The sequence below is a fragment of the Carassius auratus genome, chromosome 22 (assembly GCF_003368295.1).
Source record: "Carassius auratus strain Wakin chromosome 22, ASM336829v1, whole genome shotgun sequence".
In the NCBI taxonomy this organism is placed as follows: Eukaryota; Metazoa; Chordata; class Actinopteri; order Cypriniformes; family Cyprinidae; genus Carassius; species Carassius auratus.
The window spans coordinates 32,228,321-32,300,409 of record NC_039264.1 but is presented as its reverse complement, the minus strand read 5'-3'; the positions used below and the strand labels follow the sequence as shown (position 1 = coordinate 32,300,409).

Here is a 72,089-nt window from a genome sequence, read left to right as displayed (position 1 = left end):
GTTTGAGTGAGGCTGTGTCTGAAGTCAGCTGTTGTTCCTTTCTCTCTTTTCTTCATTAATTCTGTTTGTTAACAGCAGGTGTTCATCACTAATGCTCAATTATCACTCAATTAATCACTTAATCACTTAATTATTTAATTGCAATGTAAATCTTCTTTCAGTGAACTCAACTGAATTAAGTTCAGAGTACTTAAATGGTTTAAGGCAATCGGTTTCCTCAAACGGTTTGAGTAAACCTAATTTGTCAGGTTTTTAAGGGTATCTGTTTACTCAAACGGTTTGAGTTAAGTTACTTGTCGGGTTTTACAGTGTAACATGTCAATTTTTCCAACAATAATTTATGATCCAGTACATCAAAATCGGAGCAAAAATCCAACAATACTATTCCTATCAAATTATTATCATCAATCTTTACTAAACAATCATCTGTTATCTGTGTCATTGCTGTCCCTGTTGAATGTCCTACTCAATGTGAATGTTGAAAATCAGAGAATAAATTATTCTCCTTAAAGAAGAATTTAATCTGTTCACAAACTATCAATTACTTTTTTGACCAAACCTCCTTTATGCATTTCCCCTATCACCCTGATCCCACAGGTAACACATTTTTTTTATTATACATCTTATAAGATTTCTGTCCTTCTAGACATTTCATTCCAAACTGTCTTCATAACAATGCACTTTTCTCCCAGAACCCACGTTCACTCACTCACATAAGTCATCTTTACATGATGTGGTATTTTCTACTTTTTAAACATATTTTCTTATCATTCAGATCTTTAAAATTGTTTGGAAAAGAGTACTCCATTTCTCTTGACAAGAGTTTATTATACAATACATGCATTGAAAGATTTCCACTTCACAACAAACCTAGAAATGATCTTACATTCTTAAAGGCAACACAGCAACTACTACACTTGAAAAAAAAAAAAATTGTACTTTAAAAGTTATTTACACATAGTAACAGTTCTTTTTGCACTAGAGTTCAGGATTCTTTTTTCCCACCTTTTTTTTTTTCAAATTTGTCAAATTTGTGACTGTCAACTCACTCTAAACAGTTAAAATATTGAACTTTCAAATCGTATTAATAATATAAAAATACTGATAAACAAAAAGAGTATTTATAACACCAGGTCCTACAAGCACGGTTCTTTACGGGACCTTATTTAAAAGTGTTCTAGTTAGCTTCAAAAAGGGTTCCGCTATTGTTACAAGCCAAACAACTCTAATTTGGTACTGTTTAGAACCATTTTCTTTAAGAGACAAAAGACGTAAAACAGTAACAGTGTGTGTATTTACATATACCCCCCCATACCATTTATGAAAATATTTGAAGAAAAAGAAGACATTTTAAAAAGTAATTTTAAAAATGACATTTTTCACCAACACCTGACTAATACGAGCACATTCCTATTCTATTCTATTCTATTCTATTCTATTCTATTCTATTCTATTCTATTCTATTCTATTCTATTCATATATATATACAAAACAACCCTAGCTAACCTAGGTGCACTGTGCTAACTGAGACTTGACATTGCACTTGTTTACTGTTGCTCTCTTGTTGGTTTGATTGCTTCTATTGGTTTGATTGCTTGCTTCTAAAAAATAAAGGTGACTTGACTATTGTCCTCATTTGTAAGTCACTCTGGATAAAAGCGTCTGCTAAATGATTAAATGTAAATGTAAAAAATGCGTATTTCCTGTCATATGTTCTTCTTTGAAGAACATTTAACATCCATAGAACCTTTCCATTCCACAACAGATTCTTTATAGTGGAAGAACATTCTTTATTTTATTTTATTATTATTATTTTAAAGCAAGAAATAGCTTCTGAGATATTTATATTATGAGATATAATATTTCTACCTTCCATGTAAAAATACTTCATAAAATAAGTGGGATGTGCATCCAGTTGCTAAGTTAATAATGAAAGAGTTTCATACCAGTTTCCCAGTTCATCTAAAAAAAAAAAAAAAAAGTTTTACATCTTGGTGAATTTAACAGCTCGATGACACACATTATTCCCTTTCGTAAGATTTGAAAAATCTTGTTGCGCTGAAATGCTGATGATGTCACAGTGATTGGTGGGCGTGACTTACAAATCATTCACTCATACCTCACCTCAGCAGTGGCATCTCTACAGTCAATGAATCATTCAGTTATTCTCCTGTGGAACCTGAATGAAAATACAGAGAGAATCACAGCAATTTGAAAAAAAGTTCTAGAGTTCAATCACTCTCAAAAACTCCCATTAAAATATCTGAAACTTTTAACACTGAAATCAATACCTTATATACAGATAAGTGAACACAGATCTGAATTTAGCAGCTGATGATATGACTCGCTGAACGCTCTCACGCTGGTGTGATTGTATCAAATATAGAAAATATTAATTGGTTATTTTTTTGTCTTTTTGAAGCTGCATTCAGTTTGGCTCTCCTATGTTAGAAGTTACACGTACAACAAACTAATGTCACAGGTATCGTGTACTGTAATCGAATGTAGCCAAAGTGTAGCCAAAGATCCATTTGAAAGTAACTAAAGCATTTATAACTTTTATTGCATTAAGATAAGAGTAGCGTCGCCCACAGTAACGAAGTAAAAGTACAGATTTTCCCCCAAAACTTTACTGAAGTAAAAGTACCCATCTTTAAATATACTCCAAAAGTATTAGTTACCCCAAAAATGTGCTCAAGTAAATGTGACAACTCAAATGTAACAAAGTAAATGTAACTTGTTCCTACCCATATCTGGTTTCTGTTAATAAAAATAAACCCTTTTCATGTGTTAACTAAATTTTTTTGTTTCAATGAACTATACATTTTAAGATAATCAGGTAACTTACACTCACCGGCCACTTTATTAGGTACACCTGTTCAACTGCTTGGTAACACAAACTGCTAATCAGCCAATCTCATGGCAGAAACTCAATGCATTTGGGCATCTAGATGTGGTGAAGACGACTTGCTGAAGTTTATACTGAGCATCAGAATGGAGGGGATTTAAAACTTTGAATGTAGAATAGTTGTTGGTGCCATACGGAGTGGTTTGAGTATTTCAAAAACTGCCGATCTACTGGGATTTTCCAGCCTGATCTCACAATCAAAACGTACATATTTAGATGTAAATTAAAACTGTCCAATACATATGTGCCTTTACGTATTTACAGTGTCCTTTACGTATTATCTGACTTAATTACAGGTTCTATACGTATCTAAATTTACGTAAAAACAAACTCAAATACGTACAGATAGAACTTGTTCTCTGACCAGTCAGTTATCCATAGAAATGTGCTCATGAAGCTGCTTTTCAATGCGTATCGGATTAATTTTTTTAAAATTATGTTTATTTTCCCTTTTTAGATTTTTTTTTTTTTTTTATAAATGTAAGATCCCTATACCTCACCATAACCTAAACCTACCCATTTCATACAGAATGATAAAAGAATAAAACATAAAACACAATTTTAGTAAAAAATATAAGATTAAAATGTTATTTTGAGCCACTAACGTTAATCTTACACCTACCCATAAACCTACCCATAACAATTTCTTAAAACTACATAAAGTTACTGTTTAAAATTAAACAAATAACGTAATATTAATCATTTATTTTTTGCGGAAAAATATCAAAAGTGGTACCAAAAGTAGTTCAAATGATAATGAGTTCCAGTCGCAGTCCTCTCTGGAGGTAATAGTTTTTATAGGGTACAGAGCAGAATTTAATTTATTAATCCATGAAATTATGAATCTGTCTTCTCTCCGTGAAGGCGCACTGGCGCAGTACTGATTTCAAATGTCTATCAACTGAAACACGACATGTCGCAATCTGTGACGAATTATGTGAGAACCAATGAGAGTTCATTATCAGTGCCGTAAACCATGTCATAACGTTCCTGTGGCGCACTGGCGCTATTTTCAAATTTGAATCATGGGCTTTGACTGTGACGGACGCTGTTGCTGAGAATGAAGATGAAAAATCGATTGATATGGATATGTTCCTTGCAAACATCTGGATTCTAAAGATATGGAGTACAGCAAACAAATAAAGTGGATGAGATTTGTAATTTTATGCTGGGATTTTGTGTATCCATGGTTTGCAGCATGCACATAAATGTTATTCCTATTAAGTATATGAGTAAACTGCTTTCAATAAATTCAATAAAAACATTTATTTATATGACAATTAAATACAACAGATTTAAATCATTAAAGCCACAATTTTAATATTAATACATGGGAATTCATATAAATTCACACTTTACATTAGATAATTTACGTTTTTTTAGCTGCTAACACGTAACTATTTGTACGTTTTACTGCTATAAATACGTCTAAGTTGTAAGTTTTTATGTACATGAAAACATAAGTAAATGTACGTGTGGTAGAACCACATTTAACGTAAAAATACACACGTATTCTCATGAGATCACGTTGGATTTTCATGAACAACCATCTATAGGGTTTACAGAGAATGTACAGAAAAAGAGAAAATATCCAGTGAGTGGCAGTTGTGTGGACGAAAATGTTGTTGATGTCAGAGGTCAGAGGAGAATGGATAGACTAGTTAGAGATGATAGAAAGGCAACAGTAACTCGAATAACCACTTGTTACAACCAAGGTATGCAGAATGCCATTTCTGAATGAACAACATGTTGAACCCTGAAACAGATGGGCTACAGCAGCAGAAGACCAAACAGAAAAAGTCCATTCCGAGTTAAAATATTAGTATTTTAAATGAATATCTAGCCATTTCATGTTGACGTCAACATGAAACATTAGCATATTTATGTCTGGCCACTTATTGCATGCACAGACCAGGGAAAACTTGAGTCCCCCTCCCTCTAACACAGTAGCGTTTCGGATAGCGTCATGTCTCGAATACGCTGTGCTCTGCAATGGGAGGGTAATTTATTTTTTTTATTTTTTCATGGCCGAAGGACGAGGCTGTGAAGAGTGCAAGGGTCAAATTCATTTTTACAATACCACAGCAGTATAGTCTCAGCTTTGTGTTGTGCCCCCTCATTTTACTGATGACTGCTATAGCAACCTAAATGCATACAAAGCGGGATTCATCAACAGCTCTGGGTGCTTCCCCAATGTATTCAGGCTTAAATTGATAAGGCAAAATTGAAGAAGCCATGTTGTCTGTGTCACAGTCTACTGTCTTTCTGTCTTTGTCTTCTGTGAGCACATGGCTTGTGTTGTGTTATTTGGTGCCATGTGCTCTCTCCTTTCCTTTTCTGACCCCGCCCACCTTGTCACCTCTTTACTGTTTAGTTGCTCCACCTGTGTTTCTCCCTGGCTCCCTGACCCATTACCTTATTCACTCATTACACCTGTTGCATCCACTCACTCTGTACACCTGTGCACATAATCACGCACACAGCTGTTCCCTATTTGTTCACGAGTATATAGTTTCGTCTCACCCACCACTCTGCCTGGCTAGACTGTAATGTCTATGTACCTGTGTTTCTCATGCTCGTTTTCCTGCTTGCCCCTGTGATTAGTTTTGTTTTTGTTTTTGCCTTTGTTGGCCTTTTAGTTCTCGTTTGCTCTTGTCAAAATAAATTGTCTCTTCCCTGCACTTGGACCCAGATCTTGTTCTTTCCACGGCGCCGTCTCTACCGCGCCGTGACAGAATATAGCCAGCAAATATGGGTCCAGCAGGGAGATTACTCGACAATCTGCCAAGGAGAGCGAAGCATCGAGGATTATGCTTGGGAGTTCGTGGGGGCGGCTCGGCTGTCAGCGACAGAGAGGACCTGTCTTATGGTTTTCTTCTGGGGAGGACTAGCCGAGCCCTTCAAGTCCCTTATGCCATTCTGGCACCCCGACGAGACGCTGGAGGATTACATCAACCTGGCTCTGCAGTTGAGCGGCTCAGCTGTTAGGGTGGAGTTAGCTGCAGAGCCAGCTCAAGGTTCTCCTAAGGTGACAGTCCAGGAGTCAGCAGAGGCCTCGTCGGCTGCACCCAGTGCCTCACACCTGTTCCTGGAGCGTCACGGGCTGATGCGCTGCATGCGGGATTCACAGTGGATGTCGGTGCGAGCAGCGAGGTTGGCTCACAGGACTCACAAGGTGGTGGAGCCTGCTGATGTTCCCTCTGAGGCAGTGGGGCTGACTGCTAGCCTTCACAAAGCCGCAGATTCCACTCAGGATTGCCCCAAGGCGGCGGTGTCCGTTCAGGATTGCCCCGAGGAGGCAGTGTCCGCCCATGATGTCCCCGAGGCGGCGTCGTCCGCTCACGATGTCCCCGAGGTAGCGGCGTCCGCTCACGATGTTCCCGAGGCCGCTCCCGATGCGGTGCCCGATGTTGTTACGGAGGCCGAGGCGGTGCCCGAGACCGTTCACGAGGCGGTGACCGATGCTGTTCCGGAGGCCGAGGCGGTGCCCGAGGCCACTCCCGATGCGGTGCCCGCTGCTGTTCCGAAGGCCGAGGTGGTGCCCGATGCCGAGGTGGTGCCCGAGGCCATTCCCGATGCGGTGCCTGCTGCTGTTCCGGAGGCCGAGGCGATGCCCGAGGCCGCTCCCGATGCGGTGCCCGCTGCTGTTCCGGAGGCCGAGGCGGTGCCCGAGGCCGTTCCCGAGGCCGTTCCCGATGCGGTGCCCGATGCTGTTACGGAGGCCGAGGCGGTGCCCGAGACCGTTCCCGAGGCGGTGACCGATGTTGTTCCGGAGGTCGAGGTGGTGCCCGATGCCATTCCCGATGCGGTGCCCGCTGCTGTTCCGGAGGCCGAGGCGGTGCCCGAGGCCGCTCCCGATGCGGTGCCCGCTGCTGTTCCGGAGGCTGAGGCGGTGCCCGCTGCTGTTCCGGAGACCGAGGCGGTGCCCGAGGCCGCTCCCGATGTGGTGCCCGCTGCTGTTCCGGAGGCTGAGGCGGTGCCCGAGGCCGTTCCCGATGCGGTGCCCGCTGCTGTTCCGGAGGCCGAGGCAGTGCCCGAGGCCGCTCCCGATGCGGTGGCCGCTGCTGTTCCAGAGGCCGAGGCGGTGCCCGCTGCTGTTCCAGAGGCCGAGGCGGTGCCCAAGGCCGTTCCAGAGGTCGAGGCGGTGTTCGTGGACCCTCCAGAGTCAGGGTTAATCACCGTCGACCTTCCAGAGACAAGGCTAGTCACCGGTGATCTTCGAGAACTGAGTCAAGTCATCGGTGATCTACGTCCTCCCATTGGGCTGACCACAAGGATGTGGTGGTCTTCCGCTCCGCCCTGGGGCACTCAGGCCTCGACCGCGAGGACGTGGTGGTCTTCCGCTCCGCCCTGGGGGACTCCGGCCTTGACCGCGAGGACGTGGTGGTCTTCCGCTCCGCCCTGGGGCACTCAGGCTTCGACCACGAGGACGTGGTGGTCTTCCGCTCCGCCCTGGGGGACTCCGGCCTTGACCGCGAGAATGTGGTGGTCTTCCGGTCCGCCCTGGGGGGGTTTCTGCCTTGATCACATGGGTGTGATGGCCCTCTGTTTCGCCCGGGTGGGCATCACTTAACGTCATCCATGTACCCATGTTTTGGGTGTTCGTTTTCATTCGTTTTCCTGTTTTTTTTTTTTTCCCTCTTTTGGACCTGGCCCTCCGTCCCTCCCCTTTATCCTCCGCCGGTCCACCTCCCTCCTGGGTTTCTTGTCTGTTTATCTTGTCTCTGTTTCCCCATTCTACCTGGTCCTCTTGTCTCTGTTTTACCATATTACCTGGTCGTCTGTCTCTGTTCCCCCATTCTACCTGGTCCTCTTGTCTCTGTTTTACCATTTTACCTGGTCGTCTGTCTCTGTTCCCCCATTCTACCTGGTCCTCTTGTCTCTGTTTTACCATATTATCTGGCCCTCCATCCCTCCCCCTGATCCACCTCCGTTCCGCCTCCCTCCGTGATTTATTATTTTGGAGTGTCTGGAATCCACTGCTTAAGGGAGGGGTTCTGTCACAGTCTTCTGTCTTTCTGTCTTTGTCTTCTGTGAGCACATGGCTTGTGTTGTGTTATTTGGTGCCATGTGCTCTCTCCTTTCCTTTTCTGACCCCGCCCACCTTGTCACCTCTTTACTGTTTAGTTGCTCCACCTGTGTTTCTCCCTGGCTCCCTGACCCATTACCTTATTCACTCATTACACCTGTTGCATCCACTCACTCTGTACACCTGTGCACATAATCACGCACACAGCTGTTCCCTATTTGTTCACGAGTATATAGTTTCGTCTCACCCACCACTCTGCCTGGCTATGCTGTAATGTCTATGTACCTGTGTTTCTCATGCTCGTTTTCCTGCTTGCCCCTGTGATTAGTTTTGGTTTTGTTTTTGCCGTGTTGGCCTTTTAGTTCTCGTTTGCTCTTGTCAAAATAAATTGTCTCTTCCCTGCACTTGGACCCAGATCTTGTTCTTTCCACGGCGCCGTCTCTACCGCACCGTGACAGTCTGTTCATAAACTTTATATACTTCCTAAGCCGGGATCCAGAATTGTTGATGGGTGTTCCGTTTCTGATATGCACTGCATGGAGTAGACCAATCACAACAGACTGGGTCATCAGACCAGTCAATGCATATTAACCTCACGTAAAATTAATAAAATTCATCGTAAAAAAAAAACGTTTCGGGAGTCTTTGAGCAAATAAGGTAGAAATACATGCATATTATAAGACCATGCATGCATATAAACCTGTTGTTGTGGACTCCGAAAATCAAAATATTAACCTTTCATTGTCCATAATGGGATCACTTTTAGACTTAAGGACTATTGAATTTTAATGCTTCTATTGTGTTTTTTTCTTTTATTGATTGGCATTGTGTTATAAGGCTAGTGTGAAATTTCATGGAACCTTTTTACCCTATAAAGAACTTTTTGTCCAGTGGAAAGGTTCCATGAACGTTTACATTTAGATAACATTCGCATACTGGAAAATATAGGAGCAGCGTGAGAGTAGACGCCTCTCACGGATCAAACAAATGGCAAAACTCAAGCTCCTTCTCTCTTATACCAAAATCCTCCAACATTTATCTTTGAAAATGTATTATTTTACACTTCTTTTGACTGTTGTTTTGTCTTGCTCTATGCATTGCACTTCTGAATTTTTGTCAGTTCATCATATGTCAACTCGGCTTTTGTATAACTGTTTGCCTGAAGAAGGATATTAGTTTTAAATTAAAGTTTTAAATATGAATATTACATTGCTTTACTTCACTAACCATTTGTAGCTCTTTGGATCACTTTTATAAAGGATGGATACACTATTGGGCTTCAAAATCTCAGGTCCCATCCATTACAATTATTAAGCTTGGAAGAGTCAGGATATTTTTAATATAACTCTGATTGTTCTTGTTGGAAATAAGAATTCATATACATTTTCAATGGCTTGAGGATGAGTAAATCACGGGTGATTTTCAATTTTGGGTTAATCAGCTCTTTAAATATGAACTGTTCAATTAAACATAAACATAGTGTGACAATGTGGGAAATCTACCATTATGTGTATGGCAAATTAATCTATTCACTCAGAATCAGGATGGTACAATAAAACAAGTAGAATAAAAAAGTCCTTTTCTATCAGCTGTAATACTCACCCACCTTTTTTTTCTTGCAGCAACAGTAAACCACAACAGAGGATGCAACTGCAGCCGAAACCAGCGCAACAACAATTGCTGCTATAAGACCTGGAGATGGATCTGAATCTGGTTCAGATAAAGACAGTTGACAATACAAAAACATAATTGTCAATAAAGCTCTTTCCGATTCTGAGACAGTGAATGTGATGATTTTTTTGAGTAAATAATGGGGTCATTTTCATTTTTTAGATGTACTATCCCTTTAAGCTTAAACTTGTTTCCACTACACTACTGTAAAAGTTGTAAATAAAACAAAATTAATGGAGTAGTTCTTTAATTTTTCAAAATTTTATGTATGATTAAATGTGATACCATTTTTGTAAGTGTTTGTGAAATTAAGTAGCAATTGTTCCAACACCATTTTTGAATAATTTGGAATAAACCAGGTTTATTTAATAATCACAACTCAGATTTTTTTTTGTGCGGTTTACTATATACTGTATAATAAAGTCTCCTTTAAATCGATTGTAAATATACTCACCACTGACAGAAACCAGAAATCGCTGTGAGCTCGCACGGCCTCTGATCTGTAGTTCATAAAGTCCAGAGTCTGTAGTTCTGGTCTTCTCGATGGTCAGAGATCCATTCCGATCCAGCTTCAGTCTGTCTCTGAATATCTCATCAGCATTGTTTAATGACGTGTCATTATTTTCCACATCAAATTTAGCCAAGAGGACGCCTTTATCTCCAAACCTCCAGACTATTAGATCATCTCTCTGTACTTCAGAAAAATCATTCCGTAGAATTATAGACTCTCCCTCCATCACTGACATTGACTTCACTCCATCCGTCTCACCAGCTACACCTGAATAAAAATCAGGTCAGAGCTGGAGTATTTTAATACAGCTTTTACAGCATGCAGTGTTGCGACATACTCACCAATAACAATAACTTCAAATATCTTGGTCGTAGTATTTTTTCTAGAGATGCTGAGTTTATATTGTCCCATGTGTCTGATTCTGGTGTTTCTGATGGTGAGAGATCCAGTCTTTTGATTCACCTGCAATCTGTCTCTGAATCTCACGCCATCAGTGACAAAAAATGAAGTCAGGTCTTGCTTTCTCGTTATTTGAGAAATGACAGAGTCTTTAGGTCCAAACAGCCACAGTATCGTATCATCGTTCTGTATTTCAGCAAGATTTGTGTATAGAGTAACAGAATCTCCCTCAATCACTGTCACTGTCTCGACTGTTTCTGCAGCAAACAAACCTGCAGAACATAAATAAAAAATTATAGCTATGGTTATTAAGCGTGTTTTCGTCCCAAAGATGTATCTTCTTCATTTAATTCATTTTACATTACATTTATGTGCTTGTTCAGTGCAACGTATTTGTGTAGCTTATGTTTGCTAAGTGTACTATACACCAGTATCTATATTAATCTGTATGTTTTAAAAATGAATACAATTTAAGAGCTATTTTAAACCGTAAATACATAGCAGTTTTTTTTTTTTCGTTTTTTTTTTTTATGTGATATTCCTTTAACCAACTTGCTTGCTTTATGATAGTATTTTAAGTCGTTCTTTCATATTTTTTTCTCTAGCAATGAAACATGTATCCCTTGTGGTAAAAAATAAATATAAATAAAAAATTGCCCAAAGAATTAGTTCTACCACTGTATTGTATATTATTTTCCGATTAGGGTGATGCAGAGCAAGTGATCTGAACACCCTGCTCAGGAGGTCCTTCTGAAACATTAGCGATTGCACCACTTCCAGGGAAGAAACCGTCAACTGCCCTGCCTCTACACCCATCACATCTGCTCCTTTAAAACCACTGGAAGAAGTCTCAACTTTCAAGATCACACAAGCGCTTATCTTCACATGAGAGTCATTTAACATTCCATTGTGTCACCTGATTACTCCTAACATATTAGGAGCCATTTAAAAAAAAAAAAAATCATGAAACTGGTGCCCTTTTAGCCGTTGTGATTTTAAAACACATCTGATTTCGTCATTCAGTGGTCACAGATTTCAAACACATTGCAGCTTTTCCATTACAGACTTTAGAGAATATATCGTTATTCAGAATGAAGACAGTGAGCCACAAACTGCCCGGTTATTTCCTGGAGCCAGCCATCCTCATGAAACTGACAGGTATCCTCTTAAAGGGGAAAGTAGTTCTATGCGTTATCGTGATGAGGCAACAGAGTCGGAGTTAGATTATGTGGATTATCTAACACTTGAAAGGAAATTGGGCTTTTAGCTGCTATGCATGCACTTTTACTGCCATTGCAATGAATTTTATATTGCTTGTGATAGATATGAAGGACAGATATAAAAGACTTTGGCCTGTTGTTATTGTTGCACTTTATTTTGGACTTGAATTTTGTATTAGATTTACTCGATGCTTTCCCCATTTAATCAATCATATAGCCGTTTTTACGTTTGCAACTCAAAGCAGACAAATAGGCTCTTAACTTGAACAGACCTTTTTATTTTATTTTATTGTAATTTTATTTAATAGATTTAAAAGTGATTGTGATTCTGTTCAGTTATTTGTAATTATAAAAACTCCTTATTTCTCGTCAACTAAACACAAAATTTGAAGTTTAGCTAAAAGTTTGGTTAAAATATTAAACATGTTATTACAATTATTAAAAAGATAATATATATATTTTAGTTTTTTTGACTGCACAATTGCATCCAGATTGTGGACTGTATAGGCTTTTTATTAGGCTACAGGAATCCCCGCCAGAAGTCAACGGGGAATGATTCAAGCGGGATTGGAGTGCATGACGGCACATGCATTAAAACCAAACCAAACCAAGACCTAAATTCACTAACCGTCCAAAAGCAGTAAGGTATGAAACAGCAGTAACATCCTAGAGCTGTAGAGATGTGTAGATTCTGAATGTATAATGCAGACGATCAACTGAGATTCTAACATTTCGGTTCCTTTTAATCTCCACTGTGCTCGTCATTCATGAGCCCCACCCAGGTGCCTTCAACTTCGGATGTCTCACAAAAAAATAACCTGAATTTCAACATAGAGACGTTACAACAAATCTCACATGTGAGTGACCTAATCCCCGCCCTTTAGACACCTTTACTTTGTAAAGCCTTTGCTTTACATTGTAAAGTGAAAGTGATCTCTGGAGCAGTGCTGGAACTAGAGTTTTAAACAGGGGTGGCCCAGGCTTATTCAGAGCATCCATAGACCTAGAAATTGCTACAATTGCTGATTACTTCACATGACCCCACATTAGCCCATTACTTCCATAACTTCTGTTTTTGTACAGAAAGATTTGTAATGCTTTTTAAAGGATTATTTTCTTTTAATTTTTGATATTGGCAAAAATATTTCACAATATAACTGTACTTTGGATCAAATAAATGCAGGCTTGTTGAGCAGAATATAATTCTTTAAAGTTATTTGTGTGTGTGTGTGTGCGTGTGTGTGTGTGTGTGTGTGTGTGTGTGTGTGTGTGTGTGTGAACTGTGTGAACAGACATGGAGAAATGATTGCAGCCGAGCTGAGGGTTAGGGTTTGGTGTAGGGTTGGTGAAGGGCCATAGAATATACAGTTTGTACAGAATAAAAACCATTACGCCTATGGGATGAAACCACTTTACACAAAATCAGTGTGTGTGTGTGTGTGTGTGTGTGTGTGTGTGTGAACTGTGTGAACAGACATGGAGAAATGATTGCAGCCGAGCAACAGAGAACAGAAGTGGTTTCCTGAAGCCTATTGCACAAGGCTGCTTGAAAATGAGCTAAATGCCCAATGGACAGTTCCTTTTTCAGACTGCATCCACTGTTGTTGTTTCACTGAAGCTGTGCTGGAAATAGAAATAAATTCTCAAGTACACAAATACAGTTTAGTCTGGAAAGTGAGCATGCTTTTTTTGTTTTTAATAGTTTACATTACCTTTAAACATACAGATATAGGGAATGTGCACATTCATTTTGAACCTATTTTAATGGAAATAACTTTAGCATTGCATTCAGAAATAGTAGTTAGATGTGCTTTACATGTTACATGCATCATGTCAAACCTCATATTGCATGACTTTCTCCCAGTAATGATGTGATGTAAACTACAGTGCCTTTGTATGCCATCTTACTTAGAGATTCAAACTCGCTAAAACAGAGGTAAGAAAAGAGAAAAGCCCTGTTTCACTATTTTATTTACATCATTCCCACCTTCGAATGTCAATTAGGGAAATCTGATCAAATTATTTCATCTGAGGAGTTTTATTTCCTATTGAAAACCTTTTTCCTCACATTATAATAATGCCTATAGGACTTATCAGAACTGAGAACTACCTCACTGCAAGATACTGTATATTTGAATCATGTTACTGCAGATTTATTTATTTTTTATTGTTTACTTATTGTTTGTGCAGGCCTACACCAGTTTTGTGTTTTATTTAATAATGTGCATTTCTATACGGACTTTTACAAGTGTGAGTAATCAGTACATTTCTGTTTGCTTAAACAAAACTGTAACACAGTTCCTAAGTCAGGAAGTAGGAGGTGGGAATAATAAATAATGGGAATAATAATAAATAAAAGTTTCAAAATAAAGTAAACACAAAACATCGCAACAGCCGCTCGCAGACGACTGTTGCACAAAACCAAAACCAAAACACAAAATAAAACCCAGGCCTGGTCCTCTCTCGTCCTTCACTGTCAGTAATATTTAAAATAATATTTAGCATTTTTTCAACATGTTTAATTAAGATAAATGAGGTTGTGTTTCTTGCGTCATCAACCCAGAGCTTAAGACTGATTCAGTTAGATTCTGTGAACCAGTTCAACTGGTTCCTTGCTGTGAAACGGTTCATTTAAGAAGAATTAGACATCATTAGCAGTTTTTTTTGTTTTGTATTGTTTGTTTGTTTTTCGTAGCTAGTGTTTCGCTCCTTTTCTGCAGAACAGACAAGTGGAGTGTGGAGTGAAAAGTGTTGCATACTTGATATTTTATTAACACAATCACCATTTTGGTGAATGACAGACTTGTGTAAGGCCCTTCTTTATTGTCATTGTACATCAAGATGTTTTGCACTTCCACAAGGTACAGAAGAGAAAAATAAATGATAAAAAAACTAAATATAGACATACATGACATTAAAAAAAATAAGATGCTATTCATGGTTTTCCCTTAACCCAAAACACAATCATTTATTGATTTACCTGAAAATTATAACAGTGTGATCGACACTAGAAAACTTGTCAAATATTACTGATACATTCAAATCGGATATTGTCACTCACACACTTTTAGTATAAATTTCTAAAAATATATGTTTCGCTTGTACGATTGCTGTTCAGATGCCATTTTTTTAAATGTTCATTTGTTATTTTTGGATTAGAATTATAAAAAAACACAAATATAAAGCTGCAGTCTAATTGAAATAGAAACCCAGAGCATCAATTTCATGTCCGGCTCTACCTTTCATGCCTTGACAATTTCCTGATCTAACATTAACAAACACAGGCGCACCCAGATTGTTACACTTGACAGACATTTTTGTTATTTCACCACTCGTTTTTTTCACCTTAAATTCCAGACCACAAAACCTGTCATTAGGTCTATTTGGCCACAGTTTTGCAGAAACTATTTTATCCGTTTTGTCAAATTCAAGTTCTTCTTTATATCTTCCTTTATTCTTACCAACTTGAATCATCTGGTCATCCTCGAGAAACAGCTGTATTGTTTGTATTGTCTCCTATGGCAGAAATGCATTTCATGTGAATAACTGAATGATGATAATGTGACTAAATCAGTGATGATAAATTAGTTAAAAAATAAAATAAATAAAAAAACCTTCACCCACCATAGAGTAATATATGATGATCTTCTTAATGGTGTTGTGGTCGTTATAAGTGGACTTAATGGAGAATTCATCACCTCCTCTCCCTCCCACAATCAAAGGTTGTCCTTTTATTAAATTAAGAATTAAGAGAAAACCAAAGAATAAAGCATAATAAAGTTTTCTGGCATTTTTTTAAAGAGCTAAGAGCTGTAAGGTTCACACAGTTTAGTTAACAAGACTGATAACTGCATAACTGACTCCCTTAAATTTGCAGGGCTTACTACAGAATTGCCAGTAAACCAGAGATGTATAAACAGAACTGCACTGTTGGGTTTTCCAGAAGCAGGTTAAGTGACTTACACAGGTGCGTTTACTTAAGAGTAAAAAAAAAAAAAAAAAAAAACATTAATAAATTAAAGCTGCAAGAAGCATTGATAAGACCCACACACACTGGTGCACATTGGGTGGGTGCTGATGGCGCAGTGACCATCACACACCCATGTGAACAACCATTATGACTAAAAATACAGTTTGCATTACATTACAGTATCTAGACAGTTGCCTATGGCTATGACTTTATTAATACAGTTTTATGATTAATTTTATAGTCTCTCAAGCATTCAGAAATAACGCAGAAAGATGTACTTCAATTAAAACAAGGATTCGTTTTTGTAAGGGTTGCGATGTCCACATGTTTATGTTGAAGAAATTATAGAGGCTATCATGTCTATCTTAAAAAGGAGGCCAAAAATGAAAGTCCCGTCATTCAATGGAATGCTAACAGCAGGTGGGGGTCCGCTAGCCAATGGTGGCGCCCAGGGGTGCTTCAATAAAATTTGAAACCCTGCCCCCCTGCATGTATGTCACAGTCATCTGTGGTCCTTCGCAGTATATATTCTGTGACGCCAAAACTGCAGATGATAAAACGTGTGCTGCAGCACAATACAGTGATATTTCTCCAAAATCAGATCGTGGAGACACTTTTATCGTCCACGATCAAAAATAATTCATATCACACACCCCTTCCCTCGGAAGAAATCGCAGACCGATGGCAGACCAGACCGCTAGGGCACTTTAGCGTCGGACCTCAAAGGGGCAGGGGCTCAAACCAATCCCACCCCCCAACCCCCTTGTGCATGTCACTGAGCAGCAATACCCGCGCTGAGCTGACGCGCTCATTACAAATTAAAAAATTGATGCTTCAAGAAGCTTAACGACAGGTTTATGGCAGCTTTTGATATGTTTGCTATAAATAAATGATTATGTTTAAACTTATTTTACTGTCATGTTTTTCTTTATACTGTACATATTTTTAAGAAATAGTTATGGTTAGGTTTAGAGGTAGGAGTGGGATTAAAAAAAAATACATAGCAATATTTACATTTTAAAGTCTGTATTTCATTAAAACTGTATGTTTTGCGCTTGTAAACGTTATGTACTAATACCTACTTATAAACAATTAGACCAGGCTGCCTCAAGACCTGGTACAAAAGTTTGGACCCACTATATTAAGTGGCCTTAACTACTATGTACTTACATTTTAATTAATAATTTAGAACAATGTACTTATTGTGTACATACATGTTTTTACATTGTACTTATATTTAAAAAAACAACATGTAATTACGTCTGTATTTAATTTCTGTAATTACATTTATAATTACACTGTTGACCCATACTTTACACCTTAACCCACCCTTAAACTTACCCATACCTCCAACCCTCTCCCTAACCTTACCCCTATCCCACCTCAATAGCAGCAAAAGTGTTTTACAAAACAATATGAACACAATAAGAACATTGTACTTGTTTTTTTATGTAAGTACTTAAGGCCACCTAATATAAAGTGGGACCAAAAGTTTTATTTCGAGACATTTGTCATGTTTCCACCGTGAAAAGTAACTCATCTCACTCCAACCTTCGGCTGCTAATGCCAAAGAATTTGGCTTGAGCCATTGATATGCAGGCTACTGCAGTTAGAGAGAGAAATTAAGCATGTGTGGATACCTCCGTCTGTGTGTTTATCCGCATTGTTTGGCAGCCACGTCACTACGGGAGAAAGAAAGCATGATTTATGTACATAAAAAAGATGGAAAACATGGAAATATGTTTTACAATATGTATATGTATAAGAAGTGTCCCATTCGTTTACATGGAGAGGGTTGAGGTGATCCAAATGTTTTGGCTTCACCTTTCAGGACGTGCGGGGCACATTTGGTGACAACACTTAATTATTCAATATGTGCATATGACACTTACCGAAAGAGGAAGTGCTGACAGTATCACTGGCTTCACTCACTCCCACTTTATCAACTCTCCTACAGCGGATCCAGTATTGCTGTCCAGACTCCAATCCAGTCAAAGTAAAGTCTTCATCATATGTGTCCATAGAATGCCATGGTTCCTCAGCTTTATTATGTGGTTTAATTGGCTTGTATTCTACTCTGTACTGCACTTTCCCTCTAGATGAAGATTTTGGTAGCTTCAAGGACACAGTTTGGTCCTTGACATTCTTCACTATTGGTGGGGGCGGCTTGGACATGGGCTTGAACTGTTTGTCTGTCAGATCCCCTTTTTCATACAGATAGATAGAGGAGCCTTCAATGGAGGGATTGGCAATTGAAGATATTATGAAATGGATTTTCTTGTTATCTTTATTGGCCTCTGCAAACCTCCTGAATTGAGTCAAGTCTTTTATCATCTTTACTATGACATTGTGATCACTGAACCACTTTCCAGAAGATTCCACTGAAAAATAAGTGTTAAACCCAACTTGCACTCTAAACCTGTCAGAATGCAGGAAGTTTTCCAGGGTTGAAATATATCTGTCTTCATACTCCAGAGATGTCAAGGTGAAGCACACCACTGCATCAATATCTAAGTCAAAGAAGAGGGTCATGAGATTGTCTGAGTCTTCAATTTCGATCCCTTCCAATGTCTCGGTAAGAGAACTCAAGAGTTCAAGTTCAGACTTTGCATCATTTAACCAGTGGTTAAGCATGCTAGCTCTGAATGGGGACCTCCTATGGGTCTCCAGGATGTCTTCCAGATGTTTCTCCTCCATATCTCCTCCTCGAATATCAGGCAAGACCCTGCCAATTTTACTCAGTAGCTTTGTCTTGTAAAAGTTAAATGACTCCTGAAAAGAGTGCAGCCTCTCTTTAATGTCACGGAAAGTATCGACTAGTGTTCTTTTGAGCAGGTCATTGCATTTCTTCTCTGCCTCTCCCAGCTCCTCCATTAAAGATTCAATGTCGGAAATCAGACTTGTGGTGATTTCTCTCTTAATCTGAGCTGCTTTTCTGTCCAATAGATGAAGAGGATAGAGCCAGACTTTTATTGGAACCACATCATCTGGATTGTTCCTCAGCAGAGTGGGGAGATTCTTGTATGTCTTAATGGCCTCCCTGTATGTGGTGGGGTCCTGATCAAGAGAGAAGTCCCCATAAAATGTGCATGTGATCTTCTCAGACATTGTCTTGTTATGATCTTTCATATTTACAGATCCATCTCCAGTAATGGAAAATGAAGGGATGCTCCTGACCATGGCATCCATTTCTCCCTCAATCTCCTGCTTGTTTTCCTCTTCTGAAAACATCCGATCAAACACCATGATGGCCTGAGCGCCGTACAGTACCGCCGTGACCACATGAGTTGCAGTTTGTTGGTCAAACACTTCAGGGTGGGTGATCTTGCCCAGTTGGGACATAGTGAGCTGTTCATATCTTGTGGTTTCACTGTAATACATTGTAACTCTGGACTGTTGTTGTGAGGATTTGGTGTCATGCAGGAACTTTCCAGATCCTCCCACCTCCACGAGCCCCGCCAAGAAACTGGCCTTCAGGGAAGCACTTATATCCAGGAGACTGGACTTAGTAGAAAGGGAATCAGAGCTACTGAACTTCAGATTTGTCTGGACCTGACGATGAGTGGCTACATTTTCCTCCAATGATTTCTTATCCCAGAGAGTAAGACCTGAAACGAAAAATGGATTTAAGAGTTACTGTATGTATGAGGAAGAGATGTAGGGTTGTAAATATGCAGAAAATACGGGACTATTGTAATGCACTTCTAGCTGGTTGTCCTGCATCTTCAATGAACAAGCTACAGGATGTCCAAAATGCAGCACCAGGTCAAGAAAATATGGTCATATTACCCCAATTCTACAGTCACTGGCTACCTATTAAGTTCCATATCAGTTACAAAATATTATTATTATTTAGGCTCTGAATGGTTTAGCTCCTGCATAACTAACAAGTTTTCTACCATGCTACAATCACGCTCCTTAAGGTCACAAAACTCTTGGTAGTACTTGGATAGCAAAGTCCCCTAAAGGAGGTAGAGCTTTCGCACATTTGGCTCCCAAACTCTGGAATGGCCTTTCTGATAATGTCCTGGGTTCAGACACACTCTCTCTGTTTAAATCTAGATTAAAAACACTCTTTGGCCAAATATTCACAAAATGTATCTCGTAACCTCATACCTCTGTTAGATATGAACAAATGCACATTACAATTATTTTGCTTAGAAGGAACAGCAGGTTCACTATTTTTTCTCTGGTAATTGGTGATTTAAAATTTGGTGATTTTTTATTTTTTTTAATTATGATACATTTTTAAATAGATACACTACCTGGAATGAAGGAATCTTTGCGGGAGTCGTAAAGCATACCAAGTGACAGAGGTCTTCCTAGGGCTGCCACTTCCATCGTCTCTGATGCTACGGCCATAATAAAGAAAGATATTCATAACACATTTTTAATGACAATGAATAATGTATAATGGTATAGAGACCCCATTAGGTGCCACTTTACATTAAGTGTCCCTAAATACCTACGGCTGTAATATTTCTGTAACTACACACATGTAACCAGCCTCAGGATTTTTTGTGTACAAATATGTAACAGGGCATTGGTGACAACACTTTGTATGTAAAGTGGGAGGAGTTGGATCTCAAATTGGAGTTGGCGCACCACAGTAATACTAGTGTACTTACATGGTAACTCCTCAGTAAATGTCCACTTGATATAAAGTGTAACATTCTGGACACCAAACACAATTTATATGCACTTAACTTAACTGGCCGCTGCTGTGTAATATCAGAGTCAACACATTTGTACTTACGCATAACATTCAGTGGGTTGTTACATATGTGTAGTTACACGAACATTAGAGCTGTAGATATTTACACTGTGGTTACATACTATGTACACATCAAGTTACTATGTAAGTACACAGGTATTAAGGACTGGGACCACTCAGGATAATAAAATATAGCTGCAAACAAAATGTGTTAAGAGGGAATACAGGATCAAGTTAACAACAATGCAATAAGCACACAAAATATACAGCACACTGTAATATTGCTGATCTCTATACATTCACATTTTGTAACACCATTTGCATCTTACCTGGAGTCAATGTTTTGCTTCGGGACATAATTTGACGAGAAATTCCAGCATTCGCCACAGTTAGGGTTGCCAGCCATAAATATGCACATAAGCAGATGAAGTTTGGCTGCTTCGGGTACATCAAAGGTGGCACCATCTTAAAAATGGCAACAAGAAGACCTGATTGAATGGAAATCACATGAGAAGATGCCTCAGTGTCCTGAATACACTGCCTTTGTGTTGAAAATAGGGATCTGGAGACACCGGTTTTAATCCCACTCAGAGCAGGGATAATAGGTAGGTTTCATATAAAACATAAAAACAATATTAAAACTTACATATGATCAAGCCAGCTGGACTTTAAGAACACACAATCAATCAGCAGTAATAATCACAAAACAAAACAACAACAACAAGTACGATATGCTTCTGCTGCTGTACAAAGCGTACCTGAACATGAACCACCCAGAACAGAAGTGTACAGGTGGAGCTGGGGAAGTTGGAGGGTTCCTGTTTGTGTGCTGCAGATGCTGACCAAGTATTTGAAAGATTATAATATGACTGCAGATTGATTTAAGCCTCTATCAGACTGTGAGAGCATCCATCATGCTATGCACACAAATAAAAGCCTGTCTTTGTTGAATTCTGTCTCCAATAAATGAATTTACCCATTAAACTGTGTAAGTTGTCAGTGTGAATATCATTATTATGTAATAGAAGAATAATGTAGACATATTTGAATTGCAGATGGCAAATATATGCAGATGAAAAAATGAATTGCGAAAGGCAAATATTACATTCTTGATTAAAACCTGCTCAAGAGCTCTCTGGACAACTGACTGTGACAATGACCCTAAGCGCAGCCAAGACAATAGAGGAGTGGCTACAGGAAAATTCTGTGAATATCCTTGAGTGGCCCAGCCAGAGCCCAGACTTGAACCCTAATGAACATCTCTAGGGAGATCTGTGCACCAATGCTCCCCATCCAACCTGATGGAGCTTGAGGGGTCCTGCAAAGTCTACTTGAAACAGTATAGCTCTTGACAACTCTCATTCTTAAAGGGACAAGCAACATTTTCATATTAACACTATGGGCCCTATTTTAACGATCTAAATGCAAAGTGTAAAGCGCACGGCGCAGGTGCACTCAGGGCGTGTCCAAATCCACTTTTGCTATTGTCTTTAAGAGCCAGTTGCGCCCGTGCTATGATGGATTTGCTATTTACACGGCGGAATTTGGCAAGCGCAAAGAGATGAAACGGAGCTGCTCGTGTGCGAGCAAGAAGATTCTAATTCTGATACAGGCGATGACTATCCATTATGACATGTAGGCATTTATGTATAAATATATTTAATTAGCCTACAAAAAAATAATTATGCATTGCACTCCTTTAATTTTTAATATTTGGCATGTTTGTATGCTGCTATGCCTCCCTGTGTTTAATAAGCATCATGGACCTGCCTATAATAACACGCTCTTTAAAATAACAAAGAAAAAATATTGCGCCAGACTTTAGACCAGGTTTGAGTCGGTCTATGGCGCAGTCTATTTTCAGCTCCTTAATAGCAATGCCCCTGAACACACCTCAACAAGCAGTGGTGATTATTATTATTTTTTTATTATAATAAAAACATGCCTATAAATCCCCTGTTGTCACATCTGTTCATTTAAATTGATTTAGTGATGTGTTACCTGGACTCTCTGTGTGTCCTTGGGAAATTCAGAGATGAAATCTTCTGGCTGTGTCTTCAACTGGAGTCTGAAGCTCACTGGGTTTCTGTAGTGACATTTATATGCAGAAGAAATGGACCCTTTGCCCTCATGGACCCATGATGGGGGAAAGGGGGGGGCGGAGGGGTTGATGCACCCTTGGTACCCTTGGTAAAATATAAACTGACTTTTAAACATAGTTTTTTCCCCTTCTTCTTTTAGAATTAAAATTGTATATTGGTTGCTTAAATCTTGGGATCAGAAACAATCCAAAACTACGTGATTCAACTTAGTATTCATCACTGTGTAGAATACTAAAGTGATATCATTTTTGCCTCATTCGGTGATAAGAAGCCACATCAGTTCACATTTGGAAGTTATTTCAATCACTCAAATGATGCTATATCACAGTTTTGGAGTAAAATATGTTGTTATTTTCATAAATTTCATAAATTGCATAAATTGCTGTGCTGAGCTAAAAAAGGCTAGCATTTTAGTCTCTTCGAAATGAAATCACATAAATCTCAGAATTCAAATGGACAAAGTTTGAAGCTCAAAGGCTTTGTGATCTATGTATTTTAATTTGGGCATGTCATTTCAAATAAGGTAATGTATTAGTTGTGTTGTTAAAGCTTTATCTATAATACCGCTGAGTTTGACAGTATTCTCTCCCTTCTGGTTATGTCTTAGGTAGTGTCAAAGAAGCCAGAGTTGTAATTCTTGTATTTGTTCTGTGAAATAGTGTGATTCGTTGGCTAACAAAATAAAGCAAAACACAAAAGAAGCAAAGTAAAGATGTATTTGACTGAACATTTTTTTAAGGTGTGTATCATGATTGCAATTTATTGTTACCATAAATTCATTTGGCTATGAAAACCGTGGTTGGAAAAATCTGATATCATGACAGCCCTCGTGACATCAAACATCAATCTGATGTTTGCCAGGCATTACTGGAACATTCAGTTTGACCGTCTGTTGAGACCAAAATAAAGGGCATACAAACTCTTTAAGTAAACTGTAACAGCTCCTTTCGTTTTTTATGTTGACATTTTAATTCCCGACATACAGTGGATTTACTGAAATGCTCTTTGAAATAGTTTGTTTTGCTGTTAATATGTAGCTCATTTTCTGCTTATTTTTTAATTTGTTATCTATCAGACAACATGCAGGGCTGCATTTTCCAAAATCATCGTGCAGAGTTGATTGGGAAGACCATCACAATCAATTAAGCCAACAACACTTTTGGGAAATGCAGCCCAGAGCAATGACCGTGCATAGATATTTTAAAGGGCACATTGCCAAACCAAGATAATGTGCACAAGATCACTGTGATAAATATATTATGGGCACAGAGTGTAATCTGTATATATAGATAGATAGATAGATAGATAGATAGATAGATAGATAGATAGATAGAAAGATCAAAAGAAATAATAATAATAATAATAATAATAATAATAATAATAATAATAATAATAAATAAAAGGGGGACATTAATGTGAATTACATAATTACAGTTGAAATAAAATCCCATATTTTAATAGACTGTGTGCATTGATGAAAGGCAAATATGCAGAGACAAGGTAATGTGCTAATGTGCTGAAAAGACACTCATGCTTCCACTTGTGGATCATATGCTGTATGATGCTTTGTGATATTGTGGTGCCTCATGCTAATATATATATATTGACATACATTAAAGGGTTCCTCAAATCCGGTCCTGGAGGGCCAGTGTCCTGCAGAGTTTAGCTCCAGCACCAGTCAAACACACTTGATAAAGTTCTTCAGAGATACTAGAGCTCAACTGGACTGGATTTGAGGAACTCCCTATCATGAGATAGTGAACAAAAAACCTAGCCCTAAAATAAGATAAACTGTAAATATGCAAATCTCAAGCACTGAATACTGCAAAATTGTTACAGTAATGTTTTTATATGAGGGAAATTTCCTATTAATTTATATTTATTTATTTTCTTCATGAGGCAGTTGTTTTATCTCTCCATCTGATTCTTCACATAGAATTAGTACTTCCATTGCTGTCAAACCTTGTTTTAGGCCCATCTTAGTGGACGCATCAGTTGCTTTGAACATCACAGTGATAGTTTGATGACAGGTACGATACTCTGCAGACTTGTTCTTTGAAACAGACGACAAGCTCAATATTAATCAGATAATGAGCTAAACAAACTCTAACAAGAGTTTCAGCAAATCAACTATTGATGGATAATGTAAAATGTCCATTTACGAGCTACACCAAGACGTTTTAATGGCTGTCATGGACATAACGTCTCTATGGCCAAAGGTGCACCAAATATTGAAAAATACTGCCGAGTACCAGGGCTGACAAAAGCCATATCCTGTCACACCTGGACTACCTCCTGCTTTAAGAACGAGCTGCCCGAGGGTCACAAGATACCAAAAGGACTTCGAAGAAACACCCTGTTTACAAAAGTGTGTACACGGAGAGTGGGGTCCAAGGTAAAAACCATGGCCTGAACCAACTCAGAGAAAGGGGAAGAGACCTGCATCGCATCACCTTTACCATAAAGGGTTTTAAAAAGGTGCACAAAGACTAGCATGCACATCTACCATGAATATGGACTTGCACAGAGAACTAACATGTATACTTCTTAACATATATATGGATTTAGAAATACCATTGCTAATACCAATAGGGGAAGCTGCAGGATCCCACCACAGAAATGATCACTGTTGGGAACGTTACTTTAAAAAAGTAATTAGTTATAGTTACTCACTACTTGTTCCAAAAAGTAACTGAATTACTCTATAATAAAAGTAACTCGTTACCAGGGAAAGTAACTATTTGCGTTACTGTAAAAAAAAAAAAAAAAAGTTGCTATAAGACAGAATTTGTACTTTTTTTTTTTCAGTTTACACAAGTCAGTTGAAATGAGCAGAACAGACAGGTACATAACTTTCAATATTTATTGCACGTCAACAGACAGCAAGAGTTTTATCCTGCACTTCAAGTATTATCTTTGTAAGAAAAGTGTTTTTGGCCACTAGCTTTGTTGATGCGTGTCACACATTACATGTAAACATTACATGCACGTTCTTGCCTTTGACCACAATGAATTTGAAGTAGTGCTTATATCTTCACCTTGAAAATGCCAACTTTTCATCGGATTGCTCCTGACTCGCCATCTCTGCTGCTGCTGCGAATCTCTGTGTAGCTGTTGCGCGTGTGTGTGTGTGTGTGTGTTTGGCGCCGCTGGCGCAGCCGCGTGTGCCGGCATGTGTTTAAAAACACTGGCTCTGATTGGCTACCATGAAACACATGACTCTGCCTTAGCCAATCATAATCGCTTATCTCGTTATTAACCCACCTCCTCACTCACTGTGTGAGCCAGGGGTGCGTTCGGATTGCATAGTTTATTAAATCAATGCATAGTAACGCACCGCATTTAACGTTCAGTAACGTTAACGCCGTTGTAATGATTGGAAAAGTAATTACTTAGATTACCCCGTTACTGAAAAAAAATAACGTCGTTACCTAACGCTGTTCTTTTAAACGCCGTTATTCCAAACACTGGAAATGACTGACCAAGGAAGCCACAAAAGGGCTTAGCTACTTGGTGTGATCATCTGTGGAATTACAGGAGATGCGCAGTAACTGCTGTTAAATGCTAGGAAGAGAATTATACAACTAGCAACAGTTAAGGAAGACATGGATCATACATTGCCACCATGGCTCCCACGCATGTCTTTTCTGGACCTACAGCAGGTAGTTCTAGGAGGCATAGAAGCCAGGTCCAGCAGGAGACTGTAATGCTGTGAATGGAGGTTCATAACATGATTAGGTGAGGAAACGTTAGATGTAAATATCCTAAGAGGGAGGTTTGCCCTGGTCCGGACGAGAGTGTTGGGAATGCCTCGTCTTGCTTCTGACTCTTTGACTTACACCGCCTTCTAGATCTGCCCGCAGGTGGAGTCCTGACACTAACCTTCTGGACCCGTCTCTAGCCCTTAGACCAGGGATCTCCAACCTTGCTCCTGGAGAGCTACCGTCCTACAGATTTCAGCTCCAACCCCAATGTCACCAAGGTTCACCCACAGATGTCTCTCCGTCCATACATCTGCCTATGGCAGTAGTGGTCTTTTTGGTAGAATGGAGAGCAAGATCTGTAGAGCAGCGCTGCTCAGCCACTTCATTAGAGGAGAGACCCTGACCTTTATCCGGGTCTTTCAGAAGGTCGGCCTGGTATGCAATGAATCCGCAGCCTGACCTGCTGCTGTGTAAGTCTTGCCATTCAGACGAGATGCTATTTGAAGGGGTCTGGATGGCAAGGCAGTGTTAATTTCGTCAATGACGATGAGGACGATAAATATTCGTTAACAATCATTTTTTATGTGACTAAGACGAGACGTTGACGATCTAAAACTAATATCTGATGATAAAAACTATGATGACATTTATGCCACGTCTTTGTTAACATGACAAGACTATAATGAGGACTTTGAGGACTACCGGACATTCAAAATGCGCGTCCCTGTCATTGGATTGCAATCGGATAAAGGGCGTTTGAATATCTAGTCAAGGCATGGTAGCTGCAGTGGATGTACTACCAAAACGCAAACAAATAGATAGAAAAACATTTCTCTGTCATGTATTCCACTATTTATTTATGTGTAAATAAACTTTAGGAAAAGGTTAGATTTTTATACTTCCAATGTTTACAAATGATCACACATTTTATTCTATATGTTACACACATGTAGTGTATTGCACAGAAAGTCTTAGCCAAACACAGCTACACACTGGGTCCATAAGGGTAAAGAGCAGTGTTTTTTGTGTGTGTGTGTGTGTGTGTGTGTGTGTGTGTTTTTTGGTTTGTTTGTTTTGTTCGGAGTATAAATATACAGAAGTCCAGTGAGTTTTAGACTTCAGCTGAAGACTTTACCAGAAGATTTCAGCTCTTAACTTCCCAAAGACACTCATAGGCTATAGGTACAAAAGGGAAAGAAAAAATAAAGTGTAAGTTTAACTGTAAAATATTATAAAAAAGTTTTTATATTAATTTATGAATATTAATCATTTATATAAGGTTATATGTTACATTTTCTGATGTTTAATGAATGTTTATTGCATTATTAAGTATTTTGTGTTACCATGATGGTGTTTTGTGTTGATTGACTGCAACTTCTGTATGTTAGTAATATATACTTAAGCTTGTGGAAAAGCTTCTTGTGAGGATGTTTGATCATTCCTGTGGCTTTCTCTTCTACTACCGGCATTATTATGCTGCTTGGCAGTATACCTTAAAGGTACAAAACCGATTTGAGTAGCAGTGTGCATTGTTGAATTTACTAGTTAAATGTAAAAGTATATTGTTTGTTAATTGTAAAACCAGATTTATACTGTAAACATTATGACAAAATTATGATTCTGTAAAAAATACATTAAATACAGGAATTTTATTTTATTTATTTTTCTTATCTGCAGGGTGGCTTTAGTTAAATTAGGATATTTAAGCAGCTTTTTTATAAATATATAAAAAAGCCTTAAAAATTGCTTGTGTGCATCTTGGAGTAAAACACAACACTGACCTATTTTAAGATGTATCAGTTATTTTCAGCTGAGACAGCTCAAACAGGCATTTTAGTAAGACCCAAGTAGTATTAAAATAGTACACTTTAAAGTATGCTACTATATTAGTAGTTAATTGATATTAGTATAATTACTATATAAAGCGTACTTCAAAATATATTTTTATTTGAACTTAAAAAAAAATGAGGTACACATTTTCTTTTTGTAAATGGATGTTTTTATTATTATTTTTATTATTATTCCAACAGGTCTTCTTGTTATCTTTTCTAAGATGGACGCTCTTTTGATGCACTCGAGGAAGCCGATGTCCATCTACATTTACGTGTTTCTGTGTCTGGCAGCCCTTGCTGTGGTGAACGCAGAGGTATGTGTGCCTTTAGATCAAATGAAAGACTAACCAGATGTATTTCAGGTTTTAAAATATGTATAGAACTTTTTCTTTCTTTCTTTCTTTCTTTCTTTCTATAGTCAGAGACTATGAAAGTAGCAGCCCTTGGAAGACCTCTTTTACCTGGTATGCTGTATGACTGCCTCGACGATTCCTTCATTCCAGGTGCTGCACTTACCTAAAAAAACATTTTCTTCATTACACTTCTCAAATCATGTTGAATCACCACTTATCCGTCATTGTGTGACAATACCATTCAACCGCCACTTTAATAACTGTTCAAGTCACTTCTGATTTCAGGTCTTACTCTGTGGGATAATAAATCGCTGAGTGAAAATTTGGACAGTCATCCACAGCCCCAGACATATCTGAAGTTCAGTAGCTCTGACTCTCTCTCAAGTAAATTCAGTCTCTTGGATTTAACCACCTCCCTGAAGGCCAGTTTCTTGGCGGGGCTCGTGCAGGTGGGAGGATCTGGAAAGTTCCTGCGTGACACCAAATCCTCAAACAACAGTCCAGATCTACAATATTTTACAGTGAAACCACAAGATATGAACAGCTCACTATGTCCCAACTGGGCAATATCACCTACCCTGGGGGGCTTGACCTGAAATCTGCAACTCATGTGGTCACGGCGGTACTGTACGGAGCTCAGGCCATCATGGTGTTCGATCGGATGATTTCAGAAGAGGAAACAAGCATGAGATGGATGGAAAACTAAATGCCATGGTCAAGAAGATCCCTGGTTTTTCCACTGAGGCAAACACCACTTTTAAAATGACTGCTGCTGAAAAGAAAATGGCTGAGAAGATCACTTGCACAATTCACAGCGATGTCCGCCTTCATCAGAATCCCACCACATACATGGAGGCCTTGGATTTGTACAAGGAGCTCCCCGCTCTGCTGAGGAATCCACAGAATGAAGTTCCTATAAAAGTCTGGCTTTATCCACTCCATCTTTTGAACGCAAAAGCAGCATGGGTACAGGGAGAAATCAGTGCAAGTGTGGCTTTCGAAACTGAATGTATAATCGAGGAGCTGGGAAAGGCAGAGAGGACATACAACGACCTGTCAGGGAATGCATTGGTTAACAGTTTCAGTGACATTAAAGACAGACTGCAATTATTTCAGAAATCGTTTAGCATTTACAAGACAATGCTTCTGGAAGCACTCGGCAGGGTCTTGCCTGCTGTCCGAGGAGGAGAGATGAAGGAAAAGTCTCTGGAAGACATCCTGAAGATCCACAGGAGCTCCCCATTCAACGCTGACCCACTTGAGGAGTGGTTAACTACTGCAAGGAATGAACTTCACACCTTGAGTTCTCACACCAAGTCACTGCAAGGGATCCAAATTGAAGATTCGGGCCGTCTCAACAACACCGTTCTTAATCCTGATGTTCCTCAAGTGGTTTGCTTGACTTTCACATCTCTGAAGTATGAAGATCCGTATATATCAGCCCTGAATGAGTATCTGAAAACCGACAGGTTTAAAGATCTAGATGGGAAGCACAGCGTGGTTTCTGTGCGATCTATCAAAAAGTGGTTTAATGATTCTGAACTCAAAAGTAAGATGATATATAACATCAATGTCTTCAGAGGTTTATTAAAGAAGCTTGAAGGACAGAAAGTCCTGTTCATTATTTCTGCCATCTCAGATCCCTCCAATCCAGGCTCCTCCATCTATCTGTATGAACATGGGCAACTGAAAGATAAACAGGCACAGAATGCAAATTGGGGATTGGGAAACTGAACCCGAGTGTACTGTTATAAGGAAGCGGAGATTCAGAAAACTCTGCTCAGTGATTTAAACACAATTATTCAATGTTCTGTTCATTGTTAACGCACCTTGATTTCCTCAGTAAACTTTGGTTTTGTTAATATCATGCTCCAAGGCTGTGAGAAAAAGTAACACAGATAAAGCATTGCCCAGTGTTTTAGATTCTTGCACATCCCATTGCCAGTTCCATGTCAACCACATTTCAACTGTATAAATAGAAATATATTGGAGATGAATGTGTTTGTGTTCACAGAGAAAACATACATGAATTAAACCAATATAACCCTGACATAAGAATTTGTCATTTCCAACTGATTTAGGGCCCTACATTTCAGCCGGGGCCCCAACTTATTTAGGACCCTAGGGTTGGGCTTCAGGCCAATTTTCACGTTATAGAGGACGACATTTTACCTTTTGGGGTACAACAGAGCAATTAATCTTTACGGATTACATAATGAAAGAGTTTTTGATTTTGATTCAAATTATTTCATTTTAAAGCAGCAATTAAAAGCTTTCTGTACATCATTTGAATGCCTGTACCAAATTAGCTCAAAGTAAGATGAACATAATCACAATGGGTTATAATGGGTTAATGGGCATAATCACATTATAGTATTGATAGTACAATAAAATGATTTGTTTATCCGGAGGATGGACAGTGTTAATCGTTAAAGTGACCTTGTCCTGTGAGCAGCAAAAACAGACAACCAAGTGTGAATACATATGGATGTTTAATAAACTACACTACATGCAACATCTGACTAGACACAAACATACACACATTAAACATATATGCCAATGCAAGGTATGGATAGAGAGAGAGAGAGAGAGCACAGTAGAGAAGGGTAGCGCTCCCATGCAAGAGAGTATAGCATAATAGCAGTATTTACTCATCAGCTAATCACAACCTGTTAAGAACCACCAAAGAATCACCTCACCTTAATTAAAAAGGAATCAAAGCATCGAAGCACATTTAAATGGTTAACAAGCGATTACTTGCATTGGTTCTGTAGTTGCTGAGTAAAGTGTCCCGGTACATGTGTAATGCGTAGATTCCAGTTGAATTCTGTTAGGAGCGAAACCTTTGCCATTTAATCCATGGGTTGACTGCTCCAAGGTGAATCAACAAAGTTGCTGAAAACTGCCAGAAGATCGGAGTCGCAAGATTTCCAAGGTGATCGGTGTCTCCAGGGATTTTGTTTTATCTGGTTTCCCTGTAACACAGGTTAGACTGACCAGTAACAAGCTGTATAGTTTCAGCGGGAAGATATTTCTTTGTCTCAGTAACACCTCATGCTTTATGACTGTCCTGAATACTTTTATTCTTTTACCCCAAAATATGACTTTAAAAATAGTCATTTTACCCCAAAATATGGTATTGATAGTATGGTGCATTTCACGATCGCGTAGAGTACATTGTGGTTTGAGGAATAAAGAGCAGATATTTTTTATACTAATAACGCAATGCAATATTCAGTAATCATCAGTTTTTATCATTGCAAAAACTCACATTTACTTTTAAGCATTAATAAGAGCATGCATTTCTGTTTGTTCTCAAATCATATTTTAGAGTGGAAAAACCTCAAATAAACATATATTAAAGAATGTAAATATACAAAACCATTACAAATAAATTAAGATTAATAAAGAATAAACTAAACAGCTTTATGAGAAATTGCATAATCTGTCATGTACCTTATGGGTGCATCTGTGCTTGATCTTGATCAGCTCTTGTGGATCTGATGTCATAAACCAGAAGAATGACAGTAGCCACGCCCACCAGAGCAGAGAGGACCAATCGGATCACAGCTTCAGTAAAACCACAACAGTGTTCAGAGTCTGAGGAATAAACACATCTAACTGAGATCAGCTCAGTCAATAAATGCTAATATCAAGCATAATTGAAGGAGGACAAATGATATCTACTCACCATAGACTGAAACACTGAAAGGTTTTAATGATCATTGTGCTTAATTTATCATTTTGCTTTTTTTACAATTCTGTCAACTACTTTAAAGGATAATTCACCCAAAAATGAAAATTCTGTCATAAATTACTCACCCTCATGTCATTCCAAACCAGTAGGACTTTAAGAACACAAATTACAAAGCATTTCCACTACAGTGTTACATCTGCGTTCTGTGCCGCTGGTAACGCTACAACACCTCAAATTCAGGGCAGCGCATGCTTCTGAAAACATTGTTCACACCCTGTTTATGTTTTATCTTCTTCTTTTAACTGTGAGTTGCAAATTAAATTTATTGTCCCGGGGAGCAGTTAGGGGTTTTCTGTGCCTTGCTCAAGGGAACCTCAGTCATGGTATTGAAGGAGAGAGCACTGTATGCTGATGCTCTTGGCTACTCTCCATGCTTTCTCCGCACCGACTTCAGTCCAAAAATGCATCATGTAAGCGTTTAAGCTTACCTTCCATAGGAATTAATTGAAAATGCTTGCTCCACTGTGCTAGTAGAAATGCACTGTAATATATATTTTGATATAATCCGATAATTTTCTGACCCTTCTATAGACAGCAAGATTCCTAACATGGCACAGAAAACGTAGTAAGGACATCCTTAAAATAGTCCATGTGTCATCAGTGGTTCAACCGTGATTTTACAAAGCTATAAGAATACTTTTTGTGTGAAGAAAGAAAACAAAAAGAATGACATTAATTCGTCTCCTCCTATACCTGTACAATTTTAACAATGTCCTTGTTATGTTTCTGTATCTTGATCAAGGAAATACCCTTGCTGTCTATTGAATATCTTAATTCGATTAACTTTATTCACTAGTTGTTTACATGCTTAGTACATATCACCACCTAATTGATGGCTGTGCAATCATTTTTATTTTATTTTTTCCATTTAATCTTTAATCCTCGAGAATGTGAATTATATGGCTTGTTTTATGCTAATTATATTTAGTCATATCAGATATATATTTTGATTTAGAATTTAGACATTATAGAAAATGCCGATGTGTGAGATAATGTAAAATGTAATAAATAAAATAAATAAATATATATAAAGTTAATAGAATAATATATTACCTTATTTATTACTTCTATTAGCGCTAATAGAAAGTTGAGGTTATCCGCTTATTCTTAAACATACCCGGGTATGTCACATAACCTGCTTTCTGGAATATCCCCCAGCTCAGTCAATAAATGTTAATATCAGCACCAACATCAACTTATATCAGCTCTGCTGTACCTGAACATGGTTGACAGAGTTTGCTGATCTCCAGATGTGTGGTCTGGTTTGTGATGGGATTGTTGATCACACAGCTGTAGCTGTTTTTCTCCTGATATTCCACCTCCAGAGGTAGAGAGAGACTGATGCTGAGATCAGACACACTGATGCTGGACAATAAACTGTTTCCTATGTACCAGGAGAGAGTCACATGACTCACATTCACCACTGAACACACCAGTGAACAGTTTGAAGATGATGATGATGATGATGAAGAACATTGTGAAGAGTTACTGCTGATGACAGGAACAGGAAGACGAGCTGAAAACATGAGAACAAAGACAAATGAGGATGAATGAAGATATTCATGCAGATGAGGAAGAAACATTGAGAGGAACCAAGACCATGTGAACACTTATATGTGTATGTTCCATTTCAGTAAAAAAAAAAAAAAAAAATATATATATATATATATATATATATATATATATATATATATATATATTATTATTATCTCCACATGAAAACACGAACACATGATATGATGCACTGTCAAGAGCATGCCAGACCAACAGGTGGTAATATAATCTCAACAATAAAGCCATGTTGGCCAAAGGGAAGCCTGAAAAAGTTTCCAGTAGGCGGAGATAACAGCACTGGTTCTGACTTCACAAAGCCAAAAGAACTCAGCTTTCACCTTCTATTTTTAAAATTATCGGTTTCAGTGACTTGACGCTGCGTTTACGTGTGGACGAATGGCCAAACTGTAGAAAAACCTGCAGTTTTGAAAATGACTGCATTCAGGGCCCAAGACTGATCAAAAGTAGAGCATTTAAAAACTATTTAAAATAACTAAAATAAACCTCACAACATCTATTCTATAATTCTTAGTAATTTTATACTTCTTTAGCTTTACTTTAATGCAGCAATTAATTAAATAAATAAAACCAATAACACACTTACCATAGAAAATTAAACTGAAACTCTCAGTATGTGGAGTTGTGTGAGTGGTGTTTGTGATGGTCAGAGATCCAGTTTGTTTGTCCATCTTCAGTCTGTCTCTGAACCTCCCATCAAGAACATCATCATATACAGCCATGCTGTTGGTCGGTTTATTGATTTCATCTAGTTGAATCACTTTATCCTCTAACACACCTGAAGAGTTTTTCATAGATTACACATAAAATCACTTGATGTTGATTTTATGAAGCTTCCCTAAAATACTTTTAATAATTTGAATGTGAAATTAATAATATTCTGCACCAGTACAAAGACAAAAGTTTTTTTGAGTTTAGGCCTGAACTCAAACTCGATCTGGGAGAAAAAAAATCAATTACAGTTCATTTATATCGATAATAGAATAACTTTGAATGTTAATCATCTCTGACTAATTTAACCAGTATTTTATAACTTGGTATCAGAACAGAAGTAATTGATACCTTATAAACATATTTAAAACCCAAGCAGATGCCGCAAACAGAACATCTCGGTTACGTATGGCAACCCTCATTCCCTGAAGGAGGGAACGGAGATGCCACATCGGTTACCGACACGAAATGGGATATCGCGTCAATAGACCAATCTACTTTGAGTGTAAACTAAATGAGCCAATGCATCCAGAAAGCATACCCATTCTGCTTGGAACAGGGACGCTGCGGAAGCCCCATCCTTCCCGAAGGAGTGGCCTGGACTTTGAGGGGGTGGAGAGAGACAGCCTTTGCTACAGCCCTTGTTGCAGAAAGGAAAGCACGACCGCAATCGGACATCTACAGGGGGCCTCTCGACGAGAAGAACACCACTCGACGAACAGGTTCCACTTCAAGGCGTAAGCGTGTCTCGTAGACAGTGCTCTTGCCGAAATGATGGTGTCCACTACCTCCTGGGGTAGTTCACCTAGAACCTCCGCGTCCCATCCAGGGACCAGACATGGCGTTTCAAAAGGTCTGGACACGGGTGCCAAACGGTGCCTAGTCTCTGAGTCAGTAGATCCTTCCCAAGAGAAATCTGCCAATACGGCACCACTAGCAAGATTTGCTCTTCGTCCTCCTGGACTTTGCACAGTGTCTGTGTGAGAAGGCTCACTGGGGGAAAACACATATTTGTGTAGGCCCCATGGCCAGCTGTGTGCCAGTGCATCCGTCCCGAGAGTTCCCTCGGTCAGGGAGTTGAACAACTGGCAGTGAGAGGTTTCTGGAGAAGCAAAGAAGTCTACCTTAGAAGCTCCGAACCGTCTCCAAATCAGCTGAACGGTCAGGGGATGGAGTCACCATTCTCCCAGGAGCATTGCTTGAGACAGGTCGTTGGCTGTACAATTGAGCAGGCCTGGAATGTGAATGGCATGAAGTGACCTCAGAACATTCCGACTCCAATAGAGGAGGTGGCAGGCGAGTTGTGACATACGACGGGAGCGCAGACCACCCTGTCGGTTGATGTACGCAATGGTTGCTGTGTTGTCCGTTCAGACCAGCACATGCTAGCCTTGTAAGTGACCTTTGAGATGGTTCAAGGCTAGGTGCACTGCTAACAACTCTAGGCAACTGATATGCCACTGCAGCTGCGGGCCCGTCCAAACCACTGAGACTGCATGCCTGTTGTAGGTGGCCCCCCAGCCGGTGGTGGAGGTATACGTGTAAACCACAGCATGCTTGGAGTTCTGCTCTAGGGGCACCCCTGCCTGGAGAAATGCAAGATATGACCACAGGATGAGGGTTTGGTGACAGGCTGGTGTAACTTGGACCAGTTGAGTCCCATGCTTCCACGCCTACCTTGGGACTCTGCCATAAAGCCAGTGGTGGAACGGTCTCATATGTAACAGGTAGAGCGGTGTAAGAGCTGCCGCAGCTGTCATATGCACTAGTAGTCTCTGAAAAAGTTTCAGTGGGACCGCTGTCCTGTCCTTGAACATATTCAAGCAGGCTAGCACCGATTGCACACTTTCCTCTTTGAAGTGTGCTGTCTGTTCAACTGAATCCAACTCCATACCAAGAAAAGAGATCCTCTGCATCGGCGAGAGTCTGCTCTTTTCCCAGTTGACCCAAAGGCCCAACCGGCTAAGGTGCCAGTGAACCAAATCCCTGTGCTCGCTCAACTGATCCAGAGATTGTGCTAGTATTAGCCAATCATCTAGATAGTTGAGAATGTGAACATCCTTTTTGTTTTGATACTGTAAATCATGAAGTTCTTTTATCTAAATTGGCATATTTTAATTTCTCTGAGCAAGCTCTCAACTGGATAAAATCTTACTTGTCCTGTAGAAAGCAATGTGTTTGTATTAATGACTCAAAGTCTCCATTTAGTGAATGTCCAGTAGGGGTCCCCCAAGGCTCTATACTTGGTCCGATCTTGTTCACACTTTATATTAATGACCTGCCAGAGGCATGTAAAAATGTTGATGTCCAGATGTATGCAGATGATGCTGTAATCTTTACACATGATAAGAACTACTCAGAGATAGCATCTACACTTACATCAGCGATGGTTCACATTGATGACTGGCTCACTAGGTCGTGTCTCTACGTAAACACCAAAAAAACAGTCTGTATGGTGTTCACCAAAAAATGTATGAAGGTGTCACACTCTAATGTGTTTCTTAGAGGACAGGAGCTTGATGTTGTCAATGAATTTAAGTATTTAGGAGTTATATATGACTCCACCTTAACATTCAAATATCATGTGAAAAAGGTGGCAAATAAAGTTAAATTCAGTTTGCAGAATTTTAAACAAGTCAGGCCATTTCTTAACACCAAAGCAGCCAAGTTGTTTTTATATACTATGATTTTTTCACATATCGAGTATTGTTTCATAAATTGGTCATTAACTAGCATATCGAGTCTTAAAACTATTGAATCTCTATTTAAGAAAGCCATTAAAATTTTTGATAAAAAGGCATTGTCATTTCACCATTGCAATATTTTAGAGAGACATAATTTTTTAAGTTTTGACAATTTCAAACGTTTCAAGTACATTTGTCTAGTTTATAAGGTGTTAAATAATCTTGCTCCACCTCCACTACATGCCTTTTTTCAAAGGCTTGCAAGCGGAGGTAGCACACGGGCCTCTATAAAAGGGGACTGTATGATACCATTTAGACGTACCACCTTTGGACAAAATGTAATATCAATAATAGGTGGAAAATTTTGGAATAGCTTGCCCCTTGTGATACGTCAGTGTCCTTCATTCACCTCCTTTAAAACTCAATTAAAACAGTGGCTCTTAGATAATCAGACATGTACTCACTTTTAACTGTAACTTTAGTCATTAATGCTGGGGGAACTGGTCGCGATTGATCGCGTCCGGAATGGAGGTTTGTGTTTGCATGGTGTATTTGTGTGTGCTCTGTGTAGTTGCTTTGTGTATATGAATGCACACATATGCATTTATTTAATAAATATTTACATGTATATACTGTATGTACATTTATACATTGTCTATGTTGTATATAGGTGTGAATAATTTACGCATGGATAAGTAAAGATCTTGAGTGTGTATGTGCGTGTGTGTGTATTTATGTATGCGGGATGATTGTGCATGGTGCATGCATGTGTATTGTGTGGGCGCGGACTATTGTTTTAGATGTGGTTGGTCGCAATTGTTATTATGTTATTATGAATTTTTGTCTTGTTTGTTTGTATTGTTGATGTATATTTTTATTTTTGTGTATTGTTGTCATAATGATTGAATGTTATATGATTGTTGGTTATTTTTTATTTTATTTTTTTTGTTCGTTTTTATGTCACCGGCCTAGGGACTGCAGATGAAAAATAGTATCTTTTTACTAATTCTGGCATATTTACATGGTGTATTTTTATACAACAATGTACATGAACATGCATGGTCCCTATTAAATAAACTAAATAAATAAATAAATAAAAAATAAATAAATCCTGCTCTCTGAGGGGAACAATAGCTGCCTCCAAGACTTTCATGAAGACACGGGGAGACAGGGAGAGCCCGAAGGGCAGGACCTTGTACGGATATGCCCGTCCTTCGAACACAAACCGCAGAAAAGGTCTGTGGCATGGAAGGATGGATACATGAAAGTACGTGTCCTTCAGGTCGATCGCTGCAAACAAATCTTGGGGATGGATGCACCCGAAAATGCGTTTCTGCGTCAACATCTTGAACTTGACTCGCAGATCCAGGATCAGTCATAACCTACCACCTTTCTTAGGTGCAATGAAGTAAGGGCTGTAAAACTCAGCCCTCATATCAGCTGGAGGGACCAGCTCTATCGCGTCCTTCGCCAGTAGGACTGCGATCTCTTCCGCAGAACAGGAGCATCGGACGCCTTCACTGTAGTAAAGCGGATACTGCTGAACTTGGAGGGACACCGGGCGAACTGAATCGCATAGCTGAGGCTGATGATCCACAGAAGCCAGCCAGATGGATTGGGTAGTGCTGACCAGGTACTTAGAAAATTTACAAGCAGGACCTGCAGAACCACAGCCATACCCGCAGTGGGGCAGCGAGGTGGAATACAGGGACCCAACTCGGGTGGCAGGCTGGAGTGTGGTGCGAGTGTGGGGTGCAGGGCTCACCTTGTTCCACAGGTTGGTAGAGGGTGCATGAGTAGGGCCTTTGTTGACAATCTCGAACCACCCGCTGCTGCCATCTGGTGAAAGAGGAGGAAACTCATCGAGATTTCCAAATTCTCCCCCTGGTCCTCCTGCAGGGGACGGAGAGGTGCCTTCACCATCCCCCAGAAAGCAGCTACCTCTCTCTGTGTCACCCGTCCCGGGTCTCTTGCTCTTCCGCTCACTGCCAGGTTTGATAGGGGCCAGGATGGGAGGGGCGGCCTGCCTGCAACTAGCTATACAGCACCATTTGTTGGAGGCTGCTGCAGATGCAGCGCGGGAGCAGATGAATGGGGCCACCCTCGGTGACAAGCAGAATGAGCCCCAGATCGCTGCAACGGGACTCCACCCCCCTGAAGGTAGAAGAGACTGGTTCGCAGCTCCGAGATGGTCATCTTCCCGCAGTGGGAACATGACTCATCCACAAAGACCACCTCAGCGTGCTCGACGCCCAGACATGTGAGGCAGCTATAGTGACTATCACCCATCGCCAAGGAAGGACCACACCCAGAAACGGTATCCTTATAAGGACGATCCGTCGTCTTTACAAAGACACAAAGGCGCACAGGGGAATTGGCCGCAGCCTGAAGTGTGCAATCCACTCGATGACCACCGTTGAATCGCTGTCTCGCCAACACTCAAAGCTTCCGAGAGCATGCTGAACTTGTAGTTCACAGCAGACACAGTTGAGCAGAACAATAGCTGGTATGCATTGCACTGCCTTCTTATACTCACACTGTGATCAGTGGCATCTTGAATGGTTTCAGTCCATAAATATGAAAAAACTAACTCTTCAAAACTGGTTCAGTAATGAAATGACAGATGATCTGATGACAGAGCAAGTTTTTAGTAAAGTTCTGTGTATCTCCTCCTTCACCAGAAATAACTGCACATCTTTGGCAGTGCTGATTGTTCATTAGCTGTTTTTTACTTTAAGCCCCAAGCTGCAACTTTCTGCAGATCTTGTTTGATGCTTTTATTTTTAAATGTGTCTTGTGAAGCTGAGAAGTAAAAAATGTAAAACTTTTACTTTTGTGAGTCTTAAACTAACATTCAAGGCTTGTCATGAGATCCTGTGCGATACAAACCAGTGTTATTTCAGTATCATTGATACACTATTATTTATTTTTACTAATATTTTTAACTAATTTTTTATTTTACATATTTGTATATGTGTGTGTTTACTTTCAGTTTCAACCTTCAACCAGTTCAAATCGACTCATACAGTGCTGATGGAGCTTCAGAATTCACTCTTTGAGGAAGAGGAATATAGAAAGACATAAAAGATCAGTTATCAAAAATCTCAGCCCCACCCACCAGAGCAGAAAAAAATTATCAGATCACAGCTTCTCCAAGCATACCAGACTGTGTTCTTCAGAACTACAAACCAACCTCTGTAAGTTATGGCTACTGTATCATCCCTTACAGTATACAATAATAATACTGCATATTTTACATACAACACTCATCTTTCATGTTATATGGTTTCCAATGCATAGATGTACTTATTTAACCAAAATTCATATTGATTGTTATGAAAGAATTAAAATACTTGTTGAAGCACTTATCATATTCCTTAACTTCACTTCAAATAAAGCTTACATATTTCTAAATCATCCCTTCTGAATAGCATATGTACCTTAGCTACTGTACCTGAACAAGGTTGACAGAGTTGACTGATGTCCAGATGTGTGGTCTGGTTTGTGATGTGATTGTTGATCACACAGCTGTAGCTGTTTTTCTCCTGATATTCCACCTCCAGAGGTAGAGAGAGATTGATGCTGAGATCAGACACACTGATGCTGGACAATAAACTGTTTCCTTTGTACCAGGAGAGAGTCACATTCACCACTGAACACAGCAGTGAACAGTTTGAAGATGATGATGAAGAAGAACAGACTTGGCTGATGACAGGAACAGGCAGACGAGCTGAAAACACGAGAGAACAAAGAGAAATTAGGATGAATGAAGATATTCAAGCTCGAGGAAAAAAAAACATTGAGAGGAACCAAGACTGATCAAAAGAAGAGCAATTCAAATAATCTAACAGTTGAATATTAACCTGATTTACTTTATGAATAAAACATCATCCACTGATATTTTACTTTAGATCGGCTTAAATGCTGTATCAAAAGAAGTGAAATCAATTGTTGTGAAATCAGACATGTAAGAAGCAAAATGCTGTGTGGAATAATACTTTTTGTAGTTCAAACAGCTGAAGCCAATATTTAACTCACCATAGACAATGAGGTTGTAATCAATACTTATATAGAGGATCTGTGCTTTATAACGTCCAGCATGTTTCATCGTGGTGTTTGTGATGGTCAGATCTCCAGTTTGATCGTCCAGCTTCAGTCTGTTTCTGAATCTCCCATCAAGAACACCATCATACACAGAGAATCTGTTGGTCTGTTTATTGATTACAGCTATTAACGTTCTTGCACGTCCAAAAATCCACTGAATCTCACAATCTTCCATTTCAGAAATAGCAGTAAAACCAGAGTTAAGAGTGACTGAATCTCCCTCCATTACCACTTCTTTACCAAACACACCTGAAGAACAGAGTTTATCACAGATTAAAGCTTTAAAAATCACTTATTGTTGGTCTGATGAAGCTTTTAATAAAATACTTTTATTCATAATCATACATCATTGTGATTATTTATATGATGTATAAATCACTATAATGCTGACGTATAACGTACATAAGTCATATCAAACTAAAAATATTCTGCAATAACTTGGCTTCTCTTGAGACTTCCCTGCTTTGCAGCATAGTTAATGATATGCTAAAGCCCGGGATTGGTTGCAAGGTAGTTTGTGATGTAAGAAACACAGGTGATTTTAAACCATGCTTTTGAGAAACTGAGTTTTCTCTCCACAGGGGGTCTGTAATCTGCTAGCATGTCTTTCTTTCCTAGCTAGTAATGGGCTATCCACCCTTTTATGGTACATATAACATAACGTTGTATTGCATACAGCAACGCATGCAGGCTTCGCAGCCCTGGACTCTGCTGGTGAGTGTTTTCTGGACAAACACACAAATGAACAAATGAGTGGAAACAACACGTAATGCAGAAGTTCAATCAAGTGAAATGCTAACATCTCCAACTGTAATGACTCCAAGTTTGACTATTTCTAATTATATATGGATATACATATAAGCACCTACTGTGGTTCTTTTCTGTGTCTGCGGTGGATTTCATAAATGTTGTTGTGCACTGTATCGCAATTGTTTCCAAGATCATGTTGGGGGATTTTCTCGTATAAACACAGTGTATATATATAACTTCTTATTTATAAAACTCTCAGTAGATTTCATCCCTAAAGTCTAGGCATAAATGCACAAAAACTTTCAGATTTATAAAACCATGCATAAATCCCTTTAAAAAATCAGTTTCAGGGGAAGATTGTGCGTACGTGAATCTCCACCTCGTCGAAAACAGAGTTTAAAATCGTTGTTTTCTTCATTACTTTTCTCATTCGAGGAAAAGTAGTTTGTATGCATGGTCTAGAATGTCCTTATGTATTTTCACCAAGTTTATTTTTTTATAAATCCGGATATGTGCATGGAAAATTGCATACACATATTTTGATTCCCATTTTGTATGTACGCAATGTTTATAAATGAGACCCCTGCTGGGTTTGGATTTTTCTGTATAGGTTTGTGTTTGCCCACCACTAGTATTTAATGCCCCCTTCAATACTGGCCTGTAACAGTGAATGTCAATCCTCTCTGACTAATTCAACCATTCATTTATTACATGGTATAAGAAAGGAAACAACTGAAGTCATAAAAACACATTTCAGACTCACCATCCAGACGCCAGAAACACAAACAGATCAAAACAATCCAAAACATCTTCATCAGTTTCAGTCCACAAATCATATGAAAAGATAAACTCTTCAAAACTGGTTCAGTAATAAAATGACAGATGAGCTGATGTGAGACTGCTCTGTAGTAAAGTGAAGTGAAACTCCACCTTCGACTAATATAACTGCACACTTTTAAGTGTTAATGCATGTGACCATCTAGCACTGTTTTTTGGCAAAAAACAAAAACACATTCTGAACATTGTCACTTTTAGCTCCAGAAGGTGTCAACTTCCTGTAGGTCAGTGGTGTTTTTTTCAACAGTAACAAACTGACCCATAATATGTGAAATGTGTCTTTAAGCTCATTTGTTGTTTATTTCTTATCAAATGTCTGAATTGTTTCTCCTCTCACTCAGACTGATTTCAGAGTTGGCTTTATGGAGCAGGAACAGATCTCCTGCTTAAGATATTTTAGATTTAGTCCGAGAGCTCTCAGTCCCTCCATTGAAGCTGTGTGTACGGTCTACTGTCCATGTCCAGAAAGGTAAGAAAAACATCATCAAAGTAGTCCATGTGACATCAGAGGGTCAGTTACAATATTTTGAACAACCGAAAATACATTTTGGTCCAAAAATAGCAAAAACTATGACTTTATTCAGCATTGTCTTCTCTTCTATGTCTATTGTTAGACAGTTCAAATCAAATCAGTTTGTCATATCCGGTTGGCGAACAAATCATTCGATGTAACCAGATCTTTTTGAACGTGTTCACAAAATCAAACTGAATCATTTAAAACGGTTCTCATCTCTAATACGCATTAATCCACAGATGACTTAAGCTGTTAACTTTTTTAATGTGGCTGACGCTCCCTCCGAGTTCAAACAAACCAATATCCCAGAGTAATGCATGCACTCAAACAGTAAACTGACTGAACTGCTGTGAAGAGAGAACTGAAGATGAACACCGAGCCGAGCCAGATACGAACAATAGACTGACTCGTTCACTCATTTAAACGTTGCATCTTGTAATGTAGCGTAACCAGTAATTTATTACATGATACCAGAACAGAAACAACTGAAGCCTTGATAACTTTTAAAACTCACCATCCAGACGCCACAAACACAAACAGAACAAAACAGTACAAAACTGTGTCAGCAATAAAATGTAAGATGCACTGATGTGAAGAAACTCCACCTTCATCTAAAATAACTGCACATCTTCACTCTGAACTTTGGGTCTGTCCAAATTCTCACACTTGCAGTCTTGGCCTCTTATATGTAGGCAACAGGAAGTAAGTGTGCAAGACTTTAAAATGGCACACTAAACCCACACAATCTTGAATACTGGTTCAGAGCACATCCCATCATGCATCACGTTTGGGAACTCACATCATACAAATAAGTCATCTAGTTAGATGAACGGTCAAGTCCAAAGAACAGAAACATGGGTATCTATTCACAATCATTTAGAGCTTCAGTAGGCCTCAACTTCCTGTAGATCAATGATGTAATTTTCAACAGAAACAAACAGACCTGCAACGTGTTCAAAGTTTCATCTTGTCATGAGTTTCTGCGGTCAATGGAAACAAGGATGAAGCATTATTTGAAACTGGACGTCACAAAGCTCAGTGCAAGTAGTTCATTCTGTGTGATCAGTGATCTTTCAGTGATCAGTTTTGCCAATGTCAGTGTTGTTCCACAATGTAGATTTACTTCACTTCTTCTCAGCAGGAGAGACAATGAAGAAACCTTTCACTTGACATCATAAATGTAATAAAACTTGGAGAAACTCTTGAACCTCAGAGTGAGAAAGCTTTATTGATAAAGACAAGCAAGCCATTACAGATGAGAAATGGACAGCAGTAGTAAAGTGAGGTTTGTGTATCTTATAGAAAAATATAAAATATATAATTTAGAGAGAGAGCTTTCATGTTCAGCCAGAAGAGAAGTTCAGTCAAGATCCTTATGAGACAGGACATTTTCCTGATGTGTGAATGTGTCCGTGATATCAGATCTGATGTCATAAACCAGAAAAATGACAGTAGCCACGCCCACCAGAGCAGAGAGGACCAATCGGATCACAGCTTCACAGAGTCTGAAGAATAAAAACACAAGCTCAATAAATGCTAAGTTCTCCATTCACTGATAGAGAGTTAAAAATAAAACCAAATTTTGTCATTTTAAAGATAAAACAACATATAAATGCAATAATGATCTAGTTTCACAAGTTCAAATTAAAAATAAATAAATAGTTAAACTGATGTTTATCTCACTGTGATTTTGCAGTTCTGACTTTTGTGTAGAAGAACATGCAACCAATGCTTTGTCCAAAATCACCCTTAAATACGACACTATTATGTCAGAAAACAGAATGATCTGAAACACGACTGCACTGTGATATGTATCTAATTCTCTCAGTCCGCCTGCACAGTTTATACTCGCGCATTTATCCTCATGAACATCAAGAAGCTTTCACTGATCTTACATTTTTCAATCTTAAAACCAGGAAAAGGTTTTAAATATTGAAAAAAATAATTTGCAGGGATTTTTTGCCCCATATATTTTTATATATATTAAACTGTCATTCATTTCCATCACTGGTGTATGCGCGGCAGGGCACTTTTTCAAGTATAAGTGGATATACATGTGAATACTGATATTGACGTACCATCACACGTGTGACAGAGTTGAGTGATGTTGACATGTACAGTCTGGTGGCTGATGGGATTGTTGAGCACACAGCTGTACGTGTTTTTATCTTGATTTTCCACCCAGAGACGTAACGAAATGTCACTGCTGAGACCATACACTCTGAAGCTGGTCAATAAACTGTTTCCTTTGTAACAGGAGAGAGTCACATTTCTCACATCCGCAGCCGAACACACAACTGAACATGAAGAACATTCTGAAGAGACCCGGCTGATGACAGGAACAGGCAGACGAGCTGAAATCATGAGAGAATAAAGAGAAATGAGGATGAGTGAAGATACTGAAGTAGGTGAGGAATAAACATTGAGAGGAACCATGACTTAAAACAACAATTTTGCTATAGAAAGCCAACCTAGTCATTTCAATTATTTAGCGATAATAATATTCTTGATAAAATGTCTAACTCACCATAGACAGTGAGACTGAATCTATTTCTCACATGGTTGGTCAGTAGTTCATACTGTCCAGCATCTTCAGTTGTGATGTCTGTGATGGTCAAAGATCCAGTTTGATTGTCCTGCTTCAGTCTGTTTCTGAATCTCCCATCAAGAACATCATCATATACAGTGATTCTGTCGTTCTGTTACATTGATTTCAGCTATTAAAGTGTGTTATTTTCCAAACCTAAACATCCACTGAATCCAATCATCATCCTTCATTTCAGTAAGATTAGAGAATAGAGTGACTGAATCTCCTTCATTTACTGAAATTAGTCTCAGTCCTCGAGCAACAAACCCACCTGAAAAACAGATTTTTTAACAGATTAAAGCTTTAAAATCACCTAATGTTGGTTTGATGTAGCTTCACTAGAATACTTGTAATTACTTTAGTCTGAAGTGAAAAAGATAACTACAATAATAAGAAAGACTTCTATCTAAACTGATTTAGTTTAGACCTGAACTTTCTCTAAACTTGGTCTGACAGTAAAATCACCATTCAGTTATGTCTATATGAGAATAACTGTTAATGTTAATCCTCTCTTGGCTGATTTACCAATAATTTCTGCATGGTACCAAAACAGAAACAACCATAAAAGCCATAAAAACACATTTCAAACTCACCATCCGGACGCCAGAAACACAAACAGAACAAGACTAATTTCAGTGACATTTTCTTCATCGGTTCACTGAAAAGATCTTGGTAGTAATCCTTTAAAATGTCAGAAAGCACTGAAACATGACTGAACTGTGATATTTATTTGCTTGTTTGTGAATCCTCCCCCAAACTCAGTTTGTTTCCACCCACACGCTCATCTCATTCAACATCACGAACATCAATAAGTGTTAGCTGTTCAAATTCACTCTGGCGCTGAATAAATGTAATGTGATGTATGAATGTAATCTGGATGTTTTACATCTGCCATGTTGTCTTTATCACATGACCTATATCACATATGATGCTGAAAAACCAACATGATGTGCTGGACCAACTGTCAAAAATGTCCATCTAACGCATCTTTACCTAGTAAAACTATTAAAAAGCAGCAGAGCTTACTGTAAAAAGTGCTGAGTAATCACGTCATCTCTATTAGAACTTTATGTCAGAAACGATTGGCCAGTATTTTGAAAAGGTCCTGTTCTCACATTATCTTTTAATAGCAATTTGTCATAATGAAGAGACTGAACGTGTGAAAAGAGCTTATGCTGTGTCTAAAAGGTAACTCGGTGTTAACTTCTTGTTTGAACTGTTGCATAAAATCAACATCACATTTGCAATCTTGCTGAGATCACGCTCTTGCAATATTGCATAACTCAGTCATATAAAATTTTTTTAAAAATTAAAAAAATAAAAAAATAAAAATACTCATATCTTGACTTTTGTTAAATGACTAAGTACTATTTTTTTTTTTTTACAGGTTTTTCTTTACTTTTAAACCACTGAAAAAAATAATACCAAAAAAAAAAGAAATTCATTATATTATATTTTGAGGGAGTTACAAATGTATCCACTGTAGTGGACAGCATGCATCAAACGTATAAAAAGTGAATCAACAGAACTTAATGAGCTACATCATGTATTGAAAGTGTGCACGTGCAGGAGTTTATCACACTAGGGCAGTGGTTCCCAACCTTTTTCAACTCTCGGCCCACACAACCAAACACATATGTTTGCGCGACCCACTTCAAAAAAATTAACTGACCCCGCTATTGTTGGGTTAATAACTTAGTACTCAGAAGTTAGATTTTAAACTGTATTTATTGAATAAACATGGACAAAAAAAAAAAAAACTATCGCGATTTTTTTTTTTTTATCAATTTTGCAATTGTGACACACACCGATATGCTTTTACAGTCATAAATGCATTCAGGATTAATTTGAAACATATTTCCAAAAGAAAACCAATCAGAGCTTTATCAAAAAGTTGTAACATCTCTAGAACAGACATAAGTCAAAATTATCACTATAGTGAAGATGTAAAAAAATGTATAGACTTGTGGCAAAAAAAAAAAAATCCTGTATACAGGGACTTTTTTTTCTTTTTTGCCATGCATTGTTCATAGAGCTCATTAATTGTAGCGGTGCCTCAGGTGTTTGCAGTGTGTATACAGTATGTGTATGCGGTCAGCAGTGAGAGCGCATAAATATAACGCGAAAGCACATTAAAATAATGCACGAGTGCGAATCTCTGTTCGCACGCAGATTTCCTTTGCTCGTTCACACTTAAAACGTGTCTCCTCTCACTTAAACTGCATCCTGTTCACTAACAAATTCACTCTATGCTCATGTGTTAGACATGAATTATTTTCGCACATTTTTATTTCTAGCCTTTTACCGCAGTGAGAACGCTCTGATCCGTCAACATTGGCTCAGAAAAAAGGCGCATCACAGACAGTGTGTGAACCTGGAGTTAGGCATATGCCCATGTCTCTGTTCTCGCGCTAGGCACAATGCATTCTGATTGGATCAGATAGCATACTACGGGAGGTCAGGGCCACGGAAAACTGTGCTATAAAGCGATTTAGAACTCGCGCACGCTCAAATCATGATTTTAGGACGTTTTCTTTTAATCGCACAGCCCTAGAATGGACTGCAAATGAACAGAAAATAATTGGCAATACCACGGACCACAGGTTGAAAAGCACTGCACTAGGGGAAAAAATACTTCACCTTCCAACTATTGACTAACACAACAGCAATCACAAACATCCAGCAAGAAGCTGTTTATCCACCGACAGATCAAACCACGTTACTGAATAGATTGTGCAAAACAAACAGGGACATTTTGTAGGGTCCATTCAGACTTCATGTATTGTTACAACAAAATCAATTTAATTTAATTTAAAATGAATGAAAAAAATACAGAAACCTGTAAGTGTATTTGTTCATCTAGATACATTTGCATTTGTTTATCCAGATTTTGCCATTTTGCCAAATCTGTGCAAAATAAGTATTTTGAAACTGTTCAGTTGAAACACATGTGAGCTTTCTCTTTTCTTCGGAAAATAAAAATATAAAAAAGAGGCCTGGTTCATTGTTTCCTGAAATTTGAGTATGATGAACTTAAACAACAATCCTCATATTTTAACTGTATTTATAGCCTATACTGTAGCAAGGTTTAGAAAAAGCAAACATTCAACATTAAACTCAAAACATTTAACCTTTTAGTGAATCAAACTCTCCAACTAAAAAAAAGCATGCGTAACATCGAGCACCTCCTTCTGGATGAACCATCGAGAGGGGAAATGGACTTTGATGAAGCGCTTCAACACTTAATAACATATCTGTCAAATATATATATATACAAAAATAATCCCAGGGTTGCGTTCAGCCCTGACAAAACATTGCAAAACATGTTTAAATGGAAACAGTGGTGCAGAATAGTGAAGGGTTTGTAGAAACTGTGGTTCCTAATTGTTGTAATCCAACAATTGCCTCGCATTTCGGGATGAAAAGACAAACATTTCAGTTGAAGAATAATCCACTTCTTACCTCCGAGACTGTGTTCTGATCTATATGACCTTATTGTTTATTTATTGTGAGTATTAGGCTTATCATTGTTTATACTAAAGAAAGCATTATTTGATAATCTAGAGTATTCTTCATTCACAATAAACTCATTAGAGGAAGATCACTTAGAGGAAATATAAAAAACAAAAATCACACTATATTTTAAACAGTAATAGAGGGTAAAAGGCAGATGGAGTTATTGTAATCAAAATATAATTTGTGAGAAATAGAATCAGAGAAAGTTTAATCATTGTTCAGAGCTGAAACACATGTCCATCACCGCCTTCCCTAACCTACATCACAATTCATTTTCATACATACATCCTCTTTTACATCATGGCAAATAAACAAGCTTTTGCTGATCTTACATTTTCAAACTCAAAACCAGGAACAGAATTCAGAAAGTTCTGACAATCAGCAAACAGCTTGTCTAAAGCCATTTAAGTCTAAGTCCAAACCAATGCAAATTAAAACAGTCTTGGTGATATGTCTCTGCCCATGGCATTTTCAAGTCACAGTGTGTATCAGTCTCTCCTCTCTTCCTTCTCTGCAAATGTCTTAACTGCTAAAACATCATACTACCACAACAAAATTAACAACTGTTCTGACTCTTGCACACATTTCAAAACTTTCTCTTCTCTTCTTAATCTGCCTCCACCTCATCCTTCATCGACTCTTACGGCCGACAACTTTGCAGTTTTCTTCACACATAGGACAAAAACCATCAGTGACCAATTCTCCACACCACAGACTGATGATAAAATCACAACTTCTTGCTACTGGGGTTTCTCAAGGCTCAGTACTTGGACCATTTCTCTTGTCCATCTACATGATGTCATTAGGATCTGTCATTCATGTAGTGGGGAGGTCGTGGCCTAGTGGTTAGAGAGTTTGACTCCTAACCCTAGGGATATGGGTTCAAGTCTCGGGCTGGCAATAGCATGACTTAGGTGCCCTTGAGCAAGGCACTGAACACGCAACTGCTCCCTGGGCACTGCAGCATAAATAGCTGCCCACTGCTCCAGGTGTTGTGTCCTTGGTTTGTGTGTGTGTGTGCGCACTTTGGATGGGTTAAATGCAGAGCACAAATTCTGAGTATGGGTCACCATACTTGGCTGAATGTCACTTTCATGGCTTTTCACTTTACATGGCACTTTCACTTTACATGGCTTTTACTATCACTGCTATGCTGATGACACTCAACTCTACTTCTCATTCCATCCAGATGATCCGATGGTAGCTGCTCACATTGCAGCCTGTCTGAGTGACATTTCTAGATGGATGAATGACCATCTCCTTAAGCTCAACCTTACTGAGACAGAACTGCTGGTGGTGCCAGCTAAACCATAATTTCATCGCAACTACTCTGTACAGCTGTGTTCGTCAATTTAAATGTAAATTTAAATTTATGCATTTAGCAGACGCTTTTATCCAAAGAGACTTACAGTGCATTCAGGCTACCTATTTTTAACTATCATTTTTACCTATCACCAATTTAAGAATACTTTTTAAGAATAAACTTTTTTTTTCTGCTAAGAACAAACCAAGTTGAAAACATTTAAGAATGTAAATCTGTGTGTATGTTGCACAGCGCTGAACCATTATAAAACACATAGAGTCAGAATTCCTCAAGAGAGTGTTCAACATAATAAATGTCATAAAAAAACATAGAGAGTCCCTCGAAGCTCAGAGTGAGAAAACTTTATTGATAAAGGTAAGCAAATACAGATGACAAATGGACAGCAGAAAAGTGATATATATATATATATATATATATATATAAACAATAAAGCATTTAAACTAGATTTTACGGAAATTATAATAATGCGATAGCACTTCTGTTTTCTTGTTTTCATGTTCTGCCAGTTGAAGAGCTTCAGTATTAAAGCCGTCTGATCCGTATAAAATAAAACTACAAGGTACACCCAGAAAATATGAAAGCTAATGTTGTAATAGAATTAAGATTGTATAAAAAGGCATTGTAATATTGATGAATCATGGTATTTGATCATATACGCAACTGTTACTATTACTATTATACGCGAATGTTACTATTAATAATATTTTAGCCTGAAAATGATTTGCTAATAATTAAACAGGAAAAGTATAATACAAAAGCATTTGTATTAAAATAATTAAAATGATACACACAATTGTTATAGAATTAATGGCATGCGAATTTAGGTTTGTGACGCTGGAAAACATGCATGATCTTGTTCAGTTCTTCTGGATCTGATGTCATAAACCAGAAAAATTACAGTAGCCACGCCCACCAAAGCAGAGAGGACCAATCGGATCACAGCTTCAGTAGAACCACAACAGTGTTCAGAGTCTGAGGAATAAAATCATGAAACTGAGATCAGCTCAGTCAGTAGACGTTAATATCAGCACCAACATCAACTAATATCAGCTCTGCTGTACCTGAACATGGTTGACAGAGTTGACTGATGTCCAGATGTGTGGTCTGGTTTCTGATGGGATTTTTGATCACACAGCTGTAGCTGTTTTTATCCTGATATTTCACCTCCAGAGGTAGAGAGAGACTGATGCTGAAATCAGACACACTGATACTGGACAATAAACTGTTTCCTTTGTACCAGGAGAGAGTCACATGACTCACATTCACCACTGAACACACCAGTGAACAGTTGGAAGAAGATGATGATGATGATGATGAAGAACATTGTGAAGAGTTTCTGCTGATGATAGGAACAGGCAGACGAACTGAAAACATGAGAGAATAGATATAAATGAGGATTAAAGATGATACTGAAGAATACAAAGAATAAACCCTGAAAGAACCAAGACTGATTTAAAGTAGAAAGTTTAAAACAATCTGATGCTCACTGCTAAAAAAAAGTTAAAAGTGAACACTTAAATCACATACTGAATCTCAATGAATATATTCAAATTGATGGTGAATGTCCGTGCTGATTCGCTGTCAGCTATGCATTAAAACATTTTAATGCATTGGTAGTTCCAGGTCAGTTTAATTACCTTACTAGTTTAATTTGCTGCTTTCAATGACACAGTGGGAGAGAGAGAGAAAGAGAGAGAGATAGAAGATCATGCAGTGCAAATACAGAAACATTCAGGGGCAAAAAAACATGTCAGTGCTGCTCTGTGAGTTTAATAAAATAGCTTCAACACTGAATTGCTAAATTGTGTGCCCTTTCACTCAGTCACGTTCGACGTTACAAATGGGATCTCGCCCTAGAGCCCAATCACCTTCGAGTGGTACAAAACGAGCCAAGTACCTTGGTCTGCGGAATTTGCATCGCGAGCTCCGCCCCGCAGAGCGGGTATATAAGGAGCAACGCGAGCAACTCGCATTCAAGCTTTCGCTTCGGAGCCGAGCACATCACTTGCTGCAATCACAGGAGTGTTTACAAGCAAGAGCTGGTGTGGGTGTGACGGCGACAGCTCCCGCGTTCCCCTGAGCGCTTTAACACCTCTAAAAGAGACAATTTCTCTCACAAAAGAGATACGGGCCGATTTGTGTCTTTTTAAAGATGTCATTTCGCCCGTGTTTTTCTGGGTGCGGTCGATATATCGCTCCTTGTGACGGTCACGATCATTGTGTCAAGTGTCTGGGCTTCCAGCACGCTGAGACTGCATTCATGGATGGCTCATATTCTCATTGCGGGGACATGACCATCTCGGCGTTGAGATCGAGACTCGATTACCTTAAAAGGTATAGAGTCCCCTCTGGCACACCCCGTTCTAGCTCTTCTTCTTGTAAGAGGGCTACTTCGGCTGGTGGCCAGGGTAATCTGAGGGTTACCGTGTGGGCTTCCTCGACGAGCGAACCTCCTCGGGCAACACCCCTCTCACGTACGCCGCAGCCGGTGGAGTTCCCGGATGAGTTTGCTGGACCCTCTCAGGCTCCTGACATCTCATTCGGGGCTCGCGAAGAGGACCGTATGTCGATAGCCGCATCACAAGGTGGGCTTGAGTCCTCGGGAGATGAGGGTTCGGCTGCGTTGCCTTCCTCGGGAGTGCCAGCGTTGTCCGAGTCTGATCCTGAGCTGACGGCTGTGCTTTCCCAGGCAGCGGAGAGCATCGGGCTTGAGTGGAATCCTCCACCCTGTCCTGAGCATTCGAGGCTGGATGATTGGTTCCTGAAGGCTGCTCATGCAGGTCGCCAGCACCCCCTCTAGGTTCCTTTATTCCCGGAAGTGCACCAGGAAGTAACTAGTTCATGAAAGGCACCTTTAACTGCCCGAAACCGTTCTGGTTCTTCCTCCGCCTTCACTGCCCTCGATGGCAGGGCAGCCAAGGGGTATGCTGGGATTCCCCGGTGGAGTGTTCTGTTGCGATGCAACTGTGTCCACAGAGCGCCTCCGCTTGGCGGGGTGGTCCCAAGCTGCCCTCCAAGGCCTGTAAGTTCTCATCCACGCTTGTGGCCAAGGCTTACAGAGCTGCGGGCCAGGCCGCTTCTGCCCTGCATGCCATGGCCTCACTTCAGGTCTATCAGGCCAAGCTGCTCCCGAAGCTGCACGAGGGCGGTGCTGACCCAGGGGTTTTGCAAGAGGCGCGCACTGCTACCGACTTCGCTCTCCGGGCGACGAAGGTCACTGCGCGCTCCTTGGGTCAGGTGATGACGACTTGGGTGGTCCAGGAGCGCCACCTATGGCTGAACCTGGCAGATATGAGGGAGTCTGATTGGGCTCAGCTCCTCAACTCCCCGGTCTCCCAGGATGGCCTCTTTGGCGACGCGGTAGAGAGCTTTGCCCAGCAGTTCTCTGCCGCCCAGAAGCAGTCTGAGGCTATCAGACACATCCTGCCCCGGCGGCCCACTGCTGCTTCCACCCCGCCGCTGGCGCAACCTCAGCCTGCTCGTTCCTCCACCTCCACCTCCACTCCCGCTCGGCCATAGCAGGTACACAGCAGGTTGAGGTACCTTGCCACCACAGGGGGTAGCTACCATCAATTCAGCTAGAGCCATGTCCATCAGACATGCCTATGCTTTGAAGTGGAACCTCTTCATAACTTGGTGTTCTTCTCGGCGTGAGGACCCCTGGAAATGCCCAATTGGGTCGGTGCTTTCCTTTCTTCAGGAGGGGTTGGAAAAAAGGCTGTCTTCTTCCACCCTCAAGGTCTGTGTGGCTGCCATTTCGGCTCACCATGACCCTGTTGAAGGTAAGTCTCTTGGGAGGCACGATCTGATCATCAGGTTCCTGAGAGGAGCAAGGAGGCTCAATCCGCCTCGCCCTCAGCAAGTCCCCTCTTGGGACCTCGCAGTGGTTCTATCAGCACTGCAGAGAGCTCCCTTCGAACCCTTGCTCTCAGTAGAGCTAAAGTTTTTATCTTTGAAAACTACACTCCTGACGGCTTTGGCTTATGTATGTTTGTTCTTATGTATCATACCTGCCTTCTGTAAGTCCTCCCACGGGCAGGCAGCCTGCTAGCATATGTCCAGCTGGAATATGCTACCCAGTGTATTCTGTGCGAGCTATAGGCCCTCACTCGTGCTGGCCTCACGACAGGGTGCTATCACTCACCCGGGTCGCTGGAAGACAGCCATGTAGTGTTTTGTAAGGGACCCCATTCGTAACGTTGAACGTGAGTGACTGAAAGGGAACGTCTTGGTTACGTATGTAACCCTCGTTCCCTGAAGGAGGGAACAGAGACGTTATGTCCCCTTGCCACATCTCTGTTCCGCTGAACGGCCGGGTCACTGGCTCGGCTCCTCAGCGAAGACTTGAATGCGAGTTGCTTGCGTTGCACCTTATATACCCGCTCTGCGGGGTGGAGCTCACGAAGCAAATTCCGCAGACCAAGGTACTTTGAGTACCATTGGCTCGTTTTGTACCACTCGAAGTTGATTGGGCTCTCGGGCGAGATCGTAGTTTGCCTGAGTGTGGTGGGTTACAAGTGAGTTTTTTTTTTTTTCTGTCAGTTATTATATATATATATATATATATATATATTCCAAATACTGTGTTTGTGTGTACAAAAGAAAGCTTTCTGTTAAGCTAGAAGTTGTAAACCCTGCTTGGCTTTTTCAGTAAGTTTGCTGGTAAGAAAAGGGTCGGCCAGCAAGGAATAATAATAATTCTTTACATTTATATTGCGCTTTTCTAGACACTCAAAGCGCTTACATAGTCAAGGGGTATCTCCTCATCCACCACCAGTGTGCAGCATCCACCTGGATGATGCGACGGCAGCCATAGTGCGCCAGAACGCCCACCACACACCAGCTTACTGGTGGAGAAGAGACAGAGTGATGAAGCCAATCAGCGGATATGGGGATTGTTAGGAGGCCATGATGGTCAGAGGCCAATGGGCGAATTTAGCCAGGATGCCGAGGTCACACCTCTACTGTGTGGATTTTTAATGACCACAGAGGGTCAGGAACTCGGTTTAACGTCTCATCCGAAGGACGGTGCTTGTTGACAGTATAGTGTCCCCATCACTACACTGGGGCGCTAGGACCCACACAGACCACAGGGTGAGCACCCCCTGCTGGCCTCACTAGCACCTCTTCCAGCAGCAACCTAGTTTTCTCAGAGGTCTCCCATCCAGGTACTGCCCAGGCTCAACCCTGCTTAGCTTCAGTGGGAAACCGGTCTTGGGCTCCAGGGTGATATGGCTGCCGGCCAAATCTCTTTATGAATGGGCCATTGGTTCACCAGAATAGTCAAAATCGATCAACACACAACAGTTCTGCTGTTAATATTATCGTTGGCAAAAGTAAACTAAAACAGACACTATTGTGCTTAAAATAAAACACAATATAAATTTTGTATTTATGGAATATTGTACAAAATCACATATGCACTAGTGTGATATTGCTTATCATATGATATAAATAAATGCATAAATTCATTTCAATTCATTAAACGTTGTAATTGCAAGACAGCCCTACTCTGAAAACACTCTGATATATATAGAGTTAAATATAAATGTATATTTAATCATTTTAAGAATGAAACCTTTAAATGAAATACTTCTTAATATTTACATAAAAGCTGCAATAAATAAAACAGATTGATATTCAAAATAAAACTCACCACTGACATTGACAATGATGTTTTTTCTCATACGGTTGCTCTGTACGCCATAAAGTCCAGCATGTTCAGTTCTGATGTTTGTGATGGTTAAACATCCAGTTCGAAGATCCACCTTCAGTCTCCGCCTGAATCTCCGGTCATAATTATCATTTACAGTGACACTGCTGGCTGTTACGTTCATTTCAGCTATTAATGTATTTTTATTTTCAAACCACCACTGAATCCGATCATTATCCATCCTTTCATGAAGAGTGTGTAGAGTGACTGAATCTCCCTCCATCACTGACTTCACTGCATCTGCATCACATTGCAATCAAACAGAAACAGACTTCTCACAATCACAAAACAGTTTTCTAGTCCGCTCGCTAACGCAAAAAATTCCCAGACACAGAAAGAAATGTTGGCACACTCACCAGTAAATCCATGCATAGTCAATCATGTATCTATTGTCATGTCTATTGCAATGCTCTCCAAAACTGAAATTTTCAGTAGGTGTCTGTGGAAGAGGGGGAGGAACGCAAGAGCGTCTCGCCGCAGCGCTCCTCCGGGAGAGTTGTTATTTCCAACATTGACCTTGGCCAAGGCCAGTGCTGGTAGAGGGAACCGAAAGAAGATAAAATTCCAATTGTTTGGTCTTGGGGCGATTAGCCACGTTCCAATTACACGGTCACTCTCTTTTTTCCATTCTGGTCACCTAATCCATCCATTTTCTCCAGTTTCCTTTCCAAAGCCGTGAGCTTATTTGTGGTATTATCCATATTGTGGTTAATAGTTTCAGTCTCAGTGCTGACCGCTCTGTCCACTGCTTCAATCATGACGGGCAGCCTTGTGAGGCTTTGGACAGCTGTTCCCTTCTCCTGAATTCTTCGATTACCCAGGGCAAAGACTAGTCCAATCTGCAGAAGACCTGTTATCATGGTTCCGAATAGGTAGATATCTTCAATGTCCTCCATGGAAAGAGCCACCAGGCACACGACCTGCCATCTCTCCCACGTGTCCATCGTGTAGCCAGCTGCGAACATCCCGGCAGGGCAGTCAGGTGCCCCCGAACCCAAGTTTCTCATCGAGAAGATGGTGTTAATTGAGTTGAGAGAACAGTTGATCAAATCCATGATTTTCAGTTTTGGAGAGCATTGCAATAGACGAGACGAGAGAGCAAGCAGGGAAGGCAAGGGGAGGAGAGGAAGAGAAATGCGTCTGACTCTGTTGAGAGCCAAGAAGGAAAAAGAGAGTTGTTCTAAACCCGGTGCTGTTCTTCTCCTCAGGTGAACTACTACATTCGCCATGTATTAAACATAAATCTGTATTTAATCATTTTAAAAATGAATCCTTTAAATTAGGTACTTCTTTAGATGTACATAAAAACTGCAATAAATAAAAAAAGATTAATATTCAAAGTAAAACTCACCACTGACATTGACAATGATGGTTTTTCTCATACGGTTGCTCTGTACTCCATAAAGTCCAGCATGTTCAGTTCTGATGTTTGTGATGGTTAGACATCCAGTTTGAAGATTCACCTTCAGTTTGCCCCTGAATCTCCAGTCATAATTAGTATTTACAGTTACACCGTTAGCTGTTACTTTCATTTCAGCTATTAAAGAGTTTTCATTTTCAAACCACCACTGAATCCGATCGTTATTCATCCTTTCATCATGACGAGTGTGTAGAGTGACTGAATCTCCCTCCATCAATGACTCCACTGCATCTGCATCTGCATCACCTTGAAATCAAACAGAAACAGGCTTATCACAATTTTAAGTAACTTTATAATACTTTAACCCACTCCACACTGCATGAAAAGTCACGTTTTCGGACTATTCACGTTAGCGCACGAACCTTCTGTGTATCAGTTAAATCTCTGTAAATAGCCAGGGGTATCGGACTGGGGGTAAACCAGGGCCTCAAAGGAATAGAAGGCCCTTGAAAAGGCTGGAATATATTTAATTTTACCTGGATATTTTCATTTCCTACTTAAATTTCATAATCAATGTCAGATGAAATGTACATTTTGTGTATTGGCTGAATAACTTTGTTGATTGACTTACGGTCTCTTGATCCCACCCCCCTTGCTAATGCGCCAAATGGTTTAGTCCATCTGCACGCAGTTTGTTTATGTAAGTTAAGCGTCTGTTGGAGCGCTGTAGAAATGTCTTTTTAAAATAAAGCCAAATCAGGCCAACCAAAAATAAAGGAAAGACAGGAGAAGGAAAAAAACTAAATGAGGGGAAACAATTGGTTACTGTCTACTTTTCAAAGAAAGGTGAGCACAAACTAGAACATGAAATTTATAGTGCTAGACTGCTTGAATATCCCTGCGAATCTGTGATCGTTAGTGTTAAAAATGAACTGAGACAACCCATTGAAAGAGCAGAACATATACTTTCAGATGGCAAAATACATGTAATCTCAGATAAAGGCTACATCAATAAACTGTACACTAACAATGTTGTTTGCATACAACACACCATTATAATAGCATAATTTTGAAACATGTTTAATTGATTAATTGGTTAAATTAATTAAATTTTACTGAGAACACTCCAATGTCATATAAGCTATCTGTTCCCTTCATATAAGCTATCTGTGCTGGTTGTCTTTATCATTATCATTATGTTCTCTGCTGTAGTAACAAACATAACTTTCATGCGCATCTGATTGAACAACACGGTCTTATTTCAGTGTTGCTTTTTATATTTTGTGGATATCTCAGCTAACATTTGAAGTTAAAATTTGTCTGCGGCAGCTCAGGATGCTGTTCCAAATCCTGCTGCACCACAGAGCGCCACTAACATACTTTTATTACCATAAATCACATTATATTTCTCCCAAATTAATGTTAATGTTCATAATGACTTTATCCTAGTCTGGAAGATTGTGTATTTTACCCCATAACCTTTTTTTTCTGTCCGTATGCTTTATATTGGGAGCTAATAATAGCCATGGATCGCGCTTTCTCTTTCCATTTGCTCTGTTTTGTCAAACACCTTGAAAACTTTTTTAATTCCTGAAGTTAACTTCTATATGAACTGTCCTTATATATATATATATATATATATATATATATATATATATATATATATATATATATACTCTGTCTTTATATGGATGACCCACAGCTATTTTTATGTTTCGTGACAGATGTTCATGAGTCCCTTGATTGTCCTGGGACAGCCCAGAGCAATTTAACCGCCTGCTGTGCCTCAGAAAAATCCTCCAAATACCGCAAATTCTTTGGTTTTCCAACATCTTCTGCATATGGCCCTCTCCAACAATGACTTATGATTTTGAGATCCATCTCTTCACCCTAAGGAAAACTGAAGAGTGAAAATATTATCAGAAGGTGTAAACTTTTGAACAGAATGATGAACTGAACTGCCTGCCCACCAGCAGCTACATAATATGTATATATATATATACAGTATTGTTCAAAATAATAGCAGTACAATGTGACTAACCAGAATAATCAAGGTTTTTAGTATATTTTTTATTGCTACGTGGCAAACAAGTTACCAGTAGGTTCAGTAGATTGTCAGAAAACAAACAAGACCCAGCATTCATAATATGCACGCTCTTAAGGCTGTGCAATTGGGCAATTAGTTGAAAGGGGTGTGTTCAAAAAAATAGCAGTGTCTACCTTTGACTGTACAAACTCAAAACTATTTTGTACAAACATTTTTTTTTTCTGGGATTTAGCAATCCTGTGAATCACTAAACTAATATTTAGTTGTATGACCACAGTTTTTTAAAACTGCTTGACATCTGTGTGGCATGGAGTCAACCAACTTGTGGCACCTCTCAGCTGTTATTCCACTCCATGATTCTTTAACAACATTCCACAATTCATTCACATTTCTTGGTTTTGCTTCAGAAACAGCATTTTTGATATCACCCCACAAGTTCTCAATTGGATTAAGGTCTGGAGATTGGGCTGGCCACTCCATAACATTAATTTTGTTGGTTTGGAACCAAGACTTTGCCCGTTTACTAGTGTGTTTTGGGTCATTGTCTTGTTGAAACAACCATTTCAAGGGCATGTCCTCTTCAGCATAGGGCAACATGACCTCTTCAAGTATTTTAACATATGCAAACTGATCCATGATCCCTGGTATGCGATAAATAGGCCCAACACCATAGTAGGAGAAACATGCCCATATCATGATGCTTGCACCTCCATGCTTCACTGTCTTCACTGTGTACTGTGGCTTGAATTCAGAGTTTGGGGGTCGTCTCACAAACTGCCTGTGGCCCTTGGACCCAAAAAGAACAATTTTACTCTCATCAGTCCACAAAATGTTCCTCCATTTCTCTTTAGGCCAGTTGATGTGTTCTTTGGCAAATTGTAACCTCTTCTGCACATGCCTTTTTTTTAACAGAGGGACTTTGCGGGAGATTCTTGAAAATAGATTAGCTTCACACAGACGTCTTCTAACTGTCACAGTACTTACAGGTTACTCCAGACTGTCTTTGATCATCCTGGAGGTGATCATTGGCTGAGCCTTTGCCATTCTGGTTATTCTTCAATCCATTTTGATGGTTGTCTTCCGTTTTCTTCCACGTCTCTCTGGTTTTGCTCTCCATTTTAAGGCATTGGAGATCATTTTAGCTGAACAGCCTATCATTTTTTGCACCTCTTTATAGGTTTTCCCCTCTCTAATCAACTTTTTAATCAAAGTACGCTGTTCTTCTGAACAATGTCTTGAACGACCCATTTTCCTCAGCTTTCAAATGCATGTTCAACAAGTGTTGGCTTCATCCTTAAATAGGGGCCACCTGATTCACACCTGTTTCTTCACAAAATTGATGACCTCAGTGATTGAATGCCACACTGCTATTTTTTTGAACACACCCCTTTCAACTAATTCAACTAATTGCCCAATTGCACAGCCTTAAGAGCGTGCATATCATGAATGCTGGGTCTCATTTGTTTTCTGAGAATCTACTGAACCTACTGGTAACTTGTTTGCCACGTAGCAATAAAAAAATATACGAAAAACCTTGATTATTCTGGTTAGTCACATTATACTGCTATTATTTTGAACAATACTGTATATATATATATATATATATATATATATATATATATATATATATATATATTAATACTTTTCAGACAAAATGAGTAGTTTACCCTGATTATCCAATTCAAAAAGCTTACATCCTGCGTCTCTTAATGCATTGTGTTGCTTTCTTGAGCATCGGTAAGTTTGTAACCTTTCATATGTGTCCCTCAATTTCCCTCAGAGTGAAAAGATGCATCTGAAATCATACAGTCACTGCGAGAAAGAGTTCAAAACTACAAAAGATGCAGAATGTGCAGGACCTTGAGGAAGTTTCTGAAGTGCTCAGAACAAAAAAAGGACGCATGAAACTCTATCACAAAACAAACATGAAGCACTATTCCTTCTTCTTTTTCAATCAGAGATAATTTGACTTGCAGACTAAACTTAAACATCTGTTTAATGAAATAGCTTCATCAGGCCAGTCCTAGATTGAAAAATACATAATAATAATAGTTATAAAAAGTATTATTTTGTTAAATAAATTGTCACATATATAGGCTAATTTATCTATTTTTAATTATGTGAGATTTTAAAAATAAGCAGTAAATGTTAATAGTAACATAATTTTACCCAAATGAAATCATCCTTGTTCCAATGTTAGTCAAGCTAACCAATTATTGATTTTATGTTGGATACGTGTTGATTCTGGGACGTTATTACAACCAACTGAAAATCTACGTTGATTCCACATTAGGTAAGTGAACCAGTTGCCTTGATTTTCCATAATTTTTTGCCTGCTGTTGGATCAACATCATCCAACATCACTGACATTGGAGATCTACGTCGTTTCGACACCACCAGAAACGTTGATTCTACGCTGATTCTATGTTACGTTCTATGCTATGTTATGTTCATAGCTTAAAGGGTAAATTATATCTTTGGTAATGATTAAAATATAAAAAAGGTGAAATATGCATACAGTATACTCACTATTAAATACAGTGATTTTGAAATACTTTCTCACACTGTTGGTCTGTAATTCATAACGTCCAGAATGTTCAGGTCTGGTGTTTGTGATGGTCAGACATCCAGTCTGATGATCCAGCTTCAGTCTGTTTCTGAATCTCCCATCAAGAACATCATCATATACAGTCATAATGTTGGTCTGTTTATTGATTTTAGCTAGTAAAGTGTTTTCAGATCCAAACCTCCACTGAATCACATCATCATCCTTTTTTTCAGTAAGATTAGAGTGTAGAGTGACCTCATGTCCCTCTATCGCTGTTACTGACTCCACTTCATCACCAAACACACCTGAAGAACAGATTACAACAGAATAAGATTTAAATTCATTTGATAAAGCTTCACTAAAATACTATTAATAATTTAAATGAATGATATCTACACGGCACAAAGACAGAAGACAATAAATTAAAAGGAATTAAAGTTTCATGTGGAAAAATATATATATATATATTTTAATACAACACTAAAGGTGTTGCTTGTGTAAGCTTCATATTTTACTGAATCAGTCACTACTGAATAACATGAATAACATGAATTCAAACTATCATGTTGCATTTCTTAATGAGAATAACAGTGAATGTTAATAATCTCTGACTAATGTAATAAATAGTTTATTACATGTTATCAGAAAAGAAACAACTAAAGGCATAGAAACACATTTCACATTTCAAACACATATCAAACTCACCATCCAGATGCCAAAAACAGAACAAAACTAATTTGAGAAACATTTTCTTCATCGGTTCTCTGAAAAACCCACAATAGTGATGCTTAAAATGTCTGAAAACACTTACAACTGAACTGTGATATTTATCTGGATGAATCCTTCCTCAACCGCAGTTAGTTTCCGCTCACATGTCTATCTCCTTTAAAATCACGAAAATCAGCGAGCTTTTGCTGATCTTACATTTTCACATTAATTCTGGGCCAGCATTCAGTATCTAATGGTGTTTTATTTAGAGTTGTGAGCTGTCAATCATACATGACTTCTGACTATGAGTGTGCAATATATATACATATATATATATATATATATATATATATATAACAAATGTGTGTGTGTGTGTGTGTGTCATATCAGGACACAACTCTGTATAATGACATGGGTATGACACAGGTATTACAAGGAAAGGGTGACTTATGAGGACATTACCCATGTCCCCATTTTTCAAAACGCTTATAAATCATACAGAATGTGTTTTTTTTTTGTTGTTTTGTTTTTTTGAGAAAGTAAAAATGCACAAATTTTCCTGTGAGGGTTAGGGTTAGGTGTAGGGTTGGTGAAGGGCCATAGAATATTCAGTTTGAACAGTATAAAAACCATTACGCCTATGGGATGTCCCCATTGTTCACAAAAATAAATATGTTTGCATGTGTGTGTGTGTGTGTGTTTCGCTTTAACGTTTGATTAAAGTAAAAACCAACAATATTATGTCTTAAATGTAACTCAATGTTAACTTCTTGCTTGTTGAATTGTTGCATAAAATCAATATCACATTTGCAATCGTGCTGATGTTGAAGAAAAGAGCATGCATGCTCATATCTTGACATTTGTGGTCCTTCTAACTTGCATTGCACAAGCTACTTCACCCAGTAAAAGTGCACACAAGTTTAATATAAGAGAATTCAAAGCAACCACAAACATCCTGCAGAATCTGTTTATCCACTGACAGATCAAACCAGATTTCTGTACAGATTCTGTGCAAAACAAATGGGAAAATACTGCTCAGCATTTTTTATACTGCCTTTTTAGTGTAATCATAATGTTTGCATGTGCAATGTTAACTCTGCAGGAGTTACACTCACGGGACACTGCACTTGTTCCAAACACATATGTATATTTGCATGTACTTTAATGTGTTGCTGGTTAAAAATTGAATTCATGTGCTGATATGCACATTTTCTAAGCATGTACACTTGAAGTGTGTGTGAACACTGGCAAACATAATCTAATTAGTAAGTTATCTTTTGCACTAATACTCAAGGTATTGAGTATTCAAGGTATACTACAAGGTTTACATACAACCATAGCTGGTTATGTCTAAAATCATAGTAAACTGTTAAGAGAAAAACGGATATGTGCAGGTCTTAAAGGGAAAGTCCTAAATGTCATTAAAGGGATAGTTCACCCAAAAAATGTATTTCTGTCATTATTTATTCCCAAACCTGAATTAAAGTGGTGGTTGATTGTGATTACATTTTTTACATTTTTTTTTTTAATCTTGGCTGGCTTTAAAACAGGAATCATAACCCCATGTTTCCTTGAAGAAGGAAGTCTCCCTGATCCCCACACTTAATTAAAAAGACATAATAAAATTCAGATAAATTTTTGATCATCATATAACATATCTCATCCTTTCTTTGAGAAGATTTTTTAACTCTACCGACAGCTCTCTTTAATTCATTTAGTGAGAATTCCTCATCAAGATGTACATTGGAAGGCCTTTTCTCAATCCTAATGTTTGAATGTTCCTTTATAGTAATTTGCGGGTCATCTCATAAGCCGCGGGCCCAACGGGTCGGGACGGGGCGGGTTTAGAAATTGGCACTTTATTTGTGGGTGGGTTGAAGCGGGTCACTGAAAACAACATTTTTAAAAATCCATTTATGTTGCGTGGAATTTAGATGTGGAAATTTAGATTCTTTCAAGAGATTAGTTTATTTTCAGTGCATTCAAAAAAAAGATTAATTCGGATTCATTCACTTATTTGTTCAGTGAACATTTCTTCATATTACATAAATACGCCACAGCAGGTGGCGAAAAAGAGTGTCTTGTGTTATGTCTTAAGTCAACGAACGTATTTACTTGTGACAAAAACTGATTTGGCTTTATTAAAGAGTGTGTATGATCGCATTAAATAAACAGTCTAAAAAAGTTATTCCGATGAACAAATCACAAGGTTTTCTTGCATAATTAAACCTTTTAATCGTTTGGTCAGACAGTTCATATATTATATATTCACATTAATAAATCGGGGATTAAACGTGGAGTTATGTTCTGTATGCTAAATATGAAAACAAGCGTATGTGCACCTATAACTGCGCTTTGTATCTGCTGATTGCTGATCGAGATTTACATGCTTGGCCGACTGTCCCTGTATACTCTCATTCATTTAGTTCTTGAACGAGATGTATCAGTTCATTCAACATGTTCACCTACGAGAAGATCGTGTTCGTTCACTACTTTCAACAAATCACATGCTCCGTCACATCTTGAGTAACTCTTTGAAAGGATGAAACAGTTCACAGAAGCTGTTCCCGAGCTGCGCACGCGCTGCTAATAGCGCCGAGTTCACGCGCTGCTTGAGGGAAGAACTTCAGTAAACGAGAAATATGAGTCAATGGATTCGGTAAACGAGAACGATTTGTTCACCTAAAATATTTGTTCATGTATGAACCATCACTAGTGTAATATTTTATTAGGTCATTTCCGGGGTAGGCAAGTTCGGTCCTATTGAGCCGCAGTCCTAAAGAGTTCAGCTTCAACCCTAATCAAACACACCTGAACAAGCTCATCAATGTCCTCAGGATTAATAAGTCTATAGAGAGGTGAGGGGAACTTGCCTACCCCCTTTGATAAGGTTACAGTTACAGTTATTTGCGGGACGGGCTGGGGTGTGGGAAAGTTAATGCACTGATCAAACTGTTACATTATGTATAATCTTGGTCAGTCTTTGGAGTGAAACTGATCTCTCTACACTTTATTGACTACAAGAAAGCATTTGACAGCATGGATAGACAAACACTCTGTATGTGGTTCTGAGAGTGAAACTGAAACTTTCTTACTGAAAGATGCCTTTACAGTAAGAACAGGAGTGAGGCAATGATGTTTACCATCCCCCTTACTGTTTCTGCTGGCAATAGACTGGACTATGGACACTTTTGGATGATCTTGACTTTGCCTCTCTCTGTTACACCCAACAACAGATGCAGGAAAAGACCAACATGTTGAGCTTGGGCCTCAACATAAATAGATAGAAGAGCAAAGTGTTAACGATTAAGAGAATACAAATCATCAATGCAAGAGCAGACTGCTCACAAACTGAAGAACATCTGGCATCCTTAGAGTGAAGTGAAGTGAAGTGAAGTGACATTGAGCCAAGTATGGTGACCCATACTCAGAATTTGTGCTCTGCATTTAACCCATCCGAAATGCACACACACAGAGCAGTGAACACACACACACTGTGAGCACACACCCGGAGCAGTGGGCAGCCATTTATGCTGCGGCGCCCGGGGAGCAGTTGGGGGTTCGATGCCTTGCTCAAGGGCACCTAAGTCATGGTATTGAAGGTGGAGAGAGAACTGTGCATGCACTCCCCCCACCCACAATTCCGTCCGGCCCGAGACTAGAACCCACAACCCTTCGATTGGGAGGCCAACCCTCTAACCATTAGGCCACGACTTCCCCAAGTTCGACATAAACATCAATATCAGGGTTTTCAACACTATTGTGAACGCTGTATTGCTCTATGGAGCTGAGACCTGGGGAATCACAACCACTACCATAAAGAAAATCCAGGTTTTCATTATCACCTGCCTCAGAAGGATCGGTTCCATCCAAAATCCATTGGTCAACGGGAAACTGAGGCAACAAATGAAACAGCAACGAGTGGAAAATGACTTTCTTTAAAGACTCTGGAGGTGGATTGGACATATCCTCATCAGGCCTGCAGACAGTACAGGAGGCAAACATGAAGAGAATGAACCTTACGTGGGGGCAGATGGAGCAGTTGGCAGAGGACTGAAATACCTGGAGAAAACTAGCTGGTGGCCTGTGCTCCAGTCAGGGTTGCAAGCATAACCTTTACTGAATAAGATGTGTAATAATTCCTATTGGCTAATTTCTATTATAAATAATTTCGCAGATTAACTGTTTCCTGCTAACAACAGATGTAATATTATTAAATGTTTATAAGTAATTGGTTGTGTAATTGTGGGAAGAGGTCTGATGCAACAGGTTAGGGTCTACAACAAAGTTTATTTAGGTCGCAGAGAGTACAGGTGTATGATCCAGATGATGATAAGATGGAAGTATAGTTGTAGAACAGTTCAAAGTATATGACAAGGGGAATAATCAGGAATAATCAGAGTCTTTGCCTTAACAGGAGCTGGAATGCACACAGGAGGAGCTATCAGCTATCCAGGGACACTTGGAAATGAAGAGACACTAGGAGGAATCCAGGAGGTAAGTAATGCAGGGAAGTATTCACATGGAAGCAGTAGCAAAGTCAGAGTGTCCCCTACGTGTATATGAGATCAGACAATGAGGGTGTCTGAGGTGTGTGCTTTTCTGGTTGATGAGATGCTTGACTGGTGACAGGTGCAGGTGCTCAGTAATCCAGTGATAGGGATCACTGTGATTGGGGGGTGGTAGGCCCTGGCCGATCTGTTACACTGAGCTGTTTGCTATGAATATATATTGTGCATGAGGCGCAGCACGAGCAAACAGCTAAAATACATAGTACTCCATAATTTTGGCCATACAGTAAAGGCGTAATTTGTACTTCTAGCGTTTTGAAGATTTAATAATATTAGCAAAGATTATTAGAATTCTTATTAATGCGAACACTTTTCTTTTCTTATTTCGCTCTGGAACTTAAACTCACCATTTTCTTTTTTTTTTTCTTTTTTTCTGAGAACGAACCAAAATGAATGAATGTTAATCTGTGTGTATGTTGCACACCGTCAACTGTTCCAATACACAAATTTTGTATTCTTCCAGAGGACACTTGACATAATAAATGTAATAAAGCATCGAAAGACACTTGAAGCTCAGTGAGAAAACTTTATTGATAAAGGCAAGCAATGCAGATGACAAATGGACAGCAGTAGTTAAGTGAGATATGTGTGACTCTTTAATAAATCGTTTAACCTGTTTGAGGGAATTATAAATATATATATATATATCTTTCAAACTAGATTTGAAAAAAATATGTCAGAAACATGTAAAGAGAGAGTACTTCCGTTTTCTTGTGTTCATGTTCTGCCAGTTGAAGAGCTTCAGTATTAAATCTGTCTGATCTGTACAACAATAAAACTATGAGGCTAAAGTGGTTAACACCCCAGAAAATATGAACGCTAACATTGTAACAGAAATAAGATTGCAAAAAAAAACACTTTAAAAAGGCATTGTAATATTGATGAATCATGGAATTTATCATAACAATCTCTTTTGTAATTTTAAGCATATATGTAAATGTTACCTTATGTTATCCTTTAATAATTTTAGGGTGTAAATGATTTGATAACATCAAACGCATAATACAAATTAATAGTAAATTCTAAACAAAATATTTATAGGAGAAATTACATCACAATTTAGGTTTGTGATGAGGGCTGTGGTTGATCTTGATCAGTTCTTCTGGATCTGATGTCATAAACCAGAAGAATGACAGTAGCCACATCCACCAGAACAGAGAGGACCAATCGGATCACAGCTTCAGTAGAACCACAACAGTGAACAGAGTCTGAGGAATAAAAACATCAAACTGAGATCAGCTCAGTCAGTAGACGTTAATATCAGCACCAACATCAACTAATATCAGATCTGCTGTACCTGGACATGGTTGACAGAGTTTGCTGATGTCCAGATGTGTGGTCTGGTTTCTGATGGGATTGTTGATCACACAGCTGTAGCTGTTTTTCTCCTGATATTCCACCTCCAGAGGTAGAGAGAGACTGATGCTGAGATCAGACACACTGATGCTGGACAATAAACTGTTTCCTTTGTACCAGGAGAGAGTCACATGACTCACATTTAAACCTGAACACACCAATGAACACGTTGATGATGATGATGAAGATGAACAGTCTCTGCTGATCACAGGAACAGGCAGATGAACTGAAAACACGAGAGAACAAAGAAAAACGAAGATGAATGAATATATTAAAATAAACGAGGAAGAAACATCAAGAAGGTCCAAGTCTCATCAAAAGTAGATCATTCTGATATAGAAAAAATAAAATACATAAAAACAAGCTAATAAGTACTTTTAACAAATAAGTCATGATAAGATACTTTTTTAGATCAACTTCCTACCTGTAATAAATAATACTGGTGAAACTAATATTTAACTCACCATAGACAGTGAGATAAAAAAAAGAGCTGCTGTAAATGTTGATCTGCAGTTCATAACTTCCAGTATCTTCAGTTCTGATGTTTGTGATGGTCAGAGATCCAGTTTGATCGTCCAGCTTCAGTCTGTTTCTGAATCTCTCATCATGAACATTGTAGACAGTAATGCTGTCAACCTTTTTACTGATTTGAGCTAGTAAAGTCTCTTTAATCCAAAACCTCCACTGAATCTGATCATCATGCATCATTTCAGTAAGACCAGAGTTTAGAGTGACTGAATCTCCCTCCATCACTGATATTTCACCTTTATCATCAAACACACAAAGAGAACAAACAGAAACAAGGTTTTTCAAAGATTAATACTGTAAAAAAAAAAAAAAAAAATTCAGTTTCAGTTTGTTATATTTTTTTAACTCACGAAAGACATTGAGAAAAGAAATTATCCTGATATGGTTGATCAGTAGTTCATAACGTCCAGTATGTTGAAATCTGGTGCTTGTGATGATCAGAGATCCAGTTTGAACGTCCACCTTCAGTCGGCCTCTAAATCTCTCATAAACGTGATCATTATATACACTGATGCCTTTAGCTGTTACATTAAGTTCAGCTATTAAAATATTTTCAATCCAAAGCTTCCACAGAATCTGATCATCATGCATCATTTCAGTAAGACCAGAGTTTAGAGTGACTGAATCTCCCTCCATCACTGATATTTCACCTTTATCATCAAACACACAAAGACAACAAACAGAAACAGGGTTTGTCAAAGATTGATACTGTTACATTAAACAACAAAAAGAAACAAAATGTTGTATGAATTAATTTCAAGTTTGTAATTAAAAAGGTCACATTATTATTATTATTATTATTATTATTATTATTATTATTATTATTATAACTCACGATAGACAATGAGAAATAAATAAATCCTGATCTGGTTGATCCATAGCACATAAACTCCAGCATGTTGAGTTGTGGTGTTTGTGATGGTCAGAGATCCAGTTTGATCATCAAGCCTCAGTCTGTCTCTGAATCTCCCATCAAGAACATCATCATACACAGTCATGCTGTCTGCCCTTTTATTGATTTCAGCCAATAAAGTGAATTCAATCCCAAACGTCCACAGAATTACATCATCATCCTTCATTTCAGTAAGACCAGAGTTTAGAGTGACTGAATTTCCCTCCTTCACTGACACTGACTTCAGTTCTTTTCCATAAAACACAGAGAGAACAAACACAAGAAGGCTGTGTTACAGCTTAAGCCTTAAAAAACTTTGTTTCTGGAAGTTTTAAATTGAGTAAATAATATGTGAATAACCATAAAACAAATATTTATCTCACGAAGACAATGAGAGAGAAAATTATGCTCATGTGGTTTATCAGTAGTAAATAACGTCCAGTATCCTCAGTTCTGGTGTTTGTGATCAACCCATTCTCACTCCAAAGGCGTCAAAAACCGAAGCATGGTCAAGCGCCCCTAGCGTCACTTTTATGACGCCAAATGTGCCTCTCGGCGTCGACTATCGAAGCACTACGACCTTCATTGCTTTCAGTGGGAAACTTTTGGCGTCAGAATTCGACACGAGGACATGAGATGTTTATCGCTATGAAATCACGTTCAAGAAGTCTCATTCAGCACACATCGCGCGATACTTGCTATCAGTTCCACAGTTTGGGTGAGTAGTCGTATATACGCTCTTTTAATGCCTTTTATCAAATGTATTCTGTCTTCTTTATTAATCAGATTAGTGCCATATGTTTAATCGCTGTATTATATCGGTCATCCGCGGCTGTCTTTGAGTTTCATTGCGTTTAAATAAATGAACACAGCTGCTAATTAGTGTGATTAAACTCTATCTGTCACGTGACGTGCCATAGACCTTCGATTCCGTTTTATATTATTATTAATTTCAGGATCAATGATGTAAGTTGTATTTGTAGTAAAATCATGGTAATCACGACACAATAATAAATGAAATGTGAAGTTAAAACACAGTAAATGGGACATTAGTAACTGTAACTGTAGTTTTACTATGATGTATTAATAATCAATACAACAATACAATAATCACCAAACCAGCTATGTTTGTATCACTGTAATGCTAGTGTTTTTATGTGCTTTTATATGACAGATATCACAGTAATCATGTGTTCTGTACCATGCTTTTAATACCTTTTAATGTGAATCCAAAAAAATAAAATAAATCAAATTAAAAATAAATAATAAAACATGTATTTTTCCATCTTGCAGTTCATTCATATCAGTTTATATATATATATATATATATATATATATATATATTTTTTTTTAAATATATATATATATATATATATATATATATATATATATATATATATATATATATATTTATTTTCATATATATATATATATATATATATATATATATATATATATATATATATATATTTTCATATATATATATATATATATATATATATATATATATATATATATATTTATTTTTATATATATATATATAACATTCTGTATATAATTCAATTTTATTTTCTCTCCCCTTTTTTATTATTTATAT

The 72,089-nt window shown here is 38.8% G+C and overlaps 4 protein-coding genes and 1 pseudogene across 8 annotated transcripts; 1 reads left to right on the top strand and 4 right to left on the bottom strand.

The window, feature by feature from the left end:
* Positions 1-439: 439 nt before the first annotated feature.
* LOC113040420 (uncharacterized) lies at positions 440-12,602 on the bottom strand. 4 transcript variants are annotated; one of them, XM_026198775.1, is made up of 6 exons: positions 12,367-12,602; positions 10,461-10,790; positions 10,063-10,386; positions 9,544-9,647; positions 2,120-2,179; positions 440-1,962 (listed from the first exon to the last, which is right to left on the bottom strand). In XM_026198775.1, exons 1-5 carry the CDS (start codon positions 12,467-12,469, stop codon positions 2,159-2,161), a joined length of 882 nt encoding a protein of 293 aa, XP_026054560.1. In that variant the 5' UTR covers positions 12,470-12,602; the 3' UTR covers positions 440-1,962; positions 2,120-2,158. The 4 variants fall into 4 exon arrangements, with proteins under 4 accessions (XP_026054560.1, XP_026054559.1, XP_026054557.1 ...); XM_026198774.1 differs by having other exon boundaries at positions 9,540-9,647; positions 12,367-12,601; XM_026198772.1 differs by lacking the exon at positions 440-1,962 and having other exon boundaries at positions 1,971-2,179; positions 9,540-9,647; positions 12,367-12,601.
* A 1,886-nt stretch (positions 12,603-14,488) lies between these two features.
* On the bottom strand, positions 14,489-22,484 carry LOC113040416 (verrucotoxin subunit beta-like). Of its 2 annotated transcripts, none has more exons than XM_026198766.1 (7): positions 22,424-22,484; positions 20,752-20,910; positions 19,974-20,060; positions 17,601-19,316; positions 17,349-17,390; positions 15,363-15,466; positions 14,489-15,254 (listed from the first exon to the last, which is right to left on the bottom strand). In XM_026198766.1, the coding sequence occupies exons 2-7, from the start codon at positions 20,885-20,887 to the stop codon at positions 14,931-14,933; spliced, it is 2,409 nt and encodes an 802-aa protein (XP_026054551.1). In that variant the 5' UTR covers positions 20,888-20,910; positions 22,424-22,484; the 3' UTR covers positions 14,489-14,930. The 2 variants fall into 2 exon arrangements, with proteins under 2 accessions (XP_026054551.1, XP_026054553.1); XM_026198768.1 differs by having other exon boundaries at positions 20,752-20,887; positions 22,424-22,483.
* A 5,141-nt stretch (positions 22,485-27,625) lies between these two features.
* Positions 27,626-30,468, top strand: LOC113040415 (neoverrucotoxin subunit alpha-like; annotated as a pseudogene).
* A 21,546-nt stretch (positions 30,469-52,014) lies between these two features.
* LOC113040414 (uncharacterized) lies at positions 52,015-63,216 on the bottom strand (the record flags this gene model as incomplete). The annotated part of the gene is made up of 5 exons (XM_026198765.1): positions 63,143-63,216; positions 62,419-62,742; positions 57,834-58,148; positions 56,426-56,722; positions 52,015-52,133 (listed from the first exon to the last, which is right to left on the bottom strand). Coding segments are annotated over exons 1-5 (1,107 nt in total), but the record flags the coding sequence as incomplete, so codon positions are not given.
* A 5,559-nt stretch (positions 63,217-68,775) lies between these two features.
* Positions 68,776-70,598, bottom strand: LOC113040584 (SLAM family member 9-like). The gene is made up of 4 exons (XM_026198887.1): positions 70,436-70,598; positions 69,537-69,836; positions 69,020-69,298; positions 68,776-68,924 (listed from the first exon to the last, which is right to left on the bottom strand). The coding sequence occupies exons 1-4, from the start codon at positions 70,596-70,598 to the stop codon at positions 68,776-68,778; spliced, it is 891 nt and encodes a 296-aa protein (XP_026054672.1).
* Between the last annotated feature and the right edge of the window lie 1,491 nt (positions 70,599-72,089).

Coding starts and splice junctions, on each gene's coding strand:
- LOC113040420 (XM_026198775.1), bottom strand. CDS start 12,469: ATGTTAGAATCTCAGTTGATCGTCTGCATTATACATTCAGAATCTACA. Junction 10,791..12,366: donor TACCTTACTGCTTTTGGACG/GTTAGTGAATTT, acceptor TATGTTCTGCAG/GTTTGTTTGCTGCAGAAACA. Junction 9,648..10,062: donor ATTTCTGGTTTCTGTCAGTG/GTGAGTATATTT, acceptor TATCTGAACCAG/ATTCAGATCCATCTCCAGGT.
- LOC113040416 (XM_026198766.1), bottom strand. CDS start 20,887: ATGGTGCCACCTTTGATGTACCCGAAGCAGCCAAACTTCATCTGCTTA. Junction 20,061..20,751: donor AAGCAAAACATTGACTCCAG/GTAAGATGCAAA, acceptor TTATGGCCGTAG/CATCAGAGACGATGGAAGTG. Junction 19,317..19,973: donor CAAAGATTCCTTCATTCCAG/GTAGTGTATCTA, acceptor TTTTCGTTTCAG/GTCTTACTCTCTGGGATAAG.
- LOC113040584 (XM_026198887.1), bottom strand. CDS start 70,598: ATGACTGTGTATGATGATGTTCTTGATGGGAGATTCAGAGACAGACTG. Junction 69,837..70,435: donor TTTATTTCTCATTGTCTATC/GTGAGTTATAAT, acceptor TTGATGATAAAG/GTGAAATATCAGTGATGGAG. Junction 68,925..69,019: donor CAGCAAACTCTGTCAACCAT/GTCCAGGTACAG, acceptor TTTATTCCTCAG/ACTCTGTTCACTGTTGTGGT.